The sequence below is a fragment of the Stegastes partitus genome, unplaced genomic scaffold (assembly GCF_000690725.1).
Source record: "Stegastes partitus isolate 25-593 unplaced genomic scaffold, Stegastes_partitus-1.0.2 Scaffold94, whole genome shotgun sequence".
NCBI classification, from domain to species: Eukaryota; Metazoa; Chordata; class Actinopteri; family Pomacentridae; genus Stegastes; species Stegastes partitus.
The window spans coordinates 537,907-609,995 of record NW_007577825.1 but is presented as its reverse complement, the minus strand read 5'-3'; the positions used below and the strand labels follow the sequence as shown (position 1 = coordinate 609,995).

The window sequence follows — 72,089 nt, the reverse complement described above, 5'->3', positions numbered from 1 at the left end:
TTTCAGAAAGAGTTTTTTTGGCTGCATTGTAAATAAACGCACCAGTTGGGCAGAGTTTATACTCCGTTCAGAGTGCATGTTGGATGCTGGGATTGCGTCAGAAGCCTCTTCCCCCCACAACAATCAAATATTAGGTAGGTGGCATCTGTATCACGCACTATTTGTAACTTTCTGAATCACATATTTGCACCTAATCTTCAGCGCTTCAGTAAAAAGCTTCTCTTTCAGGTTCTGGACTACGTTTCACCTTTTATCCTCAACAAGCCTCTTGGACGAGAGGTGAAACGTTGTCAAGAACCTAAAAGAGAAGTTTGGTTGTTTTTTTTTTTTTACTGAAGGATTATCATGACCTGGATGACTGAGAATCTACACAGACGTATTCGCACCCACTTTACGCTGTGACTGATGTGTGGAGGTGAGAGAGGAGGCGGGCATTATATCTGTCTTTCTAGGTCTTGTTACTCCATGTGTACAACCCAGTGCAACACTATCAACATCTCCTTGGTAGGAGTCTATGAACGTGTGCACCATCGTCACTGATTTTAAACATACTGCTTTAAATTATGCAGCATTAAACAGCATTTGCTGTTCTGTCCAGTCACAGTTTTGCCAAATCAGCCAGGACTGAAATCTTGAGGATTACAACTTTAATTGCGAATGGTGCCAAGCTGTAGTTCAATTAAGGACAAGGCAATGAAACACTTCACTGACATCAGAAAGATTAAATTAGAGACTGGAGGGCTACGGTGCACTTAGACTCTATGGCCTTCCCTCAGTTGATGCTATTTACTGACTGAGGGGGTTTCTTACGTAAGGTATAGCTTTATCATCTGACTGCCTACATCATGTGCTCTTTTTCCAAATCCTGCTGCTTGACACACACACACAGCCTTCGGTATCAGGTATCAGAAGGCCCACGCAGGGTTGGATCCCTCCTCTACTCTATTTATCACACTGCTTGTCCAATAAAAAAAAAAACGCCCAAGGCAAACAGTATCAAACCTACAAGTTCAAGGACCACATAGTTGATAAGGCCACTGAGTATGTATCTTCTACTATACAATGCCTCCGGAGGAAACCGTGTCATACCAGCAACGATTATACAATGGATCATAACCGCTCTGTAAAACACAAGCTCTGAGAGAGGTTAGGAGTACAAAAGCCTGTTTGAAGAACAAAAGCCGATTTTTTTGGCTCTTTTTGTCTTCAAAGCCTGGCTGGGGCCCAGAGTGAGTCCATGGGGATTAGCACATTTCTCCCAAACAAGGAACAAGGGTTTCATGTGAGGAACTGGGCCACAGCGATGGACCAACTGACCTCCCTAAACCCCTTATACCATCTTTTCACTGGCTCCCTGGGAAACGCTCTCCTTCGCATCTATCCAAGCAGGACTGGGTCAATCAGTATTTTCCAAATACTCTGGGCATCATGCTTTGACCTGGTAAGAGAGCTGGATGCTGGAAATAGGTTTACTAGATCAGAACGTCAAAGATAAGTTGCTTATGTTAAACTGAATGTTAAACTGCCTCTTCCCTGTGATTTCTACGGTAAAATGAATGAAGAAATTGATCCCTTTCTATTTTAGAGCGTTATCCTCTGAACCCCAGGCAGTTTCTGGGTGGTTTTATTTGCTCCTGTCACATTTTCTCTCACTGTGGGCTCATTTTTCACTGCAATATAAAGTCCTACAATAGAAACAGCGGAACACGTAAAGAGAAAAGTAACATTTCTTGGATTCTTTATTTTACAATAATTGAAAAAAACTCTGGCAATAAAATGCTCAGTATTTAGTAAGTGTCCACAAGTGTTACCGAGATGGGAAAAAGCTCTCTGTACTTACTGTAGGTATTTTTACTGTTTACATTTTTCATTTATTTCTATACTTGTCTCCTCTCTGCTTTGTGTAAACACAGCCTGCAGTTCAGTCACAAAGTCCAAGAACTTTTGTTATGTGAAGGTTGGTTGCAGCTGAGTCACTAACTAAAAGCTTACCAGTTAGACCAAAGAGTGCAGAATTTTTCTCTTTCCTTTCAGAAACGGGTCGAGAAAATTATTCATTTTTTGTAAGTTTTTAAATGGGCCTTGTAAATGAGGGATGTAGATGATGTACTACGAGTTTAAGTTTCCCCAATGGGACAGCACAACACAGATGAATAGTTCAAGAACATCTAGAAAGTTAAACATCTGACAATGTGGCTGTGACAAATGGTGTTATTGTGGCTCTTTTTTTTTTCTTTTTTTTTAAGATAACACCACTTTCAAACCCTCTGGCAAGTTTTGGGGTTTATAGGGTTAAAGGATTTATCAAAGTTATTCTGAAATATTAGCTAAGAGGTATTATCTGAAACTATTTTTGCTAAATGATTAATGATTGTAGTCACTCATCAAGTATAAAAAAAAGTGGAATTTGTACACAGTGTTAAGTTTCAGCTTTTTAAATAACAATGAACGACCCAGATAGTTTAGTGACTTTAGAGATCCTGGTGAGTGGATTTTCTTTAGACAGAGTAAGGCTAGCGGTTTCCACCTGTTTGTACTTAGCGCGAAGCTAACTGCCTGCAAATCTATATGAACTGCTCAGACATGTTAATGGAGTCAGTCTTTGCATTATAGTGAATAAATCAAAACATCAGCTAATAGCTAAATGCTATTTGGTTTTTATCAAAACATTCCCCGGTCTGCCTTCGACCTGGTTTCCCCCCTTCATCTCTCACAGGATCACATCACATGCCTTCATCCTCTCCCTACACTTTTTCCTTTCACAGTTCAACTCCCCCCCGTCTCTCTTTCCCTTCGCCTCCTTCTCCTCCATCGCCTGCACGGACACTATTTGTGCAGCACTCACATGCCCACTAAGCCGCTAATGATGAAAAATTTGGAATGCAATATTCAGCCGTCTAACAGTCGACCTCCTGCCAAAAAAAGCCCTATAGATACACTCAGGGGTGGAAGAGGAGGTTTAATGTGATTATCGGCATGGTACAACAAACACCCATCTTAACGCGTTATGTATGCCTGTAATCTTGCTGGATCTTTATCTTTGATATATAGGCACAGTGAAAGGTTGTTTCAGGAGAGGTAAAGCTGGGTCGACTTGAAATTTTAGCAGCTTTATATAACAAAAAAAAAAATCGTTGTTAATTGCAAGTATTGACAAAATGTGGAATATTTCTGTCTCTCCAATCGCTGGTCTGTTTTTTCGCCAATGTTTTTTATGGTTTGGGCAATGATTTCTGCTTTTATTAAATGTTCAATCTCCCTAAACATGCATTTCTTGTCCTCACTGCCTCTTGTTTGTATATCAGAGGTGTCAGGATTATCATAATGAAACTAATGTGGCAGCCTCTCCGGGTCTTTACACTGTATTTTACACTGTCAACACACAGGTCAGATTACACTGGAAATCCCTGTTATTGCTTATGTGCAAAGTGTTTTTGCACATAAATAAATGTGTTTGTAGAGCAAACAGGGTTCTGAGAGTCCTGTATAGGCAGATGAAAAGATAATCAACACTTCAACCACTTACTGAGTAATAAAGTGAACATGGGAACTCAAACGAAAGGCAGAAATGAATGCGTTCTGAGCTGTAACATTAAAGCACAGGAACAAACAGTGAAACTAGGGTCAACCACAACCTATAAATAGTCCTAACCACTAATGGCACTTCCACATTGTTGTCAGAGTTAAAGTGATGACGATAAGATCCAGCGTTTATGCTTCCCAATTTAATACCTGAGATTTACTTTAGTCAATCTAAAATCTGGCATAAAAACAGCAACCCTGTCAAAAACATTCACACAGCTAGTAATTGCTAGAACAGTCATAATTGCTTCTACATCATAGCTGCTAACTCCTAATGACAGTCGGTAAAAATTACCTCCATTGTCCACTGATGTGCCATTTATTTTTCAGGATTAATCAGATCGTTCTTTGGACTTGAAATTGCAAAATAGTGAATAATGCTCATTACACTGTCCTAAAACTCAGAGTGTGACATCTCAAAAGCTCCTTTAGTTCACCTTTGGCTCTTTTATTTAGCTGAATTGTGGTATCTGTGTAGATTTCTTTTGTGAAACTGCCATTTTGCAACTGACGCCAAGTGAGAGGGATGGTGTCATAAATTCAGAATATCCCTGATTTGGAATTCCAACTAGGAACGAATGTTAACATTGGACACTCCAGGCATCGTTACCTGACCTTTTTTGCTGCTTACTCTCTCCTTTTCTTTGCACACTTTTACACAGCAGAGAGCTGACAGCAAATCAGGGGAGAGATATTGGTGATGACATATACAAAGGTCCCTGGCTGGACTCAAACAGGGGTTGCTGTGATTACGCGGTCAGCATCTTAAAACCCTGAGCTGACTGGACACCCCTGTCTAACCTTTAGATGTGTGTATTTAGGAATATCTATTGACTTGTTGCCTCAGCATGACACAATTCACACGCTGAGTGCTATTTGATTCTGCTGTTGTTGCAGCTGTTGTAGGATATCACCCACCATCCCACCACCCCGCCAGCTCTCTCATCGGCCCTGAGTATTGATCAGCAAGGCTCCTGCCAGCTCCTGCTGCGGCGACCCGCTTCGCCATTGCACTCTATTGAACCTCGCAACAGGGCATCACAGTTTGATGGTGATCAGAATGGCAGATGTGATAAAGCTGCCTGCTTTGTAAACCTCAGGATGACCACGGGGAGACACAATACAGGCAGGGTGCACTTTGAACTGAAAGAGGAGGAAGTCTAACCACGCAGCGCCGGGGGTTTGGCTGAGGACACAGTGGGTAGACACCGACTCTGTGTGTGTGTGTGCTTTTAAATGAAACAGAAAGGGAAAGAGCAAGTCAGAGACGGGGGGGTTTGTGGAGGGAAAAAAGAGCTTTTCAGTGAGGGTTCTGGTTGAAAACAAGGGTGACAGGTCTGTAAGACACTCCTCTGACAGCAGGTAAACAAAGGAAAGCATGAAGAAAACACACCGATGTAGGACTCAGTCGAGGTGGAAAAAACAAAGCGGTCCCTTTACTGTGCTGAAAGCATGCTGACAGCTGTGAACTCCAACACTGTGATTATATCAGAAACCTAACACATGGCAGACCAACATAATCCCCCGTTCATGTACTGTATCTCTATGGCTCCGGCTGTGGCACAGATCCCAGGTCTATGCAGACTTTTGGAAGGTCACATTGGGAGGCTGCGGTGTAGCGTATAGAAAACCAGCAGTATCCGATGCAGCTAAGTGCCAGTGACCAAGGTGACCTGACCACCGCTTCATCTCCGGTGGCGGAAACAGCGTCAGCGAGAAATGTGCCCTTGTAATTGTCTCCATAAAAATACTTTCGATTTAAGGCTAACATTTCTATTTTGTACCCTGCTGTCTTGACATACGGACGCCATGATGGAGATTGGTTGGTGGAATTAGCCTGTGGTGATGAAATCTAAAGTAATTTATCAAGAAAAAAAGCCAAACATTTGCCCCCCTATCTGTTTTACATCACAGTAAATTGAGCACCTTCAGATTTTGGTGGGACAAAACATGCAATAATCTCACATCCATTAATCAAAAAATAAAGTACAGAGAAAATATTTCAACTGGAAATTCTGCTGATGTAAAAAGCAGTGAGATTGCTGAGACTTCCAGTCACTACTAATTGATCCTGATCGAATTGGCTTCTTTGTGCGCCTGATGAGAAAGTGATTGAGTGAGAGACAAGAGGTGCGTGTCAAGTCATGAGCCAAGTTAAAAAAGATGGACAAGGGTTGGGGGTGGATGAAAGGTGGAGTGGGAAAACCTTCCGAGGCAGCACAAAATACACTGATCCCGATCAATTCCACAGACAGGTCGATTACCCCTGAAACAGCAAGCTGGCACTCACCCTAAAGAGCTTCACATCTCCCTTGTCCACCTGGAGCAAGTCTTGGGCAAATAGCAGCTGTAATGCACCTGAAGGCAGAAATACGCCTGAAATGAATGAGTGGTGTCATCAAGCCACATCTAAGTGGACAAAATTGTTCATAGCTGCTCCCAATGGCTGCACTTGAAGGCCGGGTAAAAAGCCTGGAGTCACAGAGACCGAGGAGATGCGGTAAACACTGAAATGTGAGGATGCACTCTTTCTTACAATCTCGTCTTGAAGACATTCATCATGCTGCACTTTGTGCTTGTCAGACGAAGCCCCCTGACTCTTATGTCGGAACAGTGTACAGGGATGTTGGGTGAAATGAAAAATATACTGTATTTTTAGAGTTTTAACCCTAGATTCCTGTGTTAACTATTTATTTATCTGTGATGTCATTTAAGTATTTTTATAGCAAAATTCTTCATGTAAAATGTCAAAATGTTTTTGATGACGAATCATAAATTTGTGGTTGATTACGTAAATTTATCTTATCAAATATCACTTAAGTTTTCATAGCAGTTATGCATGTATCTTTACAGCGCTCTATCAAAACATATTTTCTAAATCACATCCTCTTTCTTTGAAATCCAATCTAATTTCAAGGGATTGATTTAAATTCTCTCGCAACTAAACCCGACTTACGAAGCCCGTTTAATCCTCTCAATCCCAAAACCTTCTGGTGGGTTTAAAACACATGTAATATTTAAAAATCTACTAAATTAAATCATTAATTAGAGCCACGGTCCTTGACCTAATCATCACTGAAAGGCAGGTTCATGCAGTAAATTTTTCAAAATCAAAGGTTAAAACCGTGATCTGTCATCAACATCGCTTTGCTCTTCATGCCTCATTAGACAATTCACCAAAAATACACCTTTTACACTGTCCACAGTCTAAAAAGCAAAAAAATTCCACACTTCTTGGAGCAACTGTGAATCCATTAGGCACTCAGCTTCAACCAACAGTCACATGGCAAAAATTCTAAAACTTTTTGGCTGAACTGCAGGCTGTGTTTATGCAAATAAGGAGACAAGTACAGTGAGTAAAAACTGCGACAGATGCCCAAAAACTGCTTTGGGTTGAGAGGGTTCACTGGAAAGTACATCACGTTAGAGAGGATAGAGCCGTTCTACCTGCAGTTACACAGTGACTTTGACTTTAATAATTTAACAAGCACTTTGCAGCACAGTGATATGTTTAAAGCACTTTTTATTTGCGCTAGTTTCGTGGGTTTCTTTTGTGTCTTTTACACCTAACACCTAACATCAATTACATCTTTCGAAAAAGGTCAAAAGCATATTAACCTCTCTTGTGTAATCAAAATACACCTTTCTGTTCCATCTGCATTCCAGTTAAGTGTGCACAACATGTCTATCCATCCATAACAAGCCTATAGTTCCACTGAGCAGCTCTGTCCACCACATTAAGCACATGAACAACATACAGTATGCTGCTTTTTCCACTGGCCCAGTATAGCATCCTGTAGCATCCGCATGGCACTCAGGGCTGGGCAATATAATCATATGTGTTTCCATTGCTTCCCCACAGCAGGCAATAGCCACTACACCGTATCATGTTACGTTCGTTCTTGCGAGAACAACCAAACCTTGTTTGTCTTGAGCTACACTTCATTGCTCACTGTACATCACTGGAGTAAATGGTATGTAAAGTACATGAGTGAAAATGTGTCACACGATTGAAGATGAGAGCTGAAATTTGTGATAATTTACATTGATTGCTTTTTTGTTTGGTTTTAAAAAATGTCTTGCCCAAGAAAAGCAGCAAATTCTGAATGTTTAGAGGCTGTAATAAGGGAATATTTAGCATTTTTGCTTTAGGTATAAAAAAGGCCAATGATTTTTCTGTTGATTGAACGGGCGAAAGTAAAGCAATTATTCTGTTAAGTCATATCCGCTGGAGCCAACCGCAAAGGCTCAGTGAAAGGAGATATACAGACAGATAGAACCTTCAGCGGAGCACTACAGCCAGCTACAGCTTTGTTGCAGCTCCTGGTTTCTTTTTACTGTTTTAAGAGTGTATTAAGCAAGGTTAATGGACATGTGCATGATCAACAACGGAGTACATAATTTGAGGTACACTGCATCTAATGACACCTTGATACCAACGAAGAAGACAACTACGTATTAGATTTCCTAACAGCATTCTCGGCACACTTCTTCTCTCTCCTTCCTCCACAGCTTCCCCCCACCCGCCCCAAGTCCAGAGTTTCCACCCCGAGGCATGTAAGATATCTGAATATCAAAAACAAGTGGAGCTTCTGATAGAGCTGGAGAGACGCCATAAGGACTGAGACTAAAAGCCTGGACGCAGCGCAGCCCGCAGAGGCTCATATAACTTTATAGTGGGCATCCTTTCTATATCTGCAAGGTGAAAGCCTGAACAAAATAAGTGGAGTGGTGGGGGAGGAGGGCTCTATGTAAACAGAGTGGTAGAAGGTGCACTCTGATGGCTTCATATCCAAAAGGCTGTATTGATTTGGAAGAAATAAAATCAGAGGTCATAAGAGGTTTCTATCTCCGTCTTTAATGCTGTATAGAAGACGCATCAGTGAGACTTTATGTACTACGTGATAACCTGTGGTTTGAACTGTGATATGATGTTTTTAATTTTTAGCATTCAGTGTACTGGATCGAAATTGGGATACTAACTTTATTAAACAGATCGGGCGTCAGACAGGTATGTTCTACAGTTGAAAAAAGTTGCTGTAGTGTTGAAATATGTCTTTAATGTTCTCTCCGTGTAACAACTGAATTAAATAACTTCCATCCATCCATTATCTATACACCGCTTAATCCTCACTAGGGTCATGGGGGGACGGAGCCTATCCCAGCTGACTCAGGGTGAAGGCAGGAGACACCCTGGACAGGTCACCAGTCTATCACAGGGCTACACTTAGAGACAGACAACCAAGCACACTCACATTCACACCTACGGACAATTTAGAATCACCAATTAATCTCAACATGTTTTTGGACGGTGTGGGAGGAAGCCGGAGAACCCGGAGAGAACCCACGGTGCACGGGGAGAACATGCAAACTCCACGCAGAAAGATCCCGGGTGTCCTCACTGGGATGTGAACCGGCGACTGGTTCACAATATTTAAGATATAGACTCCTCCTAACTCCGAGCGAATCCAAAAATGAGCAAACGGGTGTAGCAGGAGTGCAGCTGAAGCAGGCTATGCAAACATCTTTGCCATGTATTGTTCTGCGAAGGCACCCAGATGTCACTTTAAGCAGCAACACTATTAATTATGCATAATTTTAAGCCTTAATATAATTCAAATGGATGGGATAAATAGAAAGTCATCCACCATAGAGTTGAGCTGAATGTGGAAAGTAGCTATAGAGACCAAAACTGTTCTTTGTAACAGGCTGTAAACATGTTTATTTCTGCTGTGAAGTTTTGTATTTTAACAAAGGGGTCAATAGGGATTGACTGGCTTTCTGAAGTGTCCATTTGAAAAGCTGTAGTCGTTTGGCAAGTTGACACTGGCGTCATTTTTTAACCCTTGAGGTGCAGTTGTATACTATTATACCAATACATACCCAGATAAATGACCTTGTCTCATCCTAAGTATATTATTTTAACACAGCCACAGCATAAAATGGCCCTTTGATTACTATTTTGTCATTTAAACCATAAAAAACAACTACATTTCAATATTGCTTCTCTCAAGACCAAAGTAAAAAAAATAAATAAATAAAAAAGACAAAAAATAAAAAAGTGTGCTAGTTTGTTGGTAAATGAATAAAAGATATTGGAAAAAAGTAAAGTTGTTGTTGTGCTGCTGAAGTGCGTACAGTTGCTTGAAATGTCCACACAGTGCGCCGTCTCTCCTGGAGAACCATTCATAGTGCTGCACTCAGTTGTACTCATGAAAAGCGACAGAAATAGCTGAGGAGTGTCAAGAATGAAATAGGAGAACTTGAGCTCAAACCTTAGCCCCTCTCTCACTTCCACGTAGCTGACCAATGACACCGTGAAGTGGGATTTCCAAACCTTTTCAACCATCCAGCAAACCGTGCTGATGAAGTACACTTTGCGCCATTGGCAGGAACAACATTTGAAAACAAATCATCTCCTGGTCACTTTAACCGGGGGCACGCTGTGGTGCAATTTACTCTGACTTTTAATCTTTTCTGTTGAGTTAAGCTGGAGGGGGAGATTCTTATATATTTAATGAAAGACCCTGAGACATGGGAGCTAAGCCCTCTGTCCTGAATAGCATGTAGGTCATGCCCCGTAGATTAGAAGTCTTGGAGCAGCTAAAGAGAAATCAGGAGATTTACTGACATGGTCATCATGGTGCCGAGGACCGCAATGCCTCTAACGGAAGGATGCATGTTAATCTGCTGTCAGACAAAGAAGCTTTGTTATCAATCACTGTCAATGCATAATTGATGCAGGCTGCTCTCTGAAGATTTTAAGCCTAAAGATTGTTAAAAGACAAAAGAGCTTCAGAGCTGAGCCGTCACCTGCTTTCAACAAGGTCAAATATGGAGCATTTGTAGGTTGTAGTTTGTTAACTCAAATCAAACGGTACGATATTTGATGTTTTATCATAAAGTCATTTTTAATACCAAGGCTTAAATTCAGTTATAAAAATATTTGTAAGCAACTTATATACTAACTTGAACATTTCACAGTTGAAAAACAAACTTGTCTTTCGTCACAGGTGGACAATTTAATAGCAACACTGTCTCAAACATATCTTTGTATTTCTGTACTGAACATCCTTGGCCATCACACATGTCAGACTGATGTTACTGTATGTGTTAAGGCACAACTTCCAAGTTGTGTTTATCTTTCATCATGCATCTGAATGTCATCATTTATGACTGCAGCAGAGACAGGTGTCTTAGCTTCAATGTTGAATGGTCGATGCCTCCGAGTGTCTGAAAATCTACTGGAGGGATGACAACCATTTTTTCTAAAGATATTCTCTCATTTGGTGTTTTGATGGTGGAGGTGGTGGAGAGCCCTTTGGTTGGGGGCTCTGTCATCCCAGAAGAGACCAGTCCAATTGTCCAATTATCATCAGATAAAGGTGATCACTCATAACACGTTTGGATTGTTTTGCAGGGAAATGTCGTTCTGGTGGGATTAAAGTGAACTCAAACCACGGCAAAAAAAAACAGCCTAGCAGAGCCACATCACTATACTGGTCAACAGAGCGTGTTTTTTCCTTTAATTTGTCACCCATCTGTATGTACGCCTGTTTGCTCTTATTCTTTTAACTGTGGAGCATTTTGCACCTGCACATGAGCAGAGCAAGAGCACAGAAATAAAGTTTTGTCAGTGTTGTGACTGGGATATTAATATCTTAAAAATCTTAAATATTTGATCTGGGAAGATAACTTCTCTCACTAGAGGATAAATCTGAAGTACTTTAACCAAGTGATCCTTATCAGAAAAGCAACAACTTTTGATATGAAATGTAGCTGGATTTTTTTTTTCAATCCATCCTTCTCAAAATAAGAAGAAGGAGCTGGATGCATCATGACAGGTATCAGGCCCATGTGCACCACTACAATATATCAGAGCTTCATGTCCACACAGCTGAGGAATGTTATTGCTTTTTAGCTGTGTTTCTATTATGGGGTCATTGTGGGATTCCTTGCTGTGAAGGCTGCTGCCTGGGTTAAAAATAGGCCCAAAATGTCAATACAGTAAGGCTGAGGGGGGGTATAGGCTACAGAGACAGCAGCAGGGATTATCTCACCCCAAATGATAGTGAACTGCAGGCCTTATATGGAATAAATCAATGAGGGGGTTTTGGGAAATCTAAACCTCCACGTAGCAACCGTGTCTCTGCAAAAACAGCATCCATCGATGTGTTGCAGAGGAGAAATCATGACAGGAATGAATCGACTCTCTAGATGAACTCCGCGGGTTGTAATTACGCTAGATGGCCAAAGTCATCATATTTTGTCCCTGGAAACTACGGGCCAGTGCGCAGGCCCGGCTGCTGGGACTCCGCTGCAGCATCACGCCTCCTTCCCACTGAGCAGTGCGGTACGGTGATCCTGTGCAATAAATAATACTACAATCTCACCAGGTTCAAGCCAAATAGGGGGGGATGAAAATCACTTTTACACCCCTTTTCTGTACTTAGTGAGGTACATTTAGAGGCTACTGCTATAATGCCTCCGATCTAAGCTTCCATCGCCAGTTATCCATATTTGAACAGGTGTAACAGCTCCACTCCGCACCGAACATGCCGAATAAAGAGCTGCTCTCAAACATACCGTCCAGCTGTTTTCTTTGCATAAATGACAGTGTGCTGAATTCGGGACACAGTTGACAGAAACACGCTGGCACAACTGCCAACTTGCAAGCAAACACTCGTTCAGAAAAACCGGATGAAACTGCAAATGTAAGATTAGGCAAAAATAAATAATTAAAAAAGACGAACAAAAATCATTAGACAAACACCTCACGAACATGTCATCATGAGCAGTCCTCCTTCCTGAATCCTAACATGTTGGCTACATGTCGCTGAGCTCCAACAGACCGACATGAATCATCCTCAGTGCAGTTTTTTGGTTTTGTGTTTTTTTTTTTTTACCTCCAGACTGCCGCGTCTCCCTCAGCACACAGGCCGGCGGATCAAACACATCCCCCGGTCAGGCTGTCCTGGATGTCTCGGTGTCCGTCCGCTGCTGGTTGACTTGTCCCCGGCTTCTTCTTCTTCTCCTCCTCCTCCTCGGTGTCTCTGCTCTACGATGGAAATTGACACATTTTACTTCACTGCAGCAGCAGCGGCTCCAGCGGCACATGCTCAGACAGACTCACGCAGTTCTTGCATCTTTGGTTAACCGTTTGTTTACCTCGGCTCACTGTGCGGACATCCAGGCTGTTTACCGGGCTACAAGTTGCTGGAAGCCCTCCCGTCCTGTCAGCCCGGATCCGCAGGAGGAGCGGCTGGATTACATGTTAAAAACACGCAGGCTTAATGGATTGTAAATGACTCGCAGTAACAGTTTAGCTACTCCTATAATATACTGAGCTACAAACAGATAGCAGGCTTCTTAGAAAGAAAAAGCTCATATGTAAAAAAACAAAAAAGAAAGAAAGAAAGAAAAACAAACAAAAAAACGTTAATTTGTTAGTGTTTAGCTAGGTGAGGAAGTACCTGCTAATTCAATGACAAGCTAGCTGTCTGCTAGCTTAGTTTAGCATAATAACTACGAACAGAAGTAGCTAGCTTGTCTTTGTCCACAAACTTCAAATTTGAAACCCACAAAAACTCACCAGTCATCTCTCCTTTTTATGACCTGAATTTGAAGTCAGAAGAACCACAGTTTATCTTTTAACCACCATCATGCCCAGATGGTCGAGTTGCCAGGCAACAAGCAGTTTTCAGGGAGGCTAACTACTAAGCTAAGCTAACTTTGGCAAAAGCTAAATACTTTTAAGTTCGCAGTTAGTTTAGCATAATAATGGGAAACAGAAACAGCTAGCTTGGCTCTGTCCACAAGCTACCAACTCCAAAAGCTCTAAAATCACAAAAGCCTGCCAATTAAACCATAGCCTCCCCTATTTAATATAAGTATAAAGAAGACAGTTTGCTTTAACCGCCATTGTGCTGCAGTTTGTCATGTTGCCAGGCAACCAGCAGTTTTCAGTGAGGCTAACTGATTAAGCTAAGCTAAAAGAGAGTGGGATTCAGTTTCTCATCTTGCTCTTGTTTTACACGATTTCAGTGTTTAAAACAACGTGCTTCTTTGCAGTTGCTGCAAAACTAAACTAGAAACAAAAACAGTTGATGCACAACAGCCAAATAAAGCCGAAGTGTGTGTATCAACGAGCCACAGCTAGCTTTGGCAAAAGTTAAAATACTTCTTAGTTAGCAGTTAGCTTAATTTAGCTACATTCACAAATTGCAGACTCCAGAAGCTCTAAAATCACAAAAACTCACGAAATGAAGCACTTTCTTTCCTATTTCTTACCTAAATTCGTAGTCTGACAAAACGTTTGTGCTTTACCCCGACATAGGGCTGCACTGGTCGTGTTTCTAGGCAACCACTGACATTCAGGAACGCTAACTGTGAAGCTAAGCTACCTCAAATGAGACTTTTAATGCAACTCTTGTTATACACATTTCAATGAGTTAAAAAAAAAAAAAAAATTCATTTGCAGTTGCAGCAAAAAACAGTTGAAGCAGGAGAGCCAAATTCAGCTGAAGCGTGTGCCTGAGATAGCCGCAGCTAGCTTTGGCTACAGCTAAATACCATTTCTCCCTTGCTTTGTCCTGTAATTTCAATTTATAGATATTGATGAGCTAATATCTTGGTAACTTGTTTATTAACCCATATAAATAAGGTAGCAGCTACAGTCTATTGGGTAAATCTGGTAAAGGCAAATGAAAACAGGCTCGTTTGTTGGGCTAAAAGATACCAGAGCTAACCAGAGTAGCAGCAGCAGCTACACAGTGGACATTCAAACTCAGTGTATATTTACAGCTACTTTAAATGATATATTTAAATATATTATGTTGTAAATTCTATTAATTCCAAGCTATTTGTTATTAAATGGGTGATTAAAATATGATTAAAAAATGATTTTTACTCATATTCCCATAAGTTCTATTATATTGGAGGATCTTGATTGACACATTAAACTTGATCAGGTAAATTTGTATAATAATTTGGAATCTTAAGCTTAATATATTTGAACTTGTTGAGTAAAGTTGTAACACCAATCATATTTCTCCAGTGGCAAGTGTTTTGACTGCTTTAAATGTGCTACATGTAAATAATGGTGACTTGACCTGTTCTGATGTATCGCATTTCTGAGTCTGTCGTCTTTTTTATTTTAACTTAATCTTAATTGTTATGCTGCTTCTTGGGTATCCTGCTTTTGCTCTGTCTGTTAAAGCACCTTGCAAACCCTTGTTTTTCAAAGTAGGATGTAAATTATCATCATTGTCACTATCAAAGTGCAGAAGCAGAAACATGATGGTAAAATAAAATAGGAGTTATATCTTACAAATGTCATGTAACTTGAAATTTTAAGCAAATTTCCTTTTAAAACTCTCAAAACAAAAATTCCCATCATATAACACAAGTGTGTGGAGCCGATCGACCTGCACAGCCTGCTGCACTCTGACGTCTGTTTATAGCGAAAACATATTAAATTCTCAGAAAACATACACAGCACACAAACATCCATTGTTTCTCGTTCCTGTTGAGACTTTTGAACCTCCGAGGAACATTTTGCGTGCTGCTTTCCCACATTTCCAGGCCTTTGTCTTCACCCCCTGTTTGTTCTCTGGCCTTCTAGTGGGATGAATATTTCAGGAGTTTGAAGAGGTGTGAACCCTCACACCTATCCAGTGACACCTGCGCCAACAATCCCGTCTCTTTGCATGTGTCTTTGTTTTCTTCAAAAAGGCTGATACTCCCATAATGAATCACCGTAATTCACCGTCAGATACTGGCGTGAGCAGAATACAACCAGGTGCTGCGGCGTCACGTGGTGCGGCTGCTGTAATCAGCTACAAGCGAGAGATTTAGTTAAGTATGTACTTGCCACAGGGTGTCGGAGGACTAATTTAATGCATGCAAAGCTCCCTTTTTCCATTTTATGTACTTCTCAATAAACAAGTGTGTTTTAAGTGGTGTCCAGGATCATATACTTGAAGCAATCGAAGCAGCAGTGTACAGAACTGCTGCAGAATGTAGGATTTCCAGTAACAGCTGCAAGCACGATAACAACAAAAGGAGCGTTGTGTATAATAGTTAAATGAGATGATATAATGTAATACTGGATGCAACTGAAATATTGACCTCCATTCTAAGTGGTCCTTGAAACCCCCGTAACAAGACTTAAATGGTCTCTCAGCGATTTAAAAAAACATTATTATAGTAATTTTATCTGTTTGCCCGGGCAGATGTGATTTTAACTGGACGTTAATGATAGATGCTGAAATATCAAATGGACGCCACGAGGCCTCGTAGAAAATCTAAATCATTATGTCGGCGACCAGCATCGATCAGAACGGATGAGTAGATGTACCTGCAGCTACTACAAATATCAAGTTCCTCCGATAGAGAAATGACCCTGAAGTTCCCATCAAGACAAGCTGGGAGGCTTCAAAAGCAGAAAATAAAAAGCGGCACAATGTGTCTGCGTCCCGTCTGACAGCTTGATGGGAAGCAAAACTGAGAGAAATTGTCCAACTAGACATTCAAAAAGCAGACAGGATTACATCTGCAACGCACTAAATAAAACATGTCAGAATTTTATGTCCATTCAGTTTCTCGTCACAGAGCTCACTTCACTGAATAATGCTTTTTTTAAACCTCATTACTGAGATTGTAAGCAAATAAAATGTTCTTTTCAACCTTCAGTCTTCTTTTTACCTTGCACATATTCAGCTAGAACACATCAGATAGCTCAGCTCAGGAAGACCTCTGATACCAAGAAGTGATTCGATATTACTGATAAATGCTTCTCAAATTTAAATAAAATGCATGTTTCACCGCATGAAAGTTATTTTAGTTTGAAATTCAGAGATTGCTGAGGCCATGTTTGAGAGGGAAACAGTGGATTTGAACACACTGACACTAAAAGTGATCACTTTGTGGCGGGTAGCTGCACCTAATTAGGTCAATAAGACTCTGGTGAATAGGATTATACAGGTTTGAGTATAAATAACGGTTGTATGTGTGCCTCAGTTAAAGCTGTAATCAATGTGGAGCTGCAATTTTCAGGCAAGGAAAAAAAAAAAATCAGATGTTGAGCCGGTTAAATGATTCTGATATTCTTACTTTTGTTGCCATATTTTCCTCAATAGTAAACACTGTGTGCATGTATTATATAATCCACATATTCAGTTGTTGGATGTGTCACTCAAAATCAAGATTTTTTTCAAAAGTTAGTTTAAATGAGGAGTTTTTCTTTTAAAATCCTTTGTTTTTACTACAACCAGTGGTGGGGATTGATTCATCCTCCATCACTTTCATTTATCTTTTGCTTTTCTCCCAAGATTTACCTTCTTTTCCCAAACTGGGTACATGTGCTGACCAGTTGAATTGAGACTTTTAGATGTGAATTTTGTCTACTATGATAGAAATTTCCACTTTACCTAAAAATGTTGTCAGTACAGGTATGAAGCATTAGATAGATACGTTAAAAATGACCGTCTAGGATGTCTTGGATGTTGGTATTGTTCAGTATTTTCCTGTAGCAGCTGATATAACCACTGGTGTTTATATCTGTCATGCAGCAGATTAAAAAAAAACAAACTCTACGAAGACAAAGCCACGAATAAATGTAAAATAAACACACTGACAAGCGATTGGACATGAAAGCAGAGCGCATTCCTGCTTTTTAGTTGTTTTTTTTCAGATGTTTGCTTACAAAACATGTTTCTGTTTTAGGAATGAAAAGTTTCCGTCATTTTGCATATACCCCGTTTGCATACCTGTGGGAGTAAGAAAAACAGGTAAACACCAGCTTGAAAATAGAACATTCAGTGCAAGTTTTGACACCTTTCACCTCCGTGCACAGACTCCAAAAAGAAGAGGGAAAAAAATCAATTATCTTTTTTTTTTTTTTAATTACATTATCGAAGCATAGATGCATTACTTGTGAAAAAGGTAGAAAAAACACCAAGTCTTTCTCAATAAGTTAAACCTCTCTGGCCGAAGAACAGGGGCCGGCTCACACAACAGAAATTTTTTCCTGTAAAGCATTCAAATTCAGTGAAACGAAAAAAAAAAAAAGACAAGTTGAACTCATGTCGCTGAAATAAAAGTGCGTCTCCTTTTTGACTTTAACTTGTTTAAAAAAAAAAAAAAAGAAACAAAACAAACAAAAAAAACAAAACAAAACACAGAAGATGCAAGTGGCTTATGTTACTTTCCTTCCACCCTTTTCCACAGGGTTTTTTGCAAGCATTTTTCATGAAACTTCACAAGTTCCATCGTTTGATCGACAAACAATAAGCTGAGTTATAGTTGGTAAAAAAAATTATAATAACAATAACAATAATTACAAAGACAGTAATAACGAGAAATGTAAGTAATAAACACAGTCCTGTACAGTCAGGCTCATCTTCTGATTGACCGCAGCCAAACTGATCGATTATCGATTGGTCTTCAGCAGTCTGACAGACCCGTGCTGACTGAAGAAAGGTGGCCAATGCAGTCGTCTCCTCTCAGCTTCAACTTCCCTCAGCTGCCCTCGGTTATGGTTTAGTGGAAAAAGCCTTTTCCATTTAATGTCCCCCTCTGCTGTAAAAAACAAACAAAAAGAAAAAACACAAGGAAAGGTTGTTACGAACAGCTGTCTTGACTACAAATGACAGTTAAGTGTTAAATGCATCTTACTCAGCATGATTAACTGTGTCCTCTATTAACCTCAGTAGCAATTCACAGCTGCTACACATCTAATATCTACTTTATTTCTCTACATTCAAATGACACCTGCAATAACTGAGTTGTTTTTGGCCACCTTGGGGCAGCAGAAACAAGCACAATATTGACACATTATCATCTATTTAGTTGGTTGGTTGAACTTGTTAGCAAAAGGTTGCTCATTTACACATAAAGCAGAAAAACATACTCATTCCCCTGGAGTCGAGCTTCTAGCCTCTTTTTCAGCTGCTGTCTTCTGAGGGAGATCGTTGTCTCTTTAGCTGCTAAATGCTCCACTGTTCTCTCTAGCTAGCTGCTAACTAACTAAGCCCTGCAGAGGATAGTTAGAGGGGCTGAGAGGGTCATCAGTTTCCTTCACCTCTGTCCAAGAACTGTTCCAGAGCTGCTGAACATTGTCAGGGACTCCTCACGCCTTCTCCATAAACTGTTTGAACTGCTGCCATCAGGTAAACGTTTCCGGAGCGTTAAAGGAAGAACCTCCAGACTGATCGACAGCTTCGTGCTACCAGCTGTCAGAATGCTGAACTGCTGATCTGGATATGCAACCACTTCTGTATTTAAATCCCTTTAAGTTACTGGATCCTGAAGGAACGCTCTCCCATCTTGTCTGTACTGCTGTTGATGTACAGCAAAATGACAATAAACTAGATTTTTTTTGATAACTGTCTGTTATTTTGGTGCTGAGAAGATCAAGAGTTTTTAGAGCTCTGCTGCTGTAGCAAAAATGATGTTACGAGTGCAGTAAACCAACAATAAAGTTCAGGCTGATCAGTTAAATAATGCTGAAAGTCCCTGTAAAGCAGAGGGAGCAGCAGGCTGTTTCTCATGGCTACACTATAATTTTAAACTTTATTACTGGTATTGGAGAGGTATTGATTGCAGCTGCTTTAAGGGTGCTTTCGTGACTAGCATGTTTAGTGCAACTCAGTTATAATCGTCTGTGTTTGCCCATTTAATGCAGTTTGTTGAGGCCTTGTGGACATGCAACGACAAGGATGTGTTGTTATTATTTGGTTTCGTAGTCCACTGGGCCGACTCTGTTCCACACACATGTAATAAATCATATCTACGTCTTCCACATCGTCACACCACTGCACTTGTAGCGCAGCCGCAGATTGTGGGCTGCATGAGGAAGCCCTGGGGGAGTTTACTTTTGCTGACTCTGGGAGGTGACAGTAGAGGACTGCATTGAAACTGGGACCCCGTGGGATTCCGCGCAAATCTGGCAGTCGTGGGTGGTTTGAACTGTGCTGTGGGTGGGAGAGGGCGGTCAAACAATACAGAGGTGGGATTTACTGCAACTAGAAGGCTGGGGTCGACAGATGAAGCTGACATTAATATTAAAGCACGTTTTTACAATATAAAAGCACAGCAAGGCAAGTTTGACGTGAATAAATTTGTTAGTTTTATTGAGAAAGATAGAAAAGAATTGGACTTTGCGGTCACTAATGTGTTTGATATTCAAACAACAATCCATGTAAGTGTTAACATACGGCAGGTCCCTCTGAGTCGAGGTGACACCTGCTTTAATCATCCACGTCATAGTCATAGACTGTATAAAAGATGGACGTAGCTACCGTGACGTCATCCGTTGGTTTCTGCACTGAGAAAATGAAGCCAGGGTTTTGCTACTTCCTGGTTGACATCTTGGATTTTTGGAGCCAGTGACGCAAAAATTGTCGGAGGTAGGCGGAGTCATAGGGGCAGCGATTGGTCAGACGGATTGAGAGGCGGGCCCTCTCTGCCCGCCCACATTTACCGCCTTCTGCTCGCTTCGTCCCTTGCCCCGCAAAATGTTGACGACTTTTTAAAAATTCAGTATTGATTTATTTTCAGATTGGCCACCTGATCTCTGGACTTGACCTTGAAAACTAATGAAAAAAAAATAATCCTGAGCTGTAGGAATGCAGTATTTCATGATCTGGGATCACTTCTTTTCCAATTCCCGTCTATGGGAGCCAGGGCTTTTTGGAGCCAGGACTAGCGGACGTAGTGATATTGTAGGTTTTTGACACTTCCGGGTTGACTTCATTTTTCAGGGCCGGTTGCCACGTCCATCTTTTATACAGTCTATGGTCATAGTAAACGCTCCGTCGAAGATAAAGCACTTTATCTTTCACATATTAAACAAAATACTATTGAGAAACTCAGAGGGTCTTAAGCCACTTCCAAGCACATGAAAATGAAGAAGACCAGAGGTGTGCTGAGCATGTTTCCTATTCAAACTTCTTTAACTCATCCCACAAAGCGATCCAGAGATGAGTGTGTTGTATGTTTTAATCTTTGAGATGTAACTCCCTCACTGTATCCATCCTCCGGTAATAACAGGGTAAAAAATCCTGATCTGTTCATCATCATTTACGACACGCCGTGTTCACTCAAATGGTGACCGGGGCATTTATTTATCTCAGCTGCAGAAGGTAAGAAGACGCGCCACATGCGACGACAAGCTTGACGGGATTAAAGGGTGGCGAAGCAAAGTGGATCAGCATGAATCAATCAAGCACCACCACTGGAAAGTAATAGTGGTAAAAATAGCATGTTTATATTGTTTAATGTATTAAAAGAAAGCGGCACAAATGAGCTGTGTTTGAAGGAGTTTAGTCACCCGTGTTTTTTTCAACCTGTATTTTAGGGGCGGCATTTATTTGTTCGTCTTGCCCACATCCATCCATCCATCCATCAGGGATCCAGTTTTCTATTGACAAAGTTTTTCCTCGAGGAAATACGGCATACAGTGCAGCTGCAGTCTTCACTAATACTGACTGTAATCCATTATTGCTTTAGAGCACTTTGTGACACCAGAGAAGGAAGATAAACACCCCAAGTTCAGGGCAGATGTGCTGCTATTCTCCAGAATTTACCCACATGGGTCCACGTAACACTGATGAAGCAGGACGTCGTCATTGTTTGAAAAAAAAATCACAGTAAACAGGTGTGAACGCAGCTGAAATCCCATATTGCTCATTCATTTCTGTAGGTGTTATTTATTACTTTGTAGGTTTGACTTAAGAGCTTTGCTTTATTCATACTAGATTTAAACAATGTCTTCTTTTGTTAGTCATTTGTCTAACTTAATTATTTGTTTTTGAATATTTACTTCATTGAATTGGTATTAATTTGGTTGTGCTTAGAGAAAACTGGATGGAGCTATGAGCCCCTCAGCTTATACGGGTGGGTGGGAAGCCGTGGGGGTGGGGTAAACCTGAGTGGGCCTTTGTTTTTGTTTTTCTTCCACCAGCACAAGAGATGCAGCAAGAGTCGTGACTTTTGTTGTTTTGCTTGCTTGTAATGAATGAACAAACCTTAAGGAAATGAAAAACCTTGTATTGGGCAAAGGGCATCTTTTGCCAGCGTACACTACATCCCAGTGGTGCAGCAGTGGTCATTTGAGCTTAACGTTTACGATTTTAATGATTTTCATTCTTGAAACATGTCCACTACAGTTTTTTAAACCTTGTAGCGAACGTGAGTGCCGATCTTAGTGTAAGAGAACACCACATGATCAGAAAGCTACGACCAAAGAGCCAAATAAATTAAAACCTACATATATTGTCAGAGAAACCTCGCAGCGCTGCGTGTCTCACCTCACAGGGTTTGCAGTAGAGGTCGTTCCCACGGAGCGTTCAGTCCAGTTCGTGTACCTCATCCTGCAGGGAGGCTGAGGGCCGCCCTGCGTCACTCATCCGTTTGGCCATAATGTCCCACTGTGGAGTCAGGGCTTTGGATTTGGTACCTGCACATCAAGAGGAGACTGCAGTCAGTCTGCTGCTACTACAAGGCATACTGAAGGATAATTTTATTCTGCCCCCTAGTGGCTCAATAGAGAACTAACTTCTTTAGTAAATCAGCCAAATGGAAAGCCACACATGAGCAAACCTGCCTTCGTCCTTCAGTACTCGGGCATAATCATGTAAGTAATATACACATAAATAAAATCTCAATCCTCCACAGCACAACTGCCATCAGGCCTCTGTGTTTCACTTCTGTTTCCATCAGATCACCAGCAATCAGATTATTTTATCAATATCTGAAGAGCAGAAAGTAGAAAAGTTAGGTCATGTGGATGTTAGTTTTGAACCTTTCACCCGTCTTTCTAAACATGCTCTTGCTTTGGACAAAAACTAACGGCAGCATGTATTTGTCAAATACCAGTTAATGTGAGATATTCAACAAATAACACATTTTCAACGTTCATTATCATATTTATGTGACTCATATCATCTGACTCATAGTATTTTTTTCAGTTTTTAACCATGTAGTATTTAGTTGCTGTTAACATAAAGTAGTATTTCTATTAATACCCTCACAAAGTCCTATAAGCTATATTCAAACAAACCCAATGTATTTGCTACACCAGGGAGCTTGACATAGTGAAAGACAAAGACTCATTTCATGAACTGCTGATCAATCAGTCCATACTACACACTGATCCACTGCCAAAATCTACAAACTCAATTTAAAGGAAGAGTGCCGTTTCTATAGTTTTGTGTGGATTTAACAAAACAGACAACACAGCAAAATTTAGGGCAACTAGTAGTTGTTGTTTTTGTTTGAACTGAACAGAAGTTTCTTTTACCACTTGGGGGCAGCAAACACAACACTGACACATTATCACGCTGTAGGTTAATATAGAAAACCTGTCATCTTGTATAGACAGCCAGCAGACGCAGAGCAACTTCACCCTTCATCTGAATAACAGTTCAATATTCAGTCCGTTCCAGCTCTGTTTTTGGTCTCTACCAACTCCTGTGGGACATATCTGCCTCCTAAGCTGCTTAAAGCTCCTCTATGTTCACTAGCTTGTTGCTAACTGTGTCTGTTGGCAACTGAAAAAGACAAAACAATGAGGTGAAACTGACTATGAAGCTACGTGAACCTGGGGGAAGCTGAAGATTCAGGTGATCATCACTACAAAGGACCCATTCACATTTGATGCATTGTCATTCATTACAGCTTATTGTACTTCCAGCAGCTGTTTAGCAGAGTTAATACAAAAAAAAATCACCTAAATTAAAAAGGAGGAGCCTGATATCGATAAAGATGCCTGCAGGATATACATTAATCTGTAAATGTAGTGCTCTAATTACATAGCACACCTTCCATTTAATGACTAAGACAAACGAAATTACACAATTTCTAAATAACAACAATAAACAAGCTTGCAGAAACCTTCTCCCATCCTCTGATAAATTACCATGATCTCAAGAACTAAGTCGGTAAGTTGGTAGGCGAAACAAAAAAAATAAAAACTAATCCTTAATCCTTGAGCCTGGCTGATTTCCAACCCAAATCTCCTCCCGGTGTGTTTTTCCCAGCCTGGGCCTGAGGTGGGCTCACAGACCAGTGGAGATGCTCTCCCTCAGGATACACTTACCGAGCCCTCCACGTCCTCCTCCTCTCTGCTGTTACCATGACAACATAGACCGTAGCCTCCAGCTAAAGCAGCAAGGCCGATCCGATCCTCTCGCAATCTCTCTCCCTCTCCTCTCCATCTTTCTCTGGCATATTCTCACTCTCTTGATCTCCCAGTCTGTCTCTACCCCTCTCTCATTTCACAGGGGAGAGGGAAAGTGGGACATAACCCAAAAAAATAAGAGCCCCACACAAACTCTTAACCCTTCGGCAGTGGATCTTAACTATGCGTTGTAGCCATGAAGTGAGCCACAGAGCGCCGACGTGTCTGTTAATTCTTAAGTATTCAAATAATGTCTGCTAAACATTGTTTAGCAAAGATATTAAAGTTTTAATACGCCTGCATAAAGTAAGTTTCTGTTAACGCTGTTTAAGTAATTAAATTGATACTGTAACCATTATGAGAAACAGCAAAGAACATTTTAAATAGCTAAAAGCTAATAAAATAAGCATTATCCCATTAAAAAACATGAGAACGACTACCTTATTGGACCAATTTACGCAAAAACGGAAACAAAAGAACTACAAAAAGGCCATTTCAAGTGATTTGTAAACTGAAATCTCAAGTCCTTAAAAGTATATATATTAGAAGTACTTAGTAAGTTAAAATTAAACAAATAAAAAAATAAAAAAAACAGGAAAGCCACTTTTACTCTTTTTTTAACATCTGACATTGTGTCTATTTTCAGCCACAGAAAGGATTTTAATCAGAATATATAATGACAGAACAAGATATGAACAATAAAAAAAATATGTAAAAAAAAAAATTGATTATTCAACAAATGGAGTTCACTGAAAGTGAAACACAAACACACACACACAGTACATGTACTTAGAACTCTCTCGTGGTTCTTGCTTACCATCCAGTCCGTTGTGCTGTTCATAGGTGCGTTTGCCCAGGATGGTGGGTGAGCCATTGTTGAGGATGGGAGAGGATTTTATGGGCGTCAGACTGCCTGTAGAGATGGACCCTCCGCGAATCGGTGGGTCGGGCTTGGCTGGACGGGGATGTGCTTCTGCAACGTGAACAAAAGTTGTGTGAAAAACTGGTTTAACAGCAGAAATGCCAACAAAGCGCGAGAAGCAACTCAACTTCAGTCTTCATTAGCGACACAGTAGCCGTGTTTTCATACGATTGTGAACTGAGTGGAAGCAAACTTTTAAAATGTTGCCAACAATTAAAAAGACGCAAAACAGGCTTTCCATTAAAGGCTCCAGAGCGAGAAAACTTGGCTGCGTGGTGTCGACATAGGGTGGCAGTATAGGCTACGTAACGCATGGCTGTAATTAACAGAGTAGAAGAAGCCAAAAACTAAATCCGACTGCCAAAAAACCTCAAAGAAGAAGAAACAAATACAATCTTGGCCATCAACAAGAGAGGAAAAGATGAAGAGAAGTTTTCAGAAAATGCTTTTTGATCAGGAAAGTTGTAATTATTCTCTCATGTCAGCTGATATTGGAAATCTTTTATGTTGTCCAGAGGCAAAGACAATGAAAGAAGCAGAAACAGCTGATCATGTGAGTTAAATGTTGGCGACATCAGCACTTATTTGAAAAAAGTGTTTCCATCAGTCATTATGGACGAGCAGGAAATTGGATACGTTTGTTCGTATTGTGCTGTTTCCATGAACTTCTTCAAATAGGACACTTCAAAACGCGTATAAATAACGTTGTGGAAACTAGACTCTCATTTGTAAAGCTGAACAAAAACAGATTTGTTCTGCTGTCATACCGATGTCAGGAAATTTAGAAATACAAATCTGTAACAATGAGGTAAATTTCTCACAGATCTCACATTGATTTTACTTAAAACAAATGCTGTATCTGAGGTCATCCATAAACATACAGGAACTACAAACCGATCTGCGATTTTCCTTCATTTTCATGTGTGAAATATGGTGCAACCTGCATTTGCTATCACTCTGTAGGCAGTTCTTGAAAAAGGTTTTTGTACAACTGGCCCCAAGTCTTTGAGACTATAAAACCCCAGGGCCAGTTCTACCAAAAAGTCAAAAAAAAAGAAAAAAAAGGTGAAGATTTCAACATGAACAGAAGACTGTTACACTTGCCTACATGTTTCTAAAGGTGCCAAAAATATAGCTTCACTCCCTCCAACACAGACGAGCAATACATTTCTTTGTTCATTTTACAAAGCGTCACAATATAGAATCGACTAAACCACATTCAGTTAACAGTGACTGCAAACAGAAACTCTGAACGTGAACCCGGTCCCAGATTCATTGAGCTGCTTCTTACCTAAATACCGAACCACAGACTCCAGAGGTTTACGGTCCACAGGCTTCAATGGCAAAGGCTTTTTTGGCCTATCTGGTAACCGCAGGGCGCCTGTTGTAATTCAGAGACAGAATACAGTCATTAATAATGTATTGGATGAAAAAAAAAAATAGCTCACAGTAATAACAAAAAATCTTAAAAAATTCAAAATATGACCAACTTGAATGCTGTGTGCAAACAAGCAGATGCCGTGATCATGTGATACTGTTGTAAAGAGTCGATGTTAAAAGCTGTATGGAGGGGGAATCAGGTCCTTACATTCTGCTTTGATGGCTGCTGTGTTGACAGGGAGGTAGGGGTGCCTGGCCAAATATCGAGGCCTGATGATGTCCTGGCAGATGCGACGTGCCATCCGCGTCAGGCCGGTGGTCTGCAGGTAGAAAGCCTGTCGGGTCTTTACTGCAAACTTGGGGCTGCCGCTGTGCCGCAGGGGCAGGCCGTGGGGGCTCTGGAGGTCCAAACAGATGAACATCTTAATGTGATGTGGAGTAATCTGCATTGGTGGACTGTGCATTAACGGCTTAATGGTCGCTGACAGGTCAAATAATCACCTGCGTGATGGCAAAGAAAACATTTGGAGTAAATCTGAAATGGATTAAATTACTTGGCATTATTATTATTGGTCGGAAATATGGAGCTGCCTGGAATGCTTCCCAAAATGCACCATCCATTTAACACACTGGCCGGGCTAATGTGGAATACCAAAGTCGTTTAATAGCTCACGATTTACTTGCGTTCGGCGCTGAACAATATGCACTCTTCATCCGGCTGGCAAACATTCAGACTTTTCGACACGCCACATGAATGGGTGATACCAGATTTACAGTACTTCATTGTTACCGTGCTGAATGGATGGACAGTTGTGAGCACTGCTGGCCAACATTAATGTCCAAATGAATTCAAGGTTATGCATATAAAGCAGAATGTAAAACTTCATTATATATGGAATTTTTGAAAGCAATGAATAAGTGTGTGTCTAAGACATATTACATTAACAGCACTCTAGTTTTTTTTTTGTTGCTTTTGTAAGGCTATAACAAAAATGTCCAAGTTGCCATTCATTAATAATTGTTTTGAAACAAAATACGCTTCTCAGATTTGCTGCTTTCCTTTGCTGTATTTGATATCACAAATAATGTATTTGGGTGTAGGACTACTGATTAGCTTTACGAAAGCAACTATTAAATATAAAATCTGGGAATTTTGCACTATTTTAAAGGATTTAAAATAATTCATTTGTTCACTAAGGACGTAGTTCGTGGATTAATTGATACTGAAATTAACTGATTGTAGCTCTAATTTTATCTATCCTAAAATGTTTTTATAACGCCCCATCTCCCCAGCTCTTTTAGCCCTGCACAAAAAATTCCTCTGTACTGAACTGCGTGTGCGTGTACATATGGCAATAAAGTTCTTGAATTGACTTAAACACTGGTTTAGTAGAAAGGCCTTTTCTCTTGAAGGTTAACTGTTCTTGAACTATTAAGGATAACATCAGGCTTTAGGTAAACAGTGAGGCTTTTGTTTGGGGATTGCAGAATAAATAAACTCAATGTCCAATGAAGCGTTTGTGTGTTTAGGAGTGCTGGCTGGTACCATGCTGCTGCGGTTGGGTCCAGGCCTCTCGCCATCCAGTCTTGTGGGCATCTTCAGGCCTCCGTACTTCTTCCAGTAGGTCCAGCATGAAGCGCACAGGCGACACTGCATGTTGGGAGGTCCCCACGAGTACCACTGGTAGGAGCTGCTGGCTGCACACACATCACAAAAAAGAAGAAAGTGAGCTCGAGTCTTGGAGGAATAAACATACGCACACATACAACAATGAACAAATGAGAGAAACTTTAATCATTCATCAGTAAATTAAGTAAAGCCAGTAAATTAATTCAGAAAATACACTGCTGGAGGGCACATGATGCTATTTCCTCTTCTCTCCATTATGTAAATCCAATATCAAATGTGTACCACACACAGAGAGTATGAAGTGGATCTGTGCACCTTAAATGATCCGTATTGAAATGAAAATATACCTCGCCTGAAGACAAAGACGACCATTTCGAAGATTTACTGAACAACATCAGTTAGATAACAACAACTCAGTGTTAAGTTGTTGAATATTTTATTGCATGTTAGCTGAGATAAGATCAGCAAAATCAGTACAAAAGGATGCTGTACTCGTGAATACTAGACCAGAAGTACACGCTGTACTGGAGAATTCTGAAGAACCACTGCATTTGCCAATAGTAATGTGAATAAGCTTTGAAAAGCACTAAATTACATTTGAAACCTTGAGTACTCACATATTAAGCTGGTTAAAATAAAAAACACTCAAAACTTTCAACTTCTTGAAATTTTCTAAAGTGTGAAGCATAGACAGTAAATGTATGAGGACAATATCGTTGAATCTACCTTTCTCTAACATTGTAAATGTCAATATAGCCCATTACACAACACTGCCATTGTCATTAAACTGTATTTATGCAATGTTTGTGTTTTCTCTAATGTATTATAAGATCTCAGATTGCACCTTGGAGCAAAAGGAAGCTTATGAATTAATACATTTACATGTAATTCAGTTCTTAAAAGGGCATTTAAATGTTCAACTTTTTAAAGTTCTGCTTTCCATTGAAGTATTTACAGCATCTTCAACATCCAACAACCTCTTTCAAAGAAGATTTCACCTGTGAATGCCAAAGTTATTATTCTAGTTTCATTGTTAAATCAAGTCTTTACTTGTGAATTTTTGTTTCAGGACACAGAGAGACAGCAGCGATTGCTGTTACATGACAGCAGTGTTACACAAGTGAACAACTTACTGTAGCAGCTTTCACAGGCTCTGCCCAGGCCAGGGGTCGGCACTGAGCCTGGAGGTCCTGGAGGTCCTGGAGGTCCTGGGACCCCTGCACCCGCTGCTCCATTTACAAGAGCTGGCTTTACATTGTTACTCAGCTGGTTGGGGTTTGGCTTGTTACTGGAAGGACACACGAACAGAGACAGGGTCAGACCAGCAGAGATAAGACAGGCCAACTCAGTGTACATTCACTAAGAGAATAGATAACATTCATCAGCCTGCTGCCAGAGACAGCAGTTATACTGATACTGTACTGAGAGCTGCCATGAATACTAATACAGTGAAGGAAGGGTTTGTGCTTTACAAACAGTGACAAATGTCCGACTTGAGATGTTGCTGTAACCTTTTCAGCAACATTAACCTATTTAATATTTCATAGCGTACTAAAATGAAAGAGGGCTGACGAATTACACAATATTTCACATTAAAAAAAAAAAAAAGCCTGCACTGATATACTCACTAGTTGGGGATGTAGACCTGCTTCAACTTGCTTTCTGCCTCAGCTGCTTTTAATCGTTTCTGGAGCAGAGTCAGAGGTTGAAGAGGAGGATGAAAGGAGAGAAAGAACACTGTGTAAGATTTAGTTAGTTCATAACCCTCATACAGCACCAGTGTGAAAAAATAAACAGGTTCTCATGCATCTCTTTGATTTGCAGTCAGGTTCATCAGATAACAGTCATACATCGATATCTGACACAATTTTTAACAAGGCATTTATGAATATTTTAACTATCATTTTAAATTCAAATTACTCTGTTGTTTTTAAACAACAGTCATAAAACCACAAAAGGTTGAGAATCTTTACAGTAAAGTGGCAATCAATGAAGATAAACAACACTCCTTTGGTCACTAGATTTGTAAATCAGATGCTAATTTTTAAAATGAAGTGTTAGTTAATGGGTCATAAAAAGTAAATCAATAACATTAAGAAACTTTTTTTCTTCAATCGCTGATGTATAATGGAAGTTGTTACCTGTTGTACGTATCTATCTGTGGTCTTCCACATGTAGTAATACTCAATAATACTCGTCAGGGACTTCCAGGGCAACTACAGGAGGAGAGAAAAGACAAAATTAGCATTATTTTAGTGTAGGGGTTTATTAAAGTCGTGGGAGCAGATTTCTGACTAACAGGCTGTCGGTCACAATCACCAGGTGGTGAGGAAAATCTTGATGAAGGACTGGAACATGAAATTAGAGTTGAAAATATTTGCGCTTTACTTATGTAAGATTTGATTACCTGTGTTCATTGGTTGTGAAAATAAGGTCAAGTTACAGGTTTTCAAATGGAATGATTTGCTGCGTTTATCTATTGTCACATTTTTGCAATTTTTTGTCATTTTAAAAGCTAAACACATGTTCAGCAGCAACAACAACAACAACAACAACAAAATTACAGATTAATTCATAGTGAAAACAATAGTTTGGTGCAGCTCTACATTAAATATTGCTTGTGCACTCTTAAGAGTCACGGTGCCCTTGCAGGAACATTTTCAGTGCAGCTGCTACGGTATGATTTTACATGACTTAACTAGATGAAGCACTCTGATTAAAAAAAATGAGGTAAAAGCATGAACTGAAGCTACTAAAGTTGAAGTGTTAGGCTCCCAGTGAGAAGTTTGAACGGAAAATCAGCTGTCAAGTGGTGGCCCCACCCATAATGGTGGTGTAGTCCTGTTGTTTGAGAAAAGGCCTGAGTGGAAACGAGAATGAGCAGCACTGACAGCAGCCAGCCACCAGGTGGTGGAGTGATGCATTCAGTGAGAGCTGAGCACAATGTGAGGTAGGAAAAGTCCACTAACGGCAGCAGCGTTCTTCAGGCTGAAAGCACAGAGGACCGTGAGGAGCTACAGCAGAGAGCCAGCTTAAATAAATAACCCTCTTTCTTAAAAATGCTTCATGAGGTAAACGTTCAGTGTGCCTTGTGTTCACATTTTCACTCTTTACCACGAGGCTGCCGGTCGTCTTGGTTCACAAAACTACTATTGTGCTTGTAAGTTGTATAAAAGCTAAATCAGCTAAACGCCTAAATTGAGTCTACTACACATGTTCAGCTCGGATTCTGTTGTACCGGCTGTCTGAAGCAGAAACTATGAGTGCATGGAGCAGAGAACATCTCTAAGTAAAATTTTGGGCAACCCATGTTCTAAATAATGTTTTCCTTTCATACCTACACTACAGTATTTGATTACACAAACAGGCCTTCGACAACGTATTTTAAAAGCGCCCAACCCCACAGAGACATAATGTTCAAAATAGACCTCTAATGTCCTAAAGGCTTACAGACTGATACCACTCTTTTAACCTGCGTTTTGGCACAGGTAAAAAGCTGCAAATAAATCCAGTTCTTTTTTTCCCCCCAATTCATCTAGTTCGATAATCATGATCACCTTCTGAAGCAACTAAATAATTAATAGGCAGCACTGAAATTAGATTTTTAATGACTTTTCTGATATTATTAAGGAAATTCCTTGAACCAACCCTGTCTCTATTGTGTACTTTCTAGAAATTTGTTATTTACAAGTTGCATTGTGACTGTAAAAACAACAGGCGATTTCTTGCAATTTCTGTGGCTCTTTGTCACTTTGAGGTTATCAGACAAGCAAGTTTGCAAATTTCCAGTCTGCTGTTGGCCAAGCTAAGCAGGCCCCGGCTGTATGCTCCTATATAATGGACAGATATGAGTGTGTCGTTTATTTCCAATCAAACCTGTGGCAAGAAAGCAAATAAGCATACTTCCGAAAATGTCAACCTGCTTTTTTAAACGCACTCCTTGTTTTTTTTATTTACTCACAAAATCCTGCTGGATATCAGTGAAGTCTTTGCCGTATTTCTCGAGCGCCTCCTCGAACAGGTTGGCCTCTGAGGCGCTCCACTCCTCCATTTCATCCCTGCAGAGGACGGGCCCACCCTGAGGCACCAGCGCTGCAATGGCTCGAGTCATGTCATAGCCTGTAGCATGGAGGGTGTCCATAGCATGAAACTAAACACAAGATAGAGATCCAGGTTAGTGTGTTAGCTAGGCCGTTGTTTAAACCAATTATGCAATTCATTTATAGCAGTCTTCAGCTGATGCTTCAGACTAGTAGACAATATAGTATTTGTTCAGTCTATGGTGTTTAGATGCAACCCCTTGTGCGATGCTTTGGGCTGTGTTTGTGTGTGTGCATGTGGGTAGCTAGAAGGCCTCTCATCTATGTTTTATATATGAGGATAAGATCTAGGGCAGAATAGACCCGCACCAGGTTTCTGGGGCCACAAGCTTGTTAAGGATAACCAGACACAGGCTTCAACAATCACTAACAGACTCACAAGCATACACACATAAACACACATGTGCACTACAGGCATTTTCTTTGATTAACAGCTCTGCTTCTCTACTAGGCTTTTCACATACAGTGTGATGCTGATTTAACCCAAAGCCCACTTTCATGTATAACTCACCAAGGTGATGTCTCTGGAGGCTGCAGCAGCACTCATATGGAGGCTGGGCTGCCGGACAGAACTACTGCAGTCCAAAGCTCTGGCGAATGTACCTACGGACCTAAGGGATAGAGACGTGGTGTGAAAGGCAAAGAAAAAAAAATACATACAAAAAAAACTGGGAAATAAACAGTGAGTTCGACATGCGGTTACGTTTCAGACCAATTTCTGCAGGAAAAATTGAAATCAGCAAAGTCATAGCTCTGGTGCTTCCTGATAAAATATTCAATTATGTAGCATGGCCGGGCAAATAATACAAGTCTTGCAAATTAGCACTGAGCAGGCTAAAACTGCTAAGCAACCATATCTGGCTCCAAAACTAGAAAGGAGCAGATGTGAAGGAAAGTTTGAGGTAGCTGTGGTGAATCCCTTTTTCTCTCTCCTGCTGAGAATTAGATTAGAAAATTGATATTGCTGTAATAACTGTCCAGTATATGTGAGGCTAATTAGCTTAGCTTAGCATAAAGAGTGTATTTGTATGTGTCCCAGCTTGAGTTTTTAGGAGAGGTTGTTGTATAAGCTTTAAACGTCCTGCCAAGCCTGCATACGCTCTTGTTCACCTTGGATTCATGAATATCAAAAGTGTGTGTAATTTTTACAATAACTGTGTTTTTCATTATGCAAATGAATAAATAAATCTGATTTGTCTGATCGGTACAAAAGCCACAGTGTATGAAAAACAAGTAAAGGCTGGAGGTTTAACAGGAAGGGGCTTTTTCAGTCTTGTTATCACCATGAAACTAACTCCAGGGAGCCACAGCTCGCAGATTGTATGGATCAGACTCACAAGATGCAATGCGTTTATAAGTGAGCCAGGCTCGTGGTTTTCACCTGTTTCTATGAGTAGCACTAAGCCATGGTAATATTCACCTGTCAACTGGTTCAAATGAGCATTAGGTTTAAGAATGGTATCAACTAACGCTCCGAAAGTGAGGGATATATATATGTTTGATGCAACTGTTCTCTCTTATTGTTATTTAAATGGTTTTACATGTTTGTTTACTTACCGAGCTACTACTAAAAACTGGTCGATCTGTTTCTCTGTCAGTGAGCTGTTGGGGTCCCAGATCTTCTCCTCTAGTTTCTCCAGGTCTCTGCCATCTTCCTCATCTGAACAGAACCAGAAGGCGCACAGATACGTTAGCAGGTAATTCTCTGAGACCACCATGGTTCCTCATGGCCCGCATGTGTCCAACAAGAGTTTGTAAAAACCACAATTAAATTTGGTTTTCTTCCTGATTTTCCTTTTTTAAAATTACTGCGTTGTGTAAAGCTTTAATGAATCCCAGAGCTGAAGAGGTGGGGTCTGTCAAGCTGCCAGCCTGCAACCAACCAGCCAACCTGCCTGAGCTTCTAACACATGTAGAAGAATTTCATTAACATGGGTTTAATTAGGGAGCTTAGTGTCCCACAGTGCTTTAATTGCAATTTCAGAGGTTTTCCCACCTGCTAAGAATAAAATTCTGGCAAAACACAGAAACCCTAAATCTGGCAGAAAAGCAGTCACATTTGAAAATGATTATCTGCACAAACTATTGGCACAAAATGTCTGGAAAATATCTTTCAGACTGTTTGAATGAAAATAATTTCAATATTACACACAAGGTGCAAGGTCAAAAAACTTTGTGAAGATGTAATGACAAAACTGATTAGGAGCGAGATTTCTGTTCCGCTTTGGATGCGGCTTTACAGTTTGGCCAAAAAACTAAACAACTGTCACGTGGCAAGTTCCAGGTATTAATGCACATCTATATGCTTAGAATTGTTTTTGTACAGGTAGAATTATATCCAGTTGTGAGCGTATCAGTAATCTGGTATGAGGAGGAAATGGGAGCTCTTGTTGTGTAGAAACAGGAAACTTTGTTGATGTTGGGCATGGAACATGTTATGAACGTCGCCGCTGCCAACAAAGCAGTTGTCTTCTTGTTAAGTAACGTAATAATAATGGCCCCTTCCTTACCACACTCTGTGGGTGACTGTAAAGTCATCACTTGTGCAGCACACAGGCAATAATCTGTTATTTTAAATGCTCTGATTATGTATAATCATGCAGCCACACTGTGATCGCCATGGAAACCCAGGTTAGTTGTTCTTTTATAACTTTACTTGTTAAAAAAGAAAAAAAAGTAAATGGTGGCTTGGGGCAGGAAATTCACAAAAGTTCATGAAATGTTCCTAAGAGTTGAGCTGTTACAAAAACATGAAAAGTTTAAAAGTTACAGCTCAGACTGCTCCATTAATGCAGAAATATTGCTAAAAAATAATCAGTACACAGCAGGGTAAAAAAAGTTCCCTGCAGGAAGATGATAATGTGCTTTTCTGTGAATATGCTGTTTTCAAAAACCATGTCAATTAAAACAGCCGAGATTTCAGCATGATGTACCTTCTTTCAGGAGGTCGGTGATGTCGGCCTGGTACTTGTTCCCGACGCGGATCTCCCCCTTATCAGCCAGCAGGGTTTTTTGCTGAGGGTCATACACCAGCGAGTAGAAGAAGGCGTCCTGGGAAATAGAGATGGCAGGAAGGCGTGAGGATGGAATGAAAGGAACAGGAAGAGAGACGGGCAAGCGGAGGAGCAAAAGAGTGAGGTGGATCTGAGTTTGTGCGTGTTTGTGTGTGCGTATTTTCCCCTCAACTAGTCTCCCGTCTCCTCATTACTGTACGTGAAAAGAACATTCTGGGTCAACACGTTGAATAATTCATCTGGAAACAAGAATCTTTAAACTCATAAGGCTCTCTAACACACTCACACACAGATGCTTGGATAAGACCTGAAATCTAACACACCTAATCACAGTTTAGTAGACCCCACCATGTTACTGGGTTAAAACACCTGGTAAGCACACGTACCTCTCTGTCCAAGTAGGACTTCAGGGCTTCTGTCTCATTCAGCAGTGTCACACAGCACTTTCCTCTGTAGGAAAAGAAGGTGAGGAAGGCGTGAAAGACAGAAGGAAAGGAGGACAGGAGATGGACAAGCAGAAGATAGGAGGAAAAAGACACAGAGGAGGCAAGAAAGACTGAATATTTATCATCAGAAACACAAAATAACAGACAAGTCCATGGGATAACTGGTTACATAAGTGTGAGATGAAAGCTGCTACCCTGGCCCAAACTCCTCTGCAAGAGAAGATATTTGTTGTAGGATGCAGCTCAGAATCTGAAATGATGATATTGATTTAGTTCCAGTTGGCTCGGCCTGTTATTTGACAAATCATGGTCCAGTGTATTGACACTGACAGCACTCATCTCCGTACCCTAACTGCTACTGTCTGAATTTAGATTATTTACTGGCTAATTAGTCATACCTCTGTAGCCTGAAGCAAATACGATCTGGCAGGGTGATAAACTCAGACGCCTTGTGTACCCCCGCTGCACATTGGTGTTAGGTTAGAAAACTTAATCAAGCTTGAATTCTCACTCAACAAACTGCTCATCAGTGTATTTTTATTCGAGCAGATGTCAGTTTGCGCTTCCTGCGACACATCAGAAATGTCAAGTAATAATGCGGTAATGATTAGGTGGGTTTGCCTGGAGCTTGCTGATGAGCAAAGGCAGGTCTATATGTAGAAACAGCGTTGTGCTGACATTTAGTGCTCAGTGTGCACACTGCATACGAGTGGATTTTTTTTGTGTGTGTGCCTGCTTTTGTTAGACTTTACTTTCTAGCATCTTTTAGTCATCACAGCTTCATGTGTGGCAGACAATGTGAGTGAAGGAATCGATAAATAATTCACTCTCCAAATTAGTCAGACAATTGCAGTTTTTGAAGCCACATGAACACAGGGTAGAAATTTGCCTCATATACATTACGTCTAATAAAACAGCATAAATCACTTTATGCAAAGTATGCAATCCTGAAGGTAAAAATAGTCTGAGCAGAGTCCACCATCCCTGTTCTGGATTCAGATTGCCCACCTAAGCACGAGGGACTCACCGGCACCGAAGCTGTAATCCAGCTTAATTGATCTCATTGACGTCCTCCTTACAGTTTACTTTCTTTCCACACTGCTTTATTAAGTCACTGCTGATCCAAACCACACCACCATTCCCACTAAAAGCACAACTTGGAATGGATTTCACTCTGACGCTGCCAGCTTGTTCTGACTGCAATCATTCAATGCAACCATGCAATTCATTTAATCATCAAAAACAGGTCAACAAAGCAAAAGCGTTACTGTCAATTTTCCCCCTCATGAGCAAAACTGCAAGTTCACATTTTACCTTAACAGTCAGGAATAGCAAACTTTTTTTATTTTTTTAAACGAGTGAAACAGAACATTGTTGTCTGCTTTATTCAGTGTTGTTATGACTTTACTGCCCCCTTACTTCCTTTGAAAATTCTACCAGAAATGTTCTTTTTGTTTTGAGAAAATTGGGATTTGTTGACTCAACTGTAACCCAGAAGAAGTTAGACAAAAACATTTGGTGAATGCTGCTCTGTACACAGTCCAGAACAGGTATCTGAATTCAGAATCGTGTAGTAAGTGGGTGGAACTCACTGAAAACCCAAAACCTGCTGGCAAGTGTAAAAGGTATGCCATCATTAAAAAAAAAAAAAAATACAAAGCACTATAAATACAGAATTTATCAAAGCCATAAATTGTAAAAACAGAAAGAATCCAGACAGTTGAGTTTTGAACTAGTCAACTGTGAAGTGTTTTTCTATCAGACAACTTGACTAAATCTAAGCTTACAGTGGAGCTATTTCATCAGAATCACTGTTTTTCTACATCTCTCATTTTAAAAATATGCCAAAAATAAACCACTTGCACTAAACAGATTCTATAAAAGAAAAATAATAATCCTCAGCACAACCCAGTAGCCATTAATGACTCAGCCACCACCAACAGTTACAAAAATTCAGGGACTTTTTGGCAGCACTGCAAGCCGTGTTTACACAGAGCATGTAAGTGTGGAAACAAATTAAAACTGTCATTAGGAAATTATCTATAGTATGTAGAGTCACCATTTTTTCCTAGTATTTGTACGCCATGTGGGCACTCTGAAAAATGTTGAAAATGTTTATTTATTTTACAATCATTGGCAAAAATCTGGAACAATCAAAGAAGATCACTTTTGAGCTCTCTCTACTTCCAGTCATGGTTGTGCTGTTTCCGTAGACTTGCAGGACTTAATACTGCAGTAAAAAAAAATGAGCCCATGTGACGGGAGTAATAAAAAACTGCTAGGGTTTTAGAGGGTCAACAGTTACAAAACAAAGTTCCAAAAAAGAAGGAAAAGATCAACTAAAAAGAAGACAAGTGAAATAGATAATTCAGTGTGAGGACACCAGTGAGGTTGCAGCGTCGTGTACCTGATGTGTGTGGCTGGTAAGGACTCCAGCTGACGGGAAAGGAACAGCTCTCTGTGTCTGAGCTGGTGTTTCTGTTTCTCGGGGAGATCCGCCATCTCTGGGTTCTCCATCTCCTCCTCCAGCTCCCCTAGGTGGCAAAAAGGGGTAAAAGGTCAAACATACGCACATCAGATGAGGCGGAACAATGGGGGAAAACGGTGGGAATGCAAATGTTTCTGCTGCAGCCACACACTCAGTCTCAGGTGCACAACAAGCTGACATAAAACACAAGGATGCCTACTTGATGAGCCGGAACAATGAAGTCCCAGAGGAGACGGAGGGTTGTGTACATACACAGGTATTTTACATAAAATCTCACTGATTTACCCGAGACATGTTGTATAAATCGAACAAGATCTGCTAAGGTTGTCATTTCCAATTCTGTATTTCTACCCTTGTTACTTCAGCAGCACCTGCGATATCGCCATGTTTCACATTCCTCTTTGTACCATTAGGATTTCCACCTTTTTAATGCCCTCCCACTGGGTTTTCATTAAATTATTTCAGTACCACATCTTGTATTTTGAGCATTGGAACTGCAATATGAGGCTTAATGCGATGTAAAAAAACACAAAAAAACTCCATCAGTGTGGAGTAGTCTTTGATGTTATCAATATGGGATAACAAAAGGACACACAGCAGGCAGCTCAAATACCAACATTTTTGAAAACTCAGTCTTGAAATCTGAAGTCATCCATAAATGAATAAATACCACAATTTAGTAACTTCTCCCACCAGACTTCATTCCTTGTGGAGGACACAAAAATCCACATAAATCACTGTTTGTACCCTTTATCATGCAGAGAAACTCAGGAAGCTACAACTGACAGACCTGACTGTCAAACATTTGTATTCACACTACTTTGTACTAACTCTCCTGTGTATTATCACGAGAGTAAGATGGAGATGTTTTTCGAAAGAGATGCTGCAATAATTTTTGTTTACATGCAATGATGGTAGAAATGTGGCATCTCAATGCTCGTGAAAAGTGTACAGTAGGGCTAGAACCAATCATTATTTCCATTGTTGGTTAAAATGTTGAATACTTTCTCAACAAATCAGTTGTCTGGTCTGTGAAATAGGGCTGCCAGTGGTTAACACCATTGCCTCGCAGCAAGAAGGTCGCCGGTTCATGTCCCGGTGAGGACACCCGGGATCTTTCTGCGTGAAGTTTGCATGTTCTCCCCGTGCATCGTGGGTTCTCTCCGGGTTCTCCAGCTTTCTCCCACACAGTCCAAAACATGTTGAGGTTAATTGGTGATTCTAAATTGTCCGTAGGTGTGAATGTGAGTGTGCTTGGTTGTCTGTCTCTAAGTGTAGCCCTGTGATAGACTGGTGACCTGTCCAGGGTGTCTCCTGCCTTCACCCTGAGTCAGCTGGGATAGGCTCCAGTCCCCTGCGACCCTAGTGAGGATTAAGCGGTGTATAGATGATGGATGGATGGATGGATGGATGGATGGTCGGTGAAATGCCAGAAAATGGTTAAAAAAAAAAACAATAAATAAATAAATAAATAAAATGTTGATCAGAATTTCCCAAACCCAAAGATGTTTCTTAAATGTCACTGTCTTGTCCACAAATCGAAAAGTTCAGTTTACTGTTAACACAAAACAGTTAATCAATTAACAAAATAGCTGGTGATTAATGCAACAGTTTAACAAATCAGTTTAACTGTTGGAGGTCTAGTGTACAGAAAGATCAAAATTATATGTGATGAACCTTACGTTTAAAGGACCAGTGTGCAGGATTTAGGGAGATCTGTTTGAAAAAATGTCTCATGGATATGCATAATCACCAAAAATAAGAATAATTGCTTTTGTTTCCACAGAATGAACCCATAATATCTACATAGGGAGCAGGTCCTCTTAAAAAAAAGTCTGCATTAGAATGGACAAACCGACACTTTGGTGCATTTTGCAGGACCACTGTAGTTACTCCTACACACTTGGAAGGGAAGGGCGAGGCAATAGCTGTTCAGTTGGTTGCAATCTGCCAACCATACCACTAGTTGCCACAAAATCCTACACACTGGAACGTTAGGATTAAAAAAAAATTGGGTTGGGCTAAGAGAAACATTTAGGAATTCTATGGATATACTGGATTATTGTTGTCACCGTGAAAACGAAGTACAACAGTGTGTGTTTGTTCGGGCCGAACACTCAATTTCAAATCAAAATCACAATTTGATACAATGCAAATACACAACTACAATTTAAGATATGCAAGGTGTGGCCACTAAAGTAAAATTAATGCTGTAGTTCAATTTTATTATTCTGAGATTATCACAATTTTAAGGGGTTGCTTTCTTTACCCATTTATAAATGTATCCTACAAGGTTCAGGCATGCACGCTGAGTTTTGACTAAAACTGAGTTACAATATTTTACAGCCTCACCTCGTACATTTTGCTGCACATTTGACCCGAAGCTTTAACTGTCTGCTCGATGTTTCCACAATTCTTGCATTCTCCTTTCTGTGACAGACATATTTTTGATGGTGTCTCATGAGGTATTGCTCCATAAGGTTTAAAATGTATTGCACAGTGAATGCTAAACTGATGCTTGACTTTAAAAAACTATACTGCAAATCAATATCTGTCAGGAAATAGCAAATAGATGTGTTTTTAAAATCCTGGAGGCCTAGTGTTCGGGGGAAATAGTCACTATTTTGATTTTGTACTGCACTTTAATAAAGATGGGGAAGTCAAATTCATAAAGAATGGTTACAAATAAGTGCATTTAGCTTTTAAATATCCTATTTTTTTTAAACTCGTAGAATAAGTCAACCTAAAAAACCCCCCCCAAAAAACACAACAACTACGATTCCCATAACATAACTTACAAGACGAGTGATAACACCATCAGTGGTATTTTCTCTGACTTGACAGAACTCCTCAAGCGCTGCCGAAGACATTATACGAGTGTATTCGCGGCAGAGTAGTACATCGATTGACTAGTAAACTGACCTTTATGTGTAAAACTGATGGAGTTTCTCTTTAGTCTTGAGTGGTGGATTGAGCTAATTTCTCTCAAGTCAGAAGCTGATCTCAAATATTTTTCTTCTATTACTGTAAGTGCCTGGTTCCTTGAATGAGAAGAAAAATCTTGAAGAATCACTGCACGGTTTACATCTAGGAAAAGCAAGACTCGAAGGCACTGGGTGAAAAAACAGTCCTTGAGATGGGATCCAAGAATGAACGGACAGAGCGAGTGTCGAAGGGATATCAGCCCATTTGAGGAGGTCATGGTGTCTGAGTCATTCCTTAAGAACAGATTTAGCTGCTGCTGGTACGCAACATCTCTACCGCCAAGTCCTTTCCTCATCTGTGGATGAGGAGAGGGGAGGAAATGAAAGTGGGGGACACAGGGGGAGAAGAGGAAAGAGAGGAAGGTGAGATAGACGGGCAAATAGATAAACAGAGAGACTCGCAAAGGCTGGAAAGTGTGACAAAAGTGATCAAGAGAAAGGGAGCATGAGATGAAGACGGAGAGGCATAAAGACAGCGAGAAAGAGAGAGGGTGAGGAGGAAGGGGAGCAATAGAGAAATCAGCATGGCGAGTGGGAGAAAGAGAGACAAAGACGGGCAGGGAGAGAGAGCGGAAGGAGGCCGGTGAGAGAGCAGAAGTGAAACGAAGAGCGAGAGAGAGCAGTCAGTACGTGCTCCAATTCATTTGGAGTTTCATTAGAGGAAGCGAGACAGAAAGAGGGAGACGGGGAGCTGAACAAAAGCAATCAAGGGATTTTCAGGAGAAGAGATGTGTGGCCAAAATCAATAAGTACTCCTTCACTCCCTCACTCTGCCCAGCACTCAGCACCCAGCAGACACACTATCAATGCCCAGGCAGAGCAGCACACACACGCAGTTAGGGCTTCACTCCATCTTCTTCCATGTTGCAAAATATGAACCAAGACCCATCCAAGAAAATACGACAATAAACGGAGAGAGGAATTAAGTGTACAATACATGTGGAACATGACTAGAACATTTGTTCCGTCTGCCTAATTCTAACACTTTGTGCATGTACACGCTTTGCATCTGAGGTATCACCTGTACTGATTTTCCCAGCGGTTAACCAGCCAGGTGGCTCACAAGGAGCTCAAAACTGTAAATGCAAGAAGGTGATTCCAGCTCCCCATAATCAGGCTCTATTTGATCTGCTTGTTCAATATTTATGCATCAACACCATGATGGAAAACTGTGAAAACACTGTTATCTTTAATAGGTCCTGAGATATTGTCATTCACACATAGCCTCAAAATTCAATGCGTACAAAAAGTGGGGTCGATAAGCAATTTTTAAAAAATATCTCTGAAATTAGTTTATATATCTAGCTAAAACGTCCACAGATATCTTTATCAACATCCATAATCTATGCTGTAAAAAAAAAATTCTTGCATATCAGAAACTGTCAAGCAGAAACTGTTCGAAACATCTGATGATTTGAGATGAGATGACCCAGGGAGAGTTTCCCTACAGCAATGGATTTTTAAAATAAAATTACTACATCAAATTCAAATTGTATGAGAGGTGTGTTAAATACTGGCAAAATAATCTTCAACAGTCAGAGAGAAGTAGTCGTGTGCCATATGCAAGATTTACTAGTTTGCTACTTTTTGGACCGGAAATCAGTTGAAATGTTTTATGAAACAAAAACCAAACCAAACAAAAAAAGGTCATCAGAGGTAGAAGGCACTGGCCTTTATGTATTAACACTGTGCCACGCTGCTCTGATACATCGATGCAAAGTGAACTTATAATTTGATGGATCACTCACTTGTCTGCTGAGCTGACCCAGACAGATCTTGACACACTGTTATTCATGTATTTGCTAGACTATTTTGTTAGGTTTGTTTTCTTTTACAGACTGCAAATTGTCGGGATTCGGCATAAAATAAAGACAGAGGAGTAAAAGGCAGCAAAGGTTGCAAACTGAAGATGCTGCGCTTGATGGTTGAAGCTTTAACCCCTTGATCAGCTCAGTCATAGCTAGCCTGAAAATGTACACGCCAACGATCAAATGAGAGAGATGTTCTCAAATGGAAGCATAAATAGGGTCAACAGGATATTATTTAATGTCAACAAAAGACCTTATTAATGCAAGTAGAAGAAAGAGATGTGAAGGGAGATAAGAGTCAGTGTATCGGTTACTCTCTGTTCATGAAAGAGCGTGAGGCCTAAACAAAAAAAAGAGAAAGAAGTGTACTGTTGGAGGCTCACATCTATTATATACCTGCCTATTTTGGAAAAGGGACCTGCTCTCTTTTGTATTTTAGGAAGTTTTTCTCATTCAGCGGATAAAGATAGAAGGCTCCGTGTTGTTCAGACTGTAAAACCCTTTGAGGCAGATTTATGATTTGTGATTTTGTGCTATATAAATAATATCGACTTGACTCCGGAGCTGAGTCTCAGTATGTGGGCGCCTCAATGTGTGTTACTGGTGCTCTTGCATGCACATATCCATAAGTTAACACACACACATACACACACACACACACAAGCACTCTAGCAGGATTATGTAGTGGTCCATCAGCAGGCTGGCCCTTCCAGCTGGCCTCTGGCTGTGAGTCCTTGAGTAGCAACTCAACTCCCCAACCTCAGTCCTTCTCCTCTCCTCCTCCAAGCCAATCTCCTGGCAGTGCACCCACACCATACTCTCTACAAATTGCCTCTCCATCTCACCTGTCCCAGCCAATTATCAATTATTGATGAATGGGTCGCCTTACTGAGTTGAGAGACGGCGAGGGGAGGGAAAGGAGAGGAAAGAGCAGGCCTGAGGGCGAGACGAGAGGGTGAGGAGAGCACAGCCGACCGTTATTACCTTAACAAACTGACTGCACCTCTATGATATGGCATGTGTTTATGTGAAGGCAGGTCTGCAGACAACTACATGGTGACTCATGCCTTTCCTCAAACATCATTGGTGTGAGGGGAAAATGACGGTTTTCCAACTGCTCCTCCTAAAGCTGTCGATATAAAATCAATACAATGATGTGAAGCTCTGCATTACAAGGAATCGATGCCATTTTCTAATGTTACCCAACTGCCCTGCCCTCTGTTAACAGTGTTCCATCCTAAAAACAATTTACTCTCCCGTACAGAAAATGTAGAAAAATAACAATCATACTCTAAACCATTACCGCATGATCAATGTTGAGATAACAAATAAAATACTGCCTTGCTCTTACTCTCATGCTACAGAAATCTTAGATCTGTAAAGCTAGACACACCAGACAATACGTTTGCCCAATCAAGGACAAGTTAAACAAAACATAACAAAAGAAAAAAAAAGAATTTCAATTTTAAATGTCACTTTCTCAATAAAAGTGCATTGTGAATATATTTTTTCCCCCATTCACAGCACATTCCAAACAAGAGGAAGAACAACAACAGCACAGTCAGTAGAAACAAAACAAGACACCACAGTGCTCGAGTGCTGATCATGTCTTGTGTCAGTTGCATTATGGTTACAATGAGACTTCACGTCTGCTCTGCATTCACTGGAGTTTTGCTGGTGGGTTTGTCCTTGAGTTGGAACAAGAGAATCGCGCTGGATGTTGGACAGTTGTTAGAGCAGACAACGGCGCATCCCTAGAGGTATAACTCCATAAGCAAAGTGCAAAGTGAACAGTACAACAAGAATCCCAGAGTAAGTTAAATCTTGTGTACCGAAGGAACAAATTTGGGAATTCAAGTGAATAGAAGTAATGAAAGGCACAACAAGCAAAACTCATCATGTGTTGCTGCACTAGCAGAATCGCATTGCTTTGGATTAAGTGGTTTGTTTGGATGTTTCAACCTTTATGTGGCTCAGGATGCATAACCAGAAAAGTGTCTTTATATTAAGGCTTAGCGATTTGGGGAAAATATCAAAGTGTGACTTTTCTGGCAGATATTGCGATTTGATTTGTGATATAATTGCTTTAAGTCAAGTTTCAGTTCAATATTCACTGTGTCATACATTGTAAACAGGTGATAGGACATTATTACATGAGACACCAGCAAAAGCCCGACTGTCTGCCACACAAGGACAGCAGCAACAAATTATACAACCATCGACTAGGACCAAATAACGTGCAAAAAAAATAAAATAAATCATATTGCAATTATTTTCACAGGCTTGGCAATTGCTGTCTTAGTAACTATTTCAGTGGAGATGGTAATTTTTTTTCATTTCTTTTTCATCCCAAAAAATATATATATATAAAAATGATGGTGTGATTTTTGCTGCAGTCTGTACCAAAATAGCACTTGCATCTGGAGAATGTGATTTATAAGCTGGGGCGCCTCTGTAGCACCATAATGCTTCATTTGTAATGGTATGCTATGACACATTTTACCTTTATAAAAACAACTGCAACCCCCTACAATTTGCGTTTTGCACCGGACATTGATAATATTTCTAATAATTGTTCAGTCTATGATTAACTTAAATGTTTAAACCTGGGTTAGACACACCATATAGTCCATCTTCATCCTCACTACGGTCGTGGGGGGGCTGGAGCCTATCCCAGCTAACTTAGGGTGAAGGCAGGGGACATACTGGACAGGTCACCAGTCTATCACAGGGCTACACTTAGAGACAGACAACCAAGCACACTCACATTCACACCTACGGACAATTTAGAATCACCAATTAACCTCAACATGTTTCTGGACTGTGTGGGAGGAAGCCGGAGAACCCGGAGAGAACCCACGCTGCACGGGGAGAACATGCAAACTCCACGCAGAAAGATTCCGGTGCCCCCACCGGGACGCGAACTGGCGACCTTCTTGCTGCGAGACAACAGTGCTACCAACTGCGCCATCTTGCAGCCCTCAGTTCAACTTGAAATTAACAAAATCAAGAATCACTATAAGAGATTCTATAATGCATACATTTATTTGAATAAGATCTATCGTGTTTCTCAGGGACTGAACTTTCCTCCACACAGATTAATTATTAGTGGGGGGTCGACCGATATGGTTTCAGAGTGCATACCGATTTTTTGTTATCAAGGATACTGATAACTGATACTGGAGCCAAAGTTTTGGTCTCAAAATTTAAAAATAACTACTGACTGAACTACTTTATTTCTGTTTTATATATAATTAATTCATATGGAACTTTTCAAATGTTATTGCTTCAGTATTGATCAGATTAGTGCTGTGGGCAGGGATCACAGAGTGGTGAATATAGACAGACAGAGGTGGCTCATATAGAGGGCAAGCAGTACATGTTTAAATGAGTTAATGTTATCGAGAATTTAAATAAATAAATAAACAACAATATCAATAACAAGACAAATGTTAAATATCAGCCCCTAATTATTAAAGTCACAAACACAGTGCTGTCCAAATGTTTTAGGCACCTTAGAGGTTAAGTGTCTTATTCAGCATCCAACAGATCAGAGGCACCTTCAGGAGAGTGTCTGTTCTTTTTTATATTAAGAAGATATTATATTCATATTAAGAAGAAACAAAACATTTCTGTAATGCGGGGTGATTTTTTTTTGGTCATGTGTACATATAACCTAGTTTCTAAAAGGAGCGCCACCACCTTGCATGTGAATGACAAAGACACATAGCAGGGTTTTTCACACTGCTATGCCATATCACTAACATACCTAATGGATGCCAGTGCCAGCCTTTGTTGGAAAATGTGTTAGGAATTAAAGGAGACACCTGCTAAGCAGCCAACTGTGTGTAAGCATAAGTTCTAGAACATGCAGGTTGCTGTAATTCAACGTGTGATTTCCTAGTAATCTTGAGTGCATGTAATCATCATCAAAAACATATGCAAGGCCATTAAAAGCAGTAGCAGTGAGGTTTACCATCGAAGAAATTAAATTATAGTCTCAAAACTGAAGCATTTAGCCCAATTTTGTCTTTGTTTGTAAACAACAAATGCAGCACATACCCTTGGCATCAATTTACCCATTCACTTTGACATACTATTTTTATAACCTTAAAATGGATAAAAGTAAATAAGTTCATTATATTCTTATTACCTACATGTGCTTTATAACAGGGACTACTTCTACTGGATGACTAGTTCGCGATAAAGCAAGGATACTGCCCTCACACTGATCATTATCGCCAATACGACCTCAGTTCATAAAGCTCTGGAGCCTGAGATGCTAAATGGCAAATTTATCGTCTCCTGTAGGACCTTGTCACACATAGCATAACACATCGTGACTTTATCTAATAGAGCGCCGCTGTATAAGTGGTACAACATAGCACTAGTGCTGGCAGGTTGTGTGGGCTGTTTCCACGTAGAGACTCCCATGCTGGCACTTTATTCAACAGGAGAACAGTTTTAATAAAACCATCCAAAAGGGCACAAAAGAAATGTGACATAGGTTTATGACCCTTTTGAAGCCTAAGCAAAAAGAAACCACATACTGTACTTAAGCACACAATCAGTGTGACTTTAGTCAGACTGGCTCTACTTTTGGAGTTCATTGGCAACATTGTTGTCTATTGTTTATGGGAGCAAAGACCCACATCTCAAAAATAGAAATAGGTTTGAGTCATGGCAAATTCAAATGTCTGGAAGGAGGTGCAAGGGAGGTAAAATGCCAAGTCCGCCACAAAGCTGACCACTCAGGAGCCTGCTTCGCTCACAAGGGAGGGACTAATGCTGGAGTTGGAGGCCCCATTGAGGGAGTGCTCCGAATCTCTGAAAGCAAAATATTTGATCAATGACTCACAGCAGACACACATAAAGACACGCAGGCTCGTATGCACCCACACACACACACACACACACACGACTGCCATTCGCCACTGATCCATAACCAAACTGAATTAAATATACCCCTCCAGCAATTCCTCTGACAGAGCCCAGAGCTAAGAAGTCCAGTCCATCATGCAAGAACACATGTTCACACACACAAGCATGCATACGCTCACATAGGCTCGGAGAAAGTGAGGCTGCAGCTACAGAAATGCAGACAGGATGCAGCCCACACCCATGCGGTGCACAGCCATTCCTGCCATGCTTTTTTTTTTTTTTTTAAATATTGCAAATGTCTGGAAGACCCTCACCGAACTGCAGCACCGAAAAATCCAAGAAGCCTCCATTTCCAAGATGCGGTACCTTGCAACATCCTTCATTGTTTCAGAACTTTCAGATGATGCTGTATCTGCATTTGTTTCACAAGCAACGCAACCTTGTTGATAAATGAAATATTCATGTTTACTTACCAAACCACAGGGAAGAGGACACACACAAAATCAATAAAAATACCCAACTATCTTGGCTTTAGAGAGTCATAATACTTCATCGTTCTATTAGACACACCACGTAAGAATTCATCACCTCCTCAATCTACAGCAAGGCAATCAACAATCCGGACAAAATAGCACAAGTTTGAATGCATGCACACAAACACTGCACAGAAATAAACACAGACTTTCTTAAATGGATGCGCACTCTGACAAGCTGATGCTGTGTGGTCCGGCAGAACAAACAATCCTGCGCTGCTATGGGTAACACCCCCCAGGCCTCCTCTGTGGACTCTGCGGTTAGGAGTCATACGTACACACACACACACATGCATGTGCGCTCATTCAAACAGGACACTCTCAAAACGCGCACACAAAGACACACGTAGACTTTCACACCCCTGGAGCCAGCGTTTAGCCTGCCACACCCAGTCAAAGTCTAGTGGCTGGTTTTGCAAGCCTCGACTACAGGACGGCAGTTTTTATTTTTTTCTACCAGCTCGACTGTTTTGAATGGTGGACGATGATCTGATTAGCCTCTGATGTGTAAGTATGCTTAATATAAAATGTCACCCTCTAATACCCAAAACGGGCTTGCGGGTTTGAAAGGCATGTTATTATTATAAAAATCCGACGGTTCTTGAACTTATCATGTGTGACATTGGTTTTACTGGGGGGACAAAAAAAAATCCAGAATAAAAAAAAAAAAGAGCTATTTAATTTAATTTATTCTACATGTTTCAATTAAGAATGTTCTAAAAAATAATCTATTTACAGTAACCAGATTCTGTCAACAACAAAATTCTGCTCTTCTCTGTTCAACTGAAAAGCCAGTAGAAACTCAAATGAGGCAAAGCATCACATGACAAAAATTCAGGGACTTTTCAGCTGAACTGGGCTGAACTGCAGGCCGAGCTTACACAGAGCAGACGAGAGACAAGTATGAAAACATATTAAAAGATGCAAGCTGTAAAATACCTTTGTTGATAAATGAATAATCACAGAAATTTACCGTTAGTTTTTTTTCCCCTTTTTTATGATTTATGACATAACTTTATGATTTTTGAGTGTTCTACTTCTCGCCATGATAATGCTGTTTCCATCGAGGTGCAGGATTTATATTGAAATGAAAAACAAGGACACAGTCAGTAAAAATGTGAAAAGAGCATAACATGTCCAGAAAAGATTCAAAGAGTTAGGTCAGAGTGGGTGTACTTGATGTGAATGTGTGTGCACAAGCAGAGGGACAGACAGCTCTGAACTGCCCCTTAACAGTCAAAAAACATCTGTTGGTGAAAAGAGCTTCAGCTGACCAAGTTTTTGATTGATTAGAAAAAAAAGCTCAAACTTTACAGGAGGTGGCGAGAGTCAGTCAGTCAGTCAGTCAGTCAGTCAGTCAATCAGTCAATCAGTCAATCAGTCAGTCAATCAGTCACAGACAGACGTTATTCTCTACATGGCTGGTCCCTGTGGCTATTACATAGTAATTATGCACAACATACAATATTGGGCAGGAAATCCAAATTGTGTCATTATCTTGAGAAGGTAAAAGACAATCACAAGGTTGTGACATACAAACCCTCAGACAAACATTTGCCTGTCATCTGTCGACCTCTAGTCTGACTCACCGGATGTAAGATGTAGGCTACAGGCTGCAGGTAACAAGCGGCACCTGCTAGTGTTTTTCTGGAGGATTGTCCATTTTAATGACAGTGCTCGTCTCCCTGCATGCAAATGTTCCACCAGAACAGCTCCAACCGTCACTTTTTTGAGTGAACATCAAAGACGCGTCATTTGTTTAGCTCCGCCCAAGATGACTGTGATTGGTTTAAAGAAATATGAACAAGTCAGAGCGTTTTTTCCCCTTATAGCAGAAAAATGAAAAGGTGCAGCCAGACCATTATGTACTACAGAATAGGCCGGCTAAGCGAGACTAGTCGACCTCAAACATGGCTTGTGATATGAAAGAATTAAGTGGCCACTTAGCATTGCTGCTTTTTCTAACGTTAGATAGCCTACATGAATATTTAATCATGCGCTATTTAAAAGTGCCAAAACTGGTCAACTAATGGCTTGAACTAAAGACTACTAGTTGACTAGGGAAGTCCTTAGTGTTTTTTAAACCTGCATACTGTAACTGCAGCCTGTATGTGTCAGTACGGTTGGCATGCAGCACTAAATTACACACAGAGACAGAGCCATACAGGCCATCTGTAATCACATGCAGAACAATACAGTCACAGCCCACTCAGGCACTTGACTATGTCTCCATATTAATGAGTTTGTATTCAACTATACTGATCTTCCCTTTTTGTTTTTTTAATCAGACAGCAGAAATTCACAGAAATTGGTTCACATATGTTGCACTCAGTCATCTCTGTAGCTACTGTAGTCCTCACTCCCCATCTCAGAGGAATGTGCTTGGTTAAACCTTGTGATACTGAGCTAAAAGTACTTCATGCAGTGTCAAAAGACTCCGGCACACTTTCTAACTTGCAAAACCACATTTTATAATAACATTTAAGTGCTAGACCTTGATGATGGTCTAGCACCAAAATGTCGCTATTAAATGCAGGAGTCTGTTTGAAACTTTTGATAACGTTCGTCCCTCTCCTACACACTTTCCTCGTGGATTAGATGCACTTGCTTTATGCGGTAACCAGGAAGTACATGGGAAGATTCTGGAACAAACAGAAGTTATGGTGGCTCACAGAAATCATGATCTGCTAAAATACTTAAAATATAACCACATGAAGGAAATCAGCCCAACTATGGTTACAAACTGGTGGAACACTAAGTAATCTCCTTGTTAGAAGATTTAAAGACAACCATCGTTTATGATTTTTAGTTTAATATGGGCACTAATAAGATTTTGAGAAGATTTTTAGAAAAACAAAGAAAAGCAGGAGAAAGAAAGAATGAATGTGATTAATAAGGATGACTAACTTCACAATTTCTGCAAATATCTTGCAACATGTGGGTAGTGGGTGGCAGGATGGACATGGACAACCAAGAGTTTCCAATGAGAGCGAATGTTGCACACAGTCAGGTCAAATCAAATGAGAAGCATAGGTCGATATAAACCCTCATTTCAAATATATTATCTTTCTAGGCAAGATAGGCAATCTAGCCACCTAACAAACCGAAACACCACACGTTGGCACACAAATATCAGACGACAAGATCAGAGAAGTCAGTGGCACCGTGCAGTGTTAAAATAGACACTTTTTTCCATGGTCAAAAGAGGTGATGTGAGAGCGGTGGTCATGCCACAAAAAAGCAATTGCCTGAAGTATGAATAAATCCTGTATCCCTCTTTGCCTCTTTACTCTTTGAATTCAGGCACTCTGGAGCAGTGCCCTGAAGGCATCATTTTCCAACTGACCACTAGGGAGGTGACCCAACAGCCTGAATGGCTCTGGCTTTTAAGCGACACACTTCCGTTACCTGTGACTCAGTCTTCTTCCACAAATCCTTCTTTTACTACTAACCATCCCAGACTTACCACATCAGTCCCTCTGAGCTTCTGTATTCCCCCTGACCATTTTTGAAATCATAGTTTGACAGCCCTTCTCTCTGAAAAACATCCCAGTACCCGGAACATTAAAAGGCCACACAATGCTGCTTGAGGTAGAGCTCATTCAAAGTGTGCCAGCTGTTCCAGATATTGCAGAGCTTGCTCCAAGCTGTGGAGGACAGCAACACATTCAAGCACACGTTACACACCCACGCTTCAACAGGAAGAGCACATGTGCACACACACACACACACACGCACGCACACACACAGGTGTCGCCGTATTGATATACAACAGCAGATCGAATGCTGTCTGCAATCCAGTCTACCAGAGGAGGGGCTGCAGTCTGGACCGGTTCAGTAAAAGCACACAAACTTCAATTTTTTATCACCCCCTAATAAAAGGTGGGGTGCAGACAGGCCTTACAATGAAGCCAAACAACAAGTTAGAGCTCTATTTTTCAGTTTCAGGAAAGGGATTGGATTTGACTGGATCTGATGTGAAGACACAACAACTTTGCAGTGGAAAATAACTGCAGAGGGTTGCCAAAAAGAACATTATTACGTCCTGGTTAGCATAGTTTTTGATGTTTGCTGGCTGGGTTATGGTCGGTCACTCACTTGCATGTTTGTCTGCCAGAGCGATGAGTGTGCTGGAGATGTCCCTGCGCCGGTAAAAACACACCACTTTGGCCTCCACATTCCCATTGGCTGTCTGCAAACCAGAGACAATCGGCGTTACCAAGGCAACAAGTGGTGCCGCACACAGAGCACCAACACATGCGCATGCACAAACACACACACACACAGATGAAAAACCAATAGCTGAGGGTAGTTTTTTAACTTTGCCTGAAAACAAAGTGTGAGGCCACAGCAATCCACCAAAATCACGTGCTGCAGTGATCAGGACGGGGTGGTGTGTTAGAGAATGTCTGTGCAGTGCCAAGATTTGCTTCTCCCTGATAATACTACATTGGTAGGTTTTTTAATTAGAAACTGCATGACAACGCTTTTAGTACCTGAAAAAGGCAAACTACCACTCTGGGTAAAATGATGTAAAATCCAAAAAAGCAATGAGCTTTGTTTAGGAATTGATTTGTAGCTTTTACCTCTTTTAAGTCCCCACACATAAATAAGTGTAACCTCAAACAGTAATTAACTTGTTTTAAGTGTTACTCATCGCCGACAATCACATTTGTACACTGTCATAAGCCATGTACACTGGAGAGGGAACTCTCTCATGAATCTAACCAGTGAGGTATAATCTGAGCGGGAGATGGATGGAGAGATGACAAAGAATAAGCAAACATATCTTTAAATTCTGTGGACACTTCAGCACTGCAGACTGTCTAGTTCATCAAATAATTAAAATCCAATTTCCCAGTTCCATGTTTGAAGAAAAGGCTGCAGAACAGAGAAATGATAATTGGCTCATTTCTGACTGTTTTATGGAGCAAACTAAAACACTTTTCTTTACAAATGAAGTAGGTTTTTAATGAAGTGCAGAGGACTTCCACTAAGACTGGTGTTCCCATATTCAGTTTAGGTTTTGCTCTTTCCTTGTGCATGAGTCACGGCAGGATGTACTTTTTTGGCAATTGCACAGCCACAGATAATCTTAACATTTACAATATCAATTTGTAAAATTAGCGGTATGTCAAAGTTTGAAACTAAACTTTAAGTTGGGCGGGGAAAGTGAAGCAGAAAATATCGAACGTTAACAAGAAAAGAAGTAAAAAGAAAAACAGATTTACAGTCAATACTATGACATCTGTTGTATGTCTGTAAGAAAAACCCAAACAAGCAACATTTATGACCGTAAGTGTGCAGCAAAACTAAGGCCTGATTTTAATTACATGTAGAGTAACCTAATGTCATTCTTTCACATTACAGTAAAATTCTAAAGCAATTTTACAAGTACAACAGAATTAAAAGTATGATTTCCTTTGACATTCCCATTATAAAGTCATGAATATTAATAGGTGCATGTGAGTTACATGCAAGCTAATACTCAGTGTGCAGCCCAACAGAGGGAGAACACTGAGATCAAACAGAAATACAGGCAGGTAGGTGACATAAGTTTTCGAAACAGGAAAAAGTAAAGACATATCTGTTAATATAACACCAATGTATAGTTTAGACATGTGGCAGAACAGAAGAAGCATTTCCCTGATTGATTTTGAGTAAGTTAATGTCACAATTTCGATTTTTACGCACTCAGACTTACAGTCAATTATATCACTAGTCTACTATAAAATATTTTGATAACCAATTTAATTCAGTTTCTTTACAGCAAACAGGCCTAATATTCTCTAACTTTAAAATCTTTAGTATCAATTGGTCAGACAGAACAAGCAATGTCATACCATCTTTTTCTAATTTAGGACACGGTGATGCAGACTTTTAACTGTTTTCAATGCCATTTGCTTTTTTTAAAAGAAGAAAAAAGCAAAACACATATTGATTTGCATGGTGCTAGGGAACACTTTAGACTACACTTAAGTGTTATGCACAAAAGCTTTCAGACTCAGTTGTTGGATTTCTGTGTTTTTATGTTTTGAGCAGTTGGGAGTTGTCGAGATTTTTTTCCCTCTCACACTTCTATCCCTTCTAAACCTGCATCTCAGACCTCATGGAGGAGAAACCCAAAGATCCCTGAGGAGCAGAGAGACTGACAGTGACAGGCAGAATAGAAGGCTGACTCTGAGCTCTGTGTCAATCACATTAAACAGGCTCCATATTATCCAGCACAGGCCTGGAACAGGGGACAGACAGCGGGCACCTGTAACTAGTCTACAGAGACAGGACTCTTTTTCTGCTTCTTTGACTGAACAATGTACGGAACAGCAGGCTGGGATTTACCCGGCACCTTTGGAAACGGTATCATCATCATCCTTGTGACATGTTAATACAGAACTGTTCTCACTGCTTTCAGCGTGATAAAGATATGTACAATATTCAAAGCACACTTCTCCTATATTTACAATAGTATAGTAGGGATAGATTTAACACAATAGGAACTACTAATAGCATGTTATTGGCATATCAACACTATCAGTTATGACCTTATCTCACAAAAAAAACGAGAAAATAATCAAAGTGATTTAAATCTTAAGCAAACATTAATCTTAATATTATGAAGAATAATGGCAGCATTCCATAAAATATATATATAAGAATAATTATCTTAATTTAACAGGGACCTAAAATTCTACTACTAGACTTGGGATGCAACTAACAGTTCGATATCAGTTCATGCACTGATTCTTTTCTTTTTTAATCAATGAATTATTTGGTCTATAAAATGTTGGAAATTAGTAGAAAAAATAAATGCTGCGACTTCGTAAAGATCAAGGTCATATCTTGAAATTTGTTGTTTCATCAGACCAACAGTCTTCAGCCCAATGACGTCCCATTTATGGTCATATATGACAAGAAAATCTGCCTCACATTTCAGAAGCCGGAATCTTAATGTTTTGGGAGAATACTCAATTGCCAAAATAACTGGAAGATTTTGTTTCTGACAAAAAACAAATCTGCTAATCATTTGAGGTCTATACGAGAGTAACTCTGTAGAATTTTCAACATTCGCAGACCAGAATTTGCATTTTAATTCAAATATTTTGACTAAATGTCAAAACATTGCATAGTGATACGTGTAAAAATAAAAGGAACACGACTATAAGTTTAGATTTTTTCTCTTTCCATATAACAAGAAGTGAATGTACTGAACACTCAACTGTGCATGAAGTAAAAAAGAGTTTCCAATTATCACAAAAGCCAACTCAAAAATGTGACAAAATCAAATTTGACAAATAGATATTCCACAGAATTGAGGAAATTATTCTACATTACAAGCTCAATTTAGACTTTTACTTTATGATAACAAAAGAGATACAAGGGCAATTAAAAGTAAACAAAACGAAACTTATCAAGAGTGCGTTTGCATTGTATTCAAGTGTACAAAGTCAACCTCTTACACCCACCCACTCACTCACCTTATTCAACTCCTCTATCCTCCTGATCAGCAGTGGGTTACTGGACGAGTTCTCAAAATAAACATAATCTGCAGAGAGGAAAGCAAAGAGGAGAAGACAGGGACAGAGAAAGAGAGCGTGGAGAATGGAAAGAAAAAGAAAGAGAAATGTCAGTCAGCATTGCAAGGTCATCCAAATATATACAGGGCAATTTCTAGTTGGACCACACTATGACAGCTTAATTAGTCAACAGGAAAGTGCGGCAGAGACGTCCACAAAATGTTGATTTAACTCGATTAGGCTAATTTCATACACAGCAGATCCTGTTGTAGTTGGGAGGTCTGACTGAATGAGATGTTGATGCGCTAATGCACACTCACACACACACACACACACACAACAAATCTGGCTCTCCAAACCTCCCATTCAGACTGCAAACCTTGTATTTCCTCAGCCCTCACGCTTTCTTTGTCTTATTGCTCCATTCATCCGCCCCATGTGTGGTGCTGTTTGCATGCACAGTGTGTATGCATTTGTGTGTGGGTGTGTATGAGAGACTGGCCAAGCTCTACCACGTGTGTGTGACTTTACTATGCATTCGCATATGTGTGTGTGTGTGTGTGTGTGTGTGTGTGTGTGTGTGTGTGTGGCTCCTGGCGCCACTCCAGGCCCATTGGAGGCTTAGCTCTCACCAGGATGTCCCCACAGGCCCCAGTCTTGGTAGGGTGCCTGGTCTTAGCCCTGCATGTGTCTTGGCTGAGTGCTGTCAGATTATACCCCACACTTGGTAGGTTGCCTGGAGCTGGAGCTATCCTCCCTTCACCCTGAATCTGCTCCTTCCCATCCCCCACACTCCCGCAGGACCCGTCTTCTTGACCGACTAGGCCAGAGATCGCCCGAAATTCCACCAGCATAACCACAACATACACTGAGTCTTGCTTTCATTTCCTGCTCCTCCTGTGTCCAACACTAACTGGTTTAGGCATGCACCCATCGTGCAAGCACACCCAGGATCTGCACTGACTTCCACATCTATCCTGCATGACTACTACTGCCAAAGTTAAAGGAAGAATCCACCTACAAACACTTCAACACTGGTAAAGCAACTATCTGCAATGCATTGTGTTTCTCTTTTTTAATCATAGCTGTAACTTGCTGCAATCAGAATACAGTGCTAAAAACATTTATTATTAACCAATTAATCAATTTCACATTATAGTAAACTGAATATATTTAGGTTTTGGACACGGCAGTTGCATGTTCTTACACACATATACAATACATACATACAAGCAGACTTGTACCACATGTACATACACACATCTATTTTATTTCTTTTACTATATACATAAGTATTTATGGAAATGTTGTCCTTGGGCTGCTGTGTCAACTTCAATTTCCCCTCCAGAAGAATCAGGATACATCCTATCATCTTTTTCTCTTCTCTTTTGAATGTAAAGTGCTACAAAACAGTAGAAAAATGACAATTACCATTTCCTAGAGTCAAAAATGACATATTCAAATGCCTCGTTTTGCCGTACCGACGGTGAAAAACCCAAACATATATGCTTTTTTTGATCATATAAAAGAGACCCAGAGATGTTGGACCTAATTTTTTAAAACAAACTGAAACTAATAAATCAGTTGTTGATTATATTAGTCTGTTGGTCTTGCTAGTTCTAGTCTCAATACATTTTTTCAGATACCTCAGACTTGTCAGCAGCCTTCCTATTGTAGTTTTTGACCTCAATTCAGTCCAGATTACTTTTCTGGCCTTTTCTGTATTTTTTCAGCCAAACAATTGCTAAGAAATTTTTATCTGGCAACACTACAGTACTTTATGTTTTTCTCAGTTATAATAACAATTTTGAGTAAAAAAAAAAAGACGGTACATTGAAATTAGCACACACACATCTAAACAGGAGTGGCTGATTTTATTACTGGATATGGCAACTCTTGAAAGTTCTGCAGAAAAAAATGAAGGTGCTCAAACCAACAGTGAATTCTGAGAGGTTGCATTGATGAGGATATGTCATATTTGTAACTACTTACTACTCTGGATCGAAGGGGTCAAGGCCAACTGCAAGGACTGGACTTGCAGAATAACTCTTCTCACATTGGCATGGATTATACACGTTACATACCTACATGTGTTTCTATTCTTGGCACACCCCTACGTAATGGGGCAAACGTGTAAGTGGTATGGCTGTGTTTTATCTATGTATGTATTATAGTGGGCCAAACGGAGACATGCCAGTAACCCATGCTCCTTTTATCATTTTAAGATACAAAACATTTAGGCAAATTTAAGTTGCTGCCCGTTACCAGCGGAACATACCAAGTGATTCTGAGTTGAAACAGCAGTGGGACTACAGCATGAAGATAACTGAATGGTATTTTTGTGGCCTTAACTTGCTTCTCAAACCAGCTTAGACTCAGTTCTTGGACTTGGACTTGTCTGTGACTTGAACTTGGTGCTCCTGACTACATTCCTGGCATTGACCTGTTGGTCAGGGAAAACAAGCAATCTCAGGACGTAATCTCATGCTCTGTAAAAAATTGTAATGGCCATTTTTAACTATTTATAAAGTCAACAATGTATTGATAAAATCCAAAAGAGTTTGATAGCAGAATTGTTTTCATACCTGATCTATAAATAGCAAACATTATGTCTGCTGACCTCAACATTTTAACACTGAAACAATGAGAAATTGAGTATCTCAGAGACAGAAAAGGCAGATATACCAATCTCTCTGCCCACGCTGATCTTCAACAGACTACAATGCAAAGCAGCCACTGCATCTGTGTAAGGGGCACACCTTGACTTCTCCACTGGAAAACCTTTCGCTCCACTATCCCAATTGGTATTCCTCTCTCCACCCACACATACATAAACTGAACAAAAGAGGTTCACACCCAATCTCTGATGATTTCCAAAAGCATCAAAATGTAAGACATCTCTGAGTGTACAGCTGACGGTGGTTAGGTAAAGTAGAAATTCAACTAAATAAATCCTAAAATGTGCCGTACGCATTGAGCCACTGAATGATCATTTGTGTAAAGCTATAAGAGTTTAACACTTCCTCTTGTGGGTTAATCAAAGCAGCAGGAGTAGTTCAGAAGACATGTATAGTGTAATTTCTATGACAGCTTCTTCTGGCATCCACAGACAGTCATTCACTGCCGAACATCGCTACGAGATGGGGAGAGATCGTCACATCATGCCTGTCTTCTCTTCACCCTGTAACAGCTTGTTACTAGACTCCACTGCCACTGTGACAACTTCGTCCCGCTGCTGAATATCAAATAGACCAAGTTGAAATTGAGCAGCGCTGAGACAGAAAATGAAGACAAGATATCTGACTTGCTCGTTTTCAGACACACAGGCGAGGCAGCAGCCTGGAGGTCAGGGGTCTAAAAAAACTGGCTTCAGACTAGTTGTGATCACCAGACTGGCTGTGAAACTGTGGGAAAGTGATCAAGACTCCATCCTTTTATTGAGCACGGTCGAGGCGGCCTTGAGCAACAAACTTGTTGAGCGCTACCACAATGAAGTAACTGATTCGATTCATCTGGAACTGTTTTGATGAATTATTAATCATTTGTCATATTTCACAGTAAAATGCCAAACATTTGATGGTTCCAGCATCTGAAATGTGACAATTGGCTGTTTAACCAGAGCCAATTAAATCTCTGTGTTGGTCTGGCAGAAGAAGCAATTTGAAGACATCAACTTGGACTTTGACTAAAAGTCACCTTGTGAAATTATGAAGGATTGATTGATTTATTTATTTATTGATCAAACAGGGAAATTAATAGTCAAAGAAAAAACAGTAGATTAAATTATAATGAAAGTAATCCTCAGATGCAGGTTTAAACTATAAGTCTTACCTGCTATTGGAGAAAAATGCTGCACTGTACAGCTACAATGACAAGTTGATCAGACAGTTGCTTGATGTAGCTTGATCGGGAGTTAGGAGTTCCTTATATTTGATTGGATATATTTATCATTTTTGGATATTGAATCGTTGGTCTGACAACACAATATATTTGAGGGCATCACCTTGTGTTGTAGGATATTGTGATGGACAACCAATACTGTTTTCAGAGGCTGTATAGACTAAATCAATCAATAGAATAATTAGCAAACGAATGAACTGTACTGTACACACATCTGCAGGAATTAAGGGAAACAATTGTTGTTATTATCAAGTAATTTGTCAATTTCTTTTTGAAGAAAACCTAAAGATGGTGTCAGAAAATAGCAAAAAAATGTTTTCAAAAGTCCCAGAGCGCAACATGACGTCTTCAAGTTCATCACGTTGTGGTTCAAATGTGAGAAATTTTCAGTTTGCAAAAAGGTATGGCACAGAGAGAGAAGCAAATCCTCTGACAATCTGGAACCAACACGTTTGGTTTGATGAACTGTTAATAATTAATAATAATAATAATACATTTTATTTAATAAGGCGCCTTTCACGGCACTCAAGGTCGCCTTACAATAAAAGCAATACAACATACAATGGAACTCAGAAAAAATACAAATACAAATACAATTTAAAAAAAAACAAAAAACAAGCATATTAATAATTGGTTAACAAAATAACTGATGTTCCTCAATCGATCAACAAATCAGTTAATTTACCCACCAACTCATTATTTCAGCACTGATACGAGTATGCATCCTGTATCTGGATACACGCCTAAAGGTTTAATCCTGACTGCTAAAATAGAGACGAATTCCCCGGGCACACAAAAGGTAAAACAAAACTGTCAGGGTTCAAAAAGAACCCTGATCAAAAAGTTGTTTCATGCTCAAAAACAGGGATGGGTCTCATGACAAACGGCGGGAAAAAAATGTTGACGTTTAGCTGTGGCCTTCAAATATTCAACAGCTCTGAGGGACCTATTAATCGCGAGCCAAAATGCGTCATGACCATTTCAAAATGAAGCAGAACCACATGTCGAACACTCAGTTTTGATGTGGTGTTGGGTGTGAATCGCCGCCACACACTAAGACTTTTGCTTTGGTCGGTGACAGCACGTCTCCCACTACATTTAGAGAAGGTGGGACATTGGGCACAGCTCGCTGCCTTCCTTTTTCCTGGCTCGGGAACTTTAGTTACCAAGAATGGAATCACTTTTAAGTTCAACCCGTGTCCCCTCCTGCCGCCTCCAGCAAGAAAAAAAATGAATATGGGAAGAAAACGGTTAAGCGACTGTCAAGAGTGGGCTGTTTGAGTGTTGGAGTTTCCACCATGTGAGGAGCTGAAGCCTGGTAGAGAGCAAGCTGGAGAGGAACTCAAAATGAGAGCAACAGAGAGAGAGGGCCTGTAGGCACTGAGCAGCGTCACTCAGTCTCTCCATTTCCCATCAGCCCTCCCGCCGCCTCAACCCGCGTATAACCACCCCACTCTCCATCCCCCACTCTTAGCGTCAGCCAATCGGCAGGCTCCGGCGGCCGTGATGTCACAGTGCAGTCAAATTTTGTGTGAGCCAATCAAGGCATGTTACTGAGCCCCAAAAGAGAGAGTCTGCTGGGCTGATTCAAACCAGGCCAGAGAGAGACAGACAGGCAGAGAGACGCAATGATGAGAGAGGGAAAACATGAGATAACTGGTAAGTAGTCAGCCAGAAAGAGATGCAAGTGGGTGCATGAGTTGGTAAGACAATTAAAACAGGGGCAAAATCTGAAAATGGGAGTGAAAAAGGTAAATAAATTAACATCGAAGACGAGGACGAGGATCATACAGGATCACACCAACCATATACAGTGAAGTTGCTGACATGGTATACACTCTAACCCCATCACATCAGAGTCGATGTACCCCTAACTTAGTCTCTCAAAATGTGTGTGTGTTGATGAGGATAATTGGAGTAGCTAACAGACCATAATAAAATCAACAATACAAAGAGTGTTCTCGAAAACCAAAACACTGCTGTTTACACAGTACTTATATTGAGCATGTGAAGATTCTTAAAAAGACAAAATAACTGAAGTACAAATGAAAGCTGAGGCTAGTAAAACACACATCTGTGCACGGCTCGGCTTACAAAATGTATTGTGTTGTCTCTTGCAAGTCTGTCTAAAGATGAATTTCAAGTCTGGTCTGAATGACACACTGTCTGACACAATGGTGGCTTAACATGTTCATTATGCTGTAATACCTGATATTTACATTTTTCTATTACACCTAAGTGCAGCTGTTCACAACCTAATAGTCCCATGATACACACCATCATGTTTTTTTTCTTTTTTTCCCCCCACACTTTATTAAAATGTTTATTTGTGAAATGTTGAAGAGTTTTATCTGTGTGAATTTAAAAAGCTATTAACATGAAGTATTTTCAGAAGGAGAATCACTTTTTGGTTGTTAAGCAGTTCACAGCTTATAGACAGACACAACCTGTGATGGACTGTTTTGAGTAGGCAGTGTCACCAGCCAAAAAGTTTATGAACCTGTGCATTAATGTGCTATATCTTATGTAGTGCATTAATGTGCTATATCTTATGTAGTGCATTAGAGCTGTGATAATTAGCTATTTGGATTAATTGACTAGACCAACAAAAGATAATTCATCGCTGAATACTGTGACAATCAGTGCTAAAAACCTCTGATTGCAGCTTCTCCAGGCGTCATCTTGAAAACGCGACGGGCATTTTTCGCTATTGTCTGATCTTCTTTAGACCAAACGATTAATCAAAAAGGTCATCAACAGATTAATCGATAGTTTAAACAATACCTGGAGCCCCACTTGTATATCCTGTCCTTGTGAATCAGCTCTGTTACAGCATCTGTCGCACAGTCTGCCAACATTTGGTGGTCACCTGATAGAGAATTAACACAACAGTCCCTGCCACTGGCAGGCCAATTAAGCAGTTGTCTCCATCCTTGCTGCTACGCAATATAAAATACGCCAGCAGAAAAGCCTAATGGATAGGCACCCAGTGAGACTGGTAGCAACCCTAGCACTGTCAGACCTACTCAGTAAGTAATCAACAAGAATAGGTATGGTTTGAAAAATTCCTATTTGACAAAGGGATGCAGTTCATTTGAGATTCAGAAATCACATGAATCACCAGAGAATACAGTGCCTACATACAGTGCCGTATGCTACCACCGTAATGAAAAGGGCTGGGCTAGAGCTAGGAAAGGAGACAGTGAAGCAGGAATCGAAGAGCATGAACATCTGCCCACGCTTGTCCATGCACACATACCCCCTCCACAGCCCACACCCCATCCAATGCTTACTCACACACTCACACTGAGAGGTGTGTCTGTTGTCGTGAGCAGCAACCATGGAAGAGATTATGGCTCATGCTGTCATAGTATGGATGGAGGTTTCTATGGTAATAGCAGGTAATTTAATATTCTGAAATCAAATTCACACCTTGTTTTTACACTTTTATATCACTCACGTTTACTCTAAAGGCATGATCAACAGAGACACTGCTGAATACATATGCATAGAGTGAGCCCTGAGCATATCTGCCTACCTGGCCTACAGATATCTCACGTGGTTCCTGGCTGAAGGAGAGAAAAAAAACAAAACATGTATTGACAGGAAAAAAACTCATAAGCTCTATCTCCCTTTTGACCTTTGTTAGATTAAAGACCACAATATAAAAATACTAATTTCTCATAAATGTTACTCATGGAGTTTAACCTGAGAGGGATTAGATATTATGATAATAAGAAGCAACTCCCATCACGCATCTGTCTTGCACACACACATGCTGCAGCAACAACTGCAGCTTGTGTGCAAACCTGTGCAGCTTTTACAAAAAACTCTTTTCTCAAACAACTACTTTGGAGCGGTTTAGACCACTAGATCTTAAATTCCAAGTATGTGCAGTCCTACCAAGAAGCACAAGTTCTTCGCACTGTTTATTGTGATGGATGTATGTGCTGTTTGGCCTCTTAAGAAATGCGATGATGGAGACACTTTGCTGAATGGATGTAAAAGCTGTCATGCAACTGGCAGTCCTGAACTTGGCAGGATGGCAGCAAAGAAGCCTCAGATCTTCACTCTGTGAGTACACCCACCAGACCTGCCAGAGAGACAACTGCCAGCGTGGGAAATTAAGACCAGCCATCAGCCAAACAAAGTGTGGGCACTGTCAAAGTTTGCAAGTTAGTCAGTTTGTAGATTAGTAAACAGTGCAACACCTTTAAGCACGTTCTGAATCATAGCTGGCAGCATGGGAAAAATCCTCGCCAGCCAAAAGAAATGTGGGAACTGACACCCAAGTTTGTCACTTTTAAGTTAGTAAACACTACAACACATTTAGCACATTCTGTACAAGAGTTGTCACCCTCCAACATTCTCAGTAATTAGTCCAGTATTTATTTAAAGGATAGCTTCACAAATTTTTTTTTACATTTGTCTTCAAATAATTGTCATGTACCCATCCTCGAAGTGCACTTCAATGGAAGTGATAGACGACAAATACTCACAGTCCTTATTTTGCGAAGAAATACACAAAAAAGTTAATCAGAAATTCCAATCAGCCTTCAGCAGTTTTGATCTCACATTAAGCGAGTACTCTTTTGTGCTACTGTGCATGCAAAGAAAAAATAAATACTGTGTATGAAAAAATCAAGATGGAATTTTGCACCTACAAAGTCAGGAACTTTGGAATATATTATTTGATTTGTCAAGCTAAGGTCACATTCAGATCAACTTTAGTAGTCTTCTGTAATTTCAGAAAACACACAAGAAAACACAGTTCAGTGACACAGCACTGAGGGAGCCAGTTTATAAAGAAAGAAAAGTGCTGTTGTCCCACAAAAAAGTACCTTGGTAAAGGTCCGTTCAAGGTCCAACTCATCAGATGTAGACTTTGGGTATAATCCTGTCATTTCAGCCACGCATTTCACGCATCTTTCTCCTTTGCTTTAGCTATCTGCATGCAACCATTTTCAAAATCCCCTTCACAAAAGGAAACAACAACAACAACCACCACAAAGCATCACCCTACAAGTTGAAAATAGCAAGTTTTGAAGAAGACTTGGATCGTGCAACAAGACCCGTGTGCTTGGTTCTTTCAGAGAATTTGTTTAATCGTGTTTACTGAAAATGCTCACCTCTCTGTATGCAAACGTTCCACCAAAACCATTTGCGTTGTCTCCATTTTGCAGAGCTGCCACCACTGCATCCTTGGGTTTAGCATCACCCAAGACAATTGTGATTGGTTTAAAGAAATGCAAACAAGCCAAGCCGTTTTTCCACTGTTGCAAAAATGACGACGAGGTGCTGCCAGACCGTTCTCAGCGCTGACACACTTCCAAGGAGATAGGTCTAGCTATGCAAGACGACTACTGTCACAACACAACATCCTGCAGCTAAGCACTGCATTGGCTAATCACACAAGCACAAACCGATGGCTTATTGTACTATGAATGCCATATTACTATTTACCTTGCAGTCATACTTCCATAGATGTAAAATCCTGTCTTCTGCTTTAACACCAGGCTTAGATTGATCTGAGAACCAACTAGGACTGCTACGGTCTTATATTAGATTGAGACATACTGAGGAATACATTTTACATGGGAAGAGGATTATTAAGGAATCTTTCAGTGGCCAGTATGATCATAAGAAATGATTGCAGCAACTAAAACCCATTTAAATCTTCATATGGACACCTGAGCTCTGTTTTGAGACAGATTTCAAAAATTGTGAATCTGTCCTTTAAAGCATTCAAATCAAGATTGTCTCCTCAGAGTCATTTTCACCTGAGAAATAAATCTGCAGCAAGTCTTGGCAACTGTTTTAAACTTCTCTGGCCAGTTCACAAAAACTCCAGACAAGTTCTCTTCCGCTCTCACCATTAGGATGACAAAACTTATGGTATAAGCCATACTTTTTGAGCAACAGCAACATTCACTGCATAAGGGGGAAATCACTAGGAAGAAGAACTGCAGGCGGCGGAAGAGTGGCTTGTGGCCTGCACGGTAAAAACAAAGACATCAAGGCCTACGGAGCCAGCTTTTGTCCACTGTTCATCCAAGGGAAGTCATTGCTTTTCCAAGATGATCCTGCATTGTCTTGCAAAGTAGCAGCCATCTTTTCAAGGGCTCTGCTTTGTTCTGGCTTTGGGTTGAATTGGCCTCAGGAGAAGCTTCAGTCAATTATTAAGCCTTTTTTTGGCCTAAATTGCAATTGTTTTTAATTTAAATTATAACTGTGACTGTGGAACAACCATTTAATAGTATGTTTATTTAGTAATGTGATTTTTATGCTTTGTGGTTTCACATTCATTTAGGTCAAATAGGCCAATTAGGATAATTTGTAATGTTTATGTTTTTCCTACAAATGGCAAAAAAGATTTTTTGTATAGATCGGATGGAACAATTTTACGGTATTAGTGCAGTTCAATCGTTAATCCATTCTGATTAATTAAATTTCATTTGTTCTAGTACTATAGCAAGTGGGCCAAAATACACTTTCTTAAAACTTCAAGGTAGACAGATAGGAAAATAAATTAATCTTTACTCCAAATTAGTGTGCGAAGGACCAGACATACACGCCTAACTGGTTGGCATCTTAGTGTAAGAGGTTGACAGAGTAAAGAGACATAGTAAATCAAGCAACATTTGGCTGGTAAAGTGTTAACTTTCTGCCCTGCTCTGGACATAATCCTGTTCTCACTCAGGTAGGCCTTGTTTCATTTGACTAAATCAGAGGGCTATGACGTTCACTACAGGCTATTTTTGATGCAGGCACCAAGTCAAGGACAGTCACCACATTCGCGTTTCACTAGACAACTGTCACTCATCACATGTAAATAAATCTTAAAAAGATAATTAATCACACTTGCGTTCCACCCCCTCTTCTTTAGACTTGCCAATAGAAGAATGCAATTAGTGTACTCAACCACAACAAGAATAACAGCACATCACAATCGTCTCAAAAAACAAAAACTTGCCTGTAAAAATTCTGCTTAATGGAAAAGCAGACAGGCCAGTTTCCAAAGGGTAAAGGAAGTGGAGCGCTACAGTCATAGCACACCTTTACGTGATGACACATTTTGCCAATTCAAAGTTACTTCTGCTTGAAGACACCAAACATCTAACCATCCACATCCTTGCTTATATCTAGTGATCAAGGGAAATGAGAAAAGGTAACTACAACCATACCTAAAGTACGCTACAGCTCCAGTAACTTTTATGTGACTATTTTTACTCAGTGCTTACAGGATGTGAATCAGGGCAACACAAGCAGAAAATAAGTGGGAGGGGAAATCAGGAATCTTAATTAGGTATTAACTGGGGATGCCTGTATGAAAAAAAAATTAAAAGAGGAAAGATACTCTTGTAATAAACATGTAAAATGCACCTTTTCGAGCATGCTATGAGATTTTTGTTACAGTTTTCTCGTTTTAGTTGATGTTGCCTTCAACTTTTCTTTTTTTTTGTTGTCCCAGCTCCTTTCTCTGCACTGTAAAAGCATGCCCTCCTTGCTGAGTCTTAAGCCGTTTGTGCAGGTCAGTTCAAGTACTTATAATGTTACTTATTGTTATGTGCGAGCAGTCGGGACAATAGTTGAATGGCACGCCAAAACTTTTTAGAATATGTCCGCCGCGACACCCCTAAATACACATAAACACAATGCATGTTACTTTAGGTGCATCCTTACACTTAAGTACTTGTTTGGGTTCGTGCTAAGTAACAAGAAGAAGAAGAAAAAAACACCAAAAGAAAAGCGTAGAAAACCCGGGAGCAGTTTTTTTTTGTACGAGAACCACTACTCTTCATCACCATCCTCCTCTTCACACAGTCACCATCATCATCATCTGTGAAGCACAAGGCTCTTTAGCTTTAGGGAAATAAAAGAAGGGAAGGAAAGACGGACCACGCTCTGTAAATACATAAAAGACCCGCCGTGAATCGTGGCGAGTCCGCCATAAAAATTCACGGGAAGCTTCTAAAATGTTATCCCCGCCACCTTACCTCCAACCCGGTACATGTTCGCTGCCATGACTGCCCCCGGTCCCTGGCTTCCTCTCCAGGTAGAGGGGTAGCTCTCTTCTCTGTGTGCCGCTGCCGGAGCTGTGTTAGCACTGCCGCCGCTGTGTGTTGGAAAATGGTGGATTGATCAATACGAAACAGACTGGCCGAGAGACCTTAAAGAGACAGTGCACGTCTTTCCAAACGCCAACTTTGGCGGCAGTATACATAACAAGTAATACGCTAAATAGCCACTTTAAGTACGCTAATTTTCTTTCTCTTAACTGCTAGCTTTTTTTAAAAAAACAGTAACGACGCCATTTTTTTAATATAACGTACCGCTAAACGTCCGTCCAAGTGAGGCCACTGGCTGCTCCAAAACTAACTGCCAGTCACTTAATTAACATTATATTGTAGTTAATTAGCTATGTTCTCGTGTAAACACTAGTTTTGATAGCAAAATTACGGATAACCGCAGTTTTCGTGTGGAAACTGGCTCATTTCATTAAAAAACGGATACTAGCTTAAAAGTTTGATCAATTATCGCTTGTCTTCAACGGCTCCAGCAACGAAGTATCGCGATATTTGGAGGACTTGAAGCAAGTTGTATTAAAACATATGCACTGCCTTGTCTTAATAGGGTAAGTATCAGCTCCTACAGTCATTAAAAGTGAACAAGCTCAAGAGGTTGGTATGTTTTTTTAAAAAAAAAAGAAAAAGCAGTTTTCTTGGAACTTACCTGAAAATGTATCATCCCTAAAATAAGTCAATGCTGTGCTTTCAAATCCCTGAGCTCTGTGGTGCCAGGAGAGGTCCATGGACCAGCAGGGGAGGACCCCATGGGGGCTAGCTGCAAAGCAGAGTAGGCTCTTTTGAATTTAATTACTGCATGTATGAGAATGGTGCAGGCTCATCCCTCCTGGTGTAATTACTACAGCAGCACATGTAGTTGATGCTTAATTCTGTATTTGCATTTAGGCCATCTAGATAATGTTGAAGTCATGTTGATGTATTGTTGCTCTATACGTGTCGTGCATACTTTTTACATTATGGGTGTTGGTTTTTTAGTCTAGTAGCTTAATTTATTATCAACATGTCTGCAAATGCTTCTGATCAGATATGATGAAAGCAAGCTGGAGTTGCATTCATTATCTCATACTTGGCCTCACTGTGCAGCACTGAATGTATAAAGTATGCAGCTAAGGCAGAAGTGCATAGTGTAGGGTATGATATTTTAGGATATACAGGATTCTAGCCATACAATGGACATGTATTAAGCTTATCACCACCACCTGTATGGATCTGCATACATGTGGTAAAACAGTGAGAAGGCAGGATTTTGTACTTTGTAGAAAAATGTGATATTTGGTTTGCAGTGAAGACAAGCAACACTGTTTTTCCTTTAAAACCTACTACAAATAGAGGTTTTCGCCTTGATTTTTGTAGTACTGTATTACTATTACTGTATATTGTTGCTGTGTCATAATCAGAATGCTTCTAAAAACCCATAAGAGAATAGATCCTTTCCAGTCTTTTGTGAAAGGTAGGTGTGACACTGTCTGATGGGAGAATATATATGGTGCAGTCTCCCACAGATAGTTGTTTGATTAGCTCAGTTTTCAACGTGGATCCAAGCGTAGAGCTTCTATACTGGAGGAATGCTGTGGTGAAAGGCTACATCTGATCTATACCATATGGAAGCCTCAATTACTGTGGCCTAACACAGGGGACTACAGTCTGCAGTCACATGACTGTTACAGGCCAATCACATGTACTTGCAGCACGCACTCCTACTCAAGTGTGCAGGCTCAACGTTGGAACTGTGCTGCATTGGAGGGATCTTGTATTATGTCCTGGGGCTCTTTTATAGAAAAGAACAAGCGATAGATAGTATGCGTTCGTGTGTTTATGTATGGGTGTGTACAACCATCTACACTGGCACTATGTCATTCAGAATAAATTATAGTGAATTTAGGAATGTTTCTCAGTGCCACCGCGTAGTTCGAACTATACAGCATTTTGATGTGGACTATAATTGCGTGTTAAACAATGAAAGAGCGTTATAATCCAATGGATGCTGTTGCATAATATATTTATATCCCGATGTAAACTGCTACATACAGTGCATTTTTGCATAAAACAAAGCCATTATCCAAATGAATGCTGCTGCATATTGTTTTAAACTTTGCTCATTGCAATGCACTGTAATTCATAAGCTTACCTTCCCAACTGAATGTCCTGGGGAACAGTAAAAACATGCAGTATTGCAGTATATTCCAGCATATCCCTGCGCAAAGTGTGTTATTTGTCATGCATGCCCCGACACAAGAGAGGTTTCTTTTAAGCTGATGTGATGCAAACAATGCCAATACTTAATGTGGGCTCAGCTCAAGGAAAATAGGTGGTCCATAATGTGGCTTTGTATTTGGGAACTGTTACTACTTTCATTAGAACTGTTTGTTTACTTGGCTGCTTGCTGCTGTGCAGATGTTCTTTTTGAATCCACTTGCTCCTCTGCCAGATGTTGCTGCAGTGAGGAAGACAAGCAGACAAGCATGCAGGCAGAACTCTGCACAGAGCAGTGCGGTGCAGGTGTTCTCCCTGATGAATCTCAGTCTGTGGAGATAGATTGGCTCGGGACGCAGAGCATCTGCAGAAACTCCCCTCGGTTTGGTTGCACTCCTGGAGGATGACCTCTGATGGCCCCTTTCTTTCTCCCACTTGCTCTTCCTTTCTTGTTGTCTTTCTTTTCTCCTCTCCTCCATGTTGCAGATAAATGCACGGGAGAGACAAAGACACAGAGGAAATCAATTAGGGCCTTTTTCCTGGCTGAAACCATTCCATATCTTTGATTGTGCTTCCACATTTGTTCTCTCACAGGGGGCTGTGCATGGATCCAGACACTATGAGCGGTACAGCAGTAAAGAGACTATTGTTAGAGCACTTTCTCCTCCACACCTCACTGAGTATAGGTGTGTTATCTATTAACAGTGAAAAAATTCAATTACTTGTATTAAGGTCCAACCTGTGACAGGGTTCTCTGGAGGATGCTTGAACGCGGCTTGTAAAGGGGTGATGCTTTCACCCTACATATTCACTGTCAGGCAGGTTAATGACAGCCATTTTCAAGCCGCACAGCAGTCTATCTGGCAACAACAAGCCATAAACCTTCTGCTCTGAGTCATGCTATGGATATAAAGCATAGTGACTGTGAAATAAACATTACTAAAGCTAACGGTGAGAGCTATTGTACAACATAGTGAATCGCCACATTCTTGAGTCCATACATAAAAATGCTAATTCCTACTTCCCAGCTGAAGTGCAATGAAAATTAAATTAAAGAAAATGCTTATAACTGGAGTAATCTATGAAGTCACGCACATTTCATTTGACTGTATGCATGTCCCCACAGTTCCATGTTGCACATTTCAGTGGTGACTCGCCATGTTTTCAGTCCTCTGAGAGCTTCGGGACGAGACAGCAGTGATTCTTTTAATTGGGAATCTGTGGTGTTGGGGATCTGACAGACACATTTCACAGCTAATAATATCAGCTTGTACTTATATACATTTAACAACAGGGGGAGCTATTGTCTTGCTTTTAAGAAAATGACCAGTTATCACAAAAGGACAGCTGCTTTAACACCATGCACAGTTGTAAATACATACACTGTTAACCATAATCTGTAGGTCATGCAAAACACAAATTTAAGCTCCACAATCATTTTTAATCAAATCTCTTGCTCATACTTAGCTGAAAAGAAAAGCTCTGAGGTGCACTGGCTTCGGTCCGCCAGCAGGTGTCGTCATCCACACAGCTTTTTCTATTGTCCTCAGTTGCTCCCTGTGAAGCTGTTGTGCGATGGGAGAAAAAAAGGCAAGTGATGCGGCCATCCCTAACGGCGGAAATGACACTTCAATGAGTATTCTGGGATGAAGTCAAGCAGCAGCATCAAGGCTATCACACAAAATTGCACATCTCAAGCGTAACATTGTCAAACTTCCCCATTAACTCCTCATTATTATCTCTGCTATTAGTGTGTGTGTGTCGCTACTGTAAGACGTCTTTCAGTCTGTCATCTGTTACATGGATTTGATTGAAACACCGAGCCTCACAAGAAATCTTGGCCCTAATCCAAAGGGATTATCCATCTCACACTTGCGGGTTATTGATACTATGACCTTCACAGAATGAAAGGGGAGTGACTATGAGATGAAGAAGGAAGACTGTGCCAGACGTGGATGCAGACAGTGGAATATGTAACACCCTTTGTAGGTCCCAGGCCCCACCTTGCAAGGGAATCCTGTCGCCGAGTGTCCACCCTCGACCACAGAACTCTGTGCCAAAATACCGGGAGCTGCCAGACGAGAGCAACACATTTTTTTATTTTTTTTGAGAAACAGCTGGTGAACCGCCAAATGTGTCTCCATCTTGAGAGAGGCGCTGGCAGTTGGCGAGAAGACTGCGCTGTGTGGGGAAAACCCACAACAGTTAGACACGGAAAAAGGAATTACTGGAATGGCAAATGGCATCTAAATGTCACGTACTGGATTGCAGTTTCTTTCCAGCAAGAATGCTTGTCATTTAATTGGTCGAGACCCTCAAGCTGGAGCTGCACCAGCTGATCTCAAGGCACTTGTTCTGCAAGTTATGAAGCATGTTTTTTTTAAATGGCTAACCACAGCAGACACACGTGCATGTTTTTACACTCCGCCTTGAAGTGGCAGCTGG

The 72,089-nt window shown here is 40.4% G+C and overlaps 1 protein-coding gene across 2 annotated transcripts; it reads right to left on the bottom strand.

Moving 5' to 3' along the window:
- Positions 1-17,225: 17,225 nt before the first annotated feature.
- mta1 (metastasis associated 1) lies at positions 17,226-67,461 on the bottom strand. 2 transcript variants are annotated; one of them, XM_008277300.1, is made up of 18 exons: positions 67,362-67,461; positions 55,426-55,493; positions 52,049-52,142; positions 37,664-37,790; positions 35,197-35,260; positions 34,730-34,847; positions 33,354-33,456; positions 32,308-32,407; positions 31,658-31,846; positions 29,838-29,912; positions 29,325-29,383; positions 28,830-28,984; positions 27,613-27,764; positions 26,275-26,464; positions 25,978-26,067; positions 24,582-24,737; positions 21,894-22,042; positions 17,226-18,162 (listed from the first exon to the last, which is right to left on the bottom strand). In XM_008277300.1, the coding sequence occupies exons 1-17, from the start codon at positions 67,387-67,389 to the stop codon at positions 21,933-21,935; spliced, it is 1,878 nt and encodes a 625-aa protein (XP_008275522.1). In that variant the 5' UTR covers positions 67,390-67,461; the 3' UTR covers positions 17,226-18,162; positions 21,894-21,932. The 2 variants fall into 2 exon arrangements, with proteins under 2 accessions (XP_008275522.1, XP_008275523.1); XM_008277301.1 differs by having other exon boundaries at positions 17,226-18,159.
- Positions 67,462-72,089: the final 4,628 nt, after the last annotated feature.

Bases quoted from the DNA above. Each gene is read 5' to 3' on its own strand.
- mta1 (XM_008277300.1), bottom strand. From the start codon at position 67,389: ATGGCAGCGAACATGTACCGGGTTGGAG. The intron at 35,261-37,663 runs GTACACGACGCT...CTTTTCCTACAG, and splicing joins TTACCAGCCACACACATCAG to AGGAAAGTGCTGTGTGACAC. The intron at 34,848-35,196 runs GTACGTGTGCTT...TCTATTTCCCAG, and splicing joins AGTCCTACTTGGACAGAGAG to GACGCCTTCTTCTACTCGCT.